This window comes from Pyrus communis, chromosome 17 (assembly GCF_041283825.1).
Source record: "Pyrus communis isolate YQ-2024b chromosome 17, ASM4128382v1, whole genome shotgun sequence".
In the NCBI taxonomy this organism is placed as follows: domain Eukaryota; kingdom Viridiplantae; phylum Streptophyta; class Magnoliopsida; order Rosales; family Rosaceae; genus Pyrus; species Pyrus communis.
Genome location: NC_142581.1, coordinates 20,435,879 through 20,496,826, shown reverse-complemented (window position 1 = coordinate 20,496,826; position 60,948 = coordinate 20,435,879). Strand labels below are relative to the sequence as shown.

Sequence of the window (60,948 nt, the reverse complement as noted above, 5' to 3'; positions counted from 1 at the left end):
TCGACCCATCAAGAGGATTTTTTTATTTTCTTTTCATAAGGTATATCATTATAGAATATTTTGCAATTTGAATGATTTGGGAGTTTTCCATCAGTAACTTCATAACTTCATAATCTGCCACGTGAAAGATTTTGTGCACAAAACTATCAACACAACTAGTAAGGTAATACTCCTTGAATACAAGCAATGCAAGCTTCGGAGAGGAACTACATAGTTAGTAACTGCTATAACAAATAATATACGAAAAATGGCAACAAAAATGAATCTGTCAGTTACATTAAAATAGACCGCACCAACTTCATCACGAGACTCGAACAAAAAACACTAACCCGAATAGCAAATTTAATACAAATAAAAGCCGCACTAACATCTACATAAACATGTCACAAAAGTTAAACCCAATCTGTTGCCAATCTCACACTACTAAAAAAAAGGTGATGCTAGGGAGACAAAATTTGTAGACAAAATTTTATAAATTAAATAACTTGAAAGCTCTTTTTTCTATTAGCGATACATCATTTGGTTTGTAAATTTTCAGATCACAAATGAGTCAAAATCGAAAACTCAGTAAGAAGGAAAAGAAGCCCAAACCCGGAGGGTCCAGCCCACCTGAATAACAACAATAACGCATCTGCACCGAAGAAAAAATAACGTACCAGGCAGGCAGGCGTGCAGCGTTCAGATGCAGGGACCCTCTTCTTTTATCCTCTCTCTATCTCTCTCTCTCTCTCTCTTCTTCCCATCTCAGTTTCCTGATACGAGACACAATTGATTGCAAATTCTGAGCAGATGTCGAGTTAAACCTCTTTCGGAAGCTTCAATTTGGCTTTCGACCCAACAAATTTTGTGGCAACGTTTCGATTTTTGAGGTAAGAGCTAAGGGTTTCGTTCATTTCTCGTTTTTGAAACTCCTGGAATTTGAATTCAGCTCAAGATAGCTCAAGAAATTTTTAAAATTGAATCGTGGGTTTGTTTTTTGTTTTTGGATTCATGCGTTCAGGAAGATAAATTTGGTAACTTTTAACTGAAGGGCTGATGGGGTTTAGGTTTACTTACCAATTCTGTTGACCTAAGTGTGTTATATTATCTGATTGTGATTTTCATTGGAAAATAGGTTGTTTTGAGGAAGATTTTGTTGTGGGGTTTGCTGTTTTCGTGTTTTTGTTTTCTTTCGAAACGAAATGCTGATTTGGAGGTAGTTTAGTCCTATGAAGGAGAAGAAGTTGTTGGTTGGATTAAGAAACCAGAGGGGAAAAAGAATAACGGGTGTGGATGGAGTTTAATCTTGCAACGGAGAAACCGGTGGTTTTGAACTAGGGTCTTGCAGGATTATCTTCTTCGTTGTGGTTTGTTGATCTTGAGTTTGTGCGGGAATGGATGACACCGAAGATGATGCGAGGTATCCTCCTAACCTGTACGGTGGGAATCACCAGCAGGGTTATGGTTCTTCACAACGTCCCAAGCTTCCTGCTCGCGGTGGTGGTCCATATCCTAGGCCAGTCCGTAATGACTATGCTGATGATGATGAAGAAGATGAGACTGATGACGATGAAGAGTTGGGTGAGGAAGAAGAAGATAACAATGGGCGAAATGGTTTTCCTTCTGTTCACAAAGGTGTTGGGGATGATGATCACGAGGATGATAGTGATGATGAAGATGATGAGGATGATGAAGAGGATAATAAGATGATGGTTAGAAGGCTGGATGATGATGATTTGAAAACACACCCTAAGAAGCGTAAGTTGAAGAGTTTGATTTCAAGTTATGAATTTGCTCCTCGTTTGCCGGCTCCTCCTGCTGCTGCTGCTGCTGCACCCTCTGCACCAAAACAATCAATCGGTGGCCGGAATGCACTTACAGATTGGACTGAACATGAAACTTTTGTGTTACTAGATGCTTGGGGTGACCGGTTTCTTCAACGTGGAAAAAAGAGTCTTCGCTCTGAGGAGTGGCAAGAGGTTGCAGAGAAAGTATCAGAGGTGTCAAAAATTGAAAGGACAGACACACAGTGCCGCAATCGGTTGGATACCTTAAAGAAAAAGTACAAAAAGGAGAGGGCCAAGTTCGCAGAGACTGGTGGTGCCACGAGCAAGTGGGTTTACTTCGCAAAGATGGATATGTTGATGTCATCGCTACAACAGCAAGCTGGCCTGTCTTGTGGCTTGGACTCAGGGGAGTATGTTTTCATGAACCCTAAAGTGTATTTGAACCGAGCAAATGGGTTGGATGAGATGAGGGATAGTCCAGGGAATTCAGAATCAGCTGAGGGAGGGGATGATGATTCGGATGGGCTACCACCCAAGAAGAGAAGGTATGGAAGGGAGAATGATGATCGGGGTTCCTTTAGATTGCTTGCTGATTCCATTCAAAAATTCAGTGACATATATGAGAAGATTGAAAATAGTAAAAGGAAGCAGATGGCAGAACTAGAGAAGATGAGGATGGATTTCCACAGGGACTTGGAACTGCAGAAGAGGCAGATTATGGAGAGAGCGCAGGCTGAGATAGCGAAAATACAGCATGGCGATGACGAGGAGAATGATAACTCTGCCGAAAATGCGAGCGGGTGATATCGGTATCTATCTGTAATATTAATTGGTTATGATAACCATTAGCTGTTGTTGTAACAATTGGGGGAAGACTTTAACCCCTTTCTATTTCTTTTTTGGAAATAAGTTGTTGATTTTATATCAGATATGGTATTAGAAATTAGAAATTTCGAATTACTACTGTGTTGCCTCTAGAGATCTTCTCTTTTGTTCCATATTAAGAGCATGTCTAATGTGTTGGGGAAGGGCTGGAGCCAGAGGCAAAATTTAGCCCCTCCAAATGATGATATTGCCTATCAATACTTTTTTTGGTTCTAATGGTGAAGGGTTAGAGATTAAGAATCTCGTTGATGCACAAAATCGGGTTGATTTTGGATCAACGTAAATCCGATCGTAAATCACATATTCGCACAAGAACACGACAACATATCGTGGTTCATCCTAAGTTGGGGTTACTTTTACACTGGTGTCTGTTTCACTATTTAGATGCTGGTGACATTGTAAATAGAGGCTAGTGAGGCTAGGGTTTTCCGTTCTTGTCATCCTTTTAAAGTGGGGTGAGGGTGAAGGATCTCTTTTATAGAATAAGGGTTTCCTTCCCCTCTTGTATACATCATCGGCTAAGTAGTGAGGCCTAATATATGGGTTTCACGCTGCTCAAGGCTTGAGCTGGAGCTAGTTCGGCCTCGCAAGATGTCTAGGCATCAATCTGACGGGGCAAATTTCTTGGGCTAGAGGTTGTTTTTTCAATTTAGAGGCTAGATTAACAATTTGCCTAGGCCATAATGCTCCATTATATATACTCTGATAGTTTTTATTTTCTATATTGATTCCCCCTGCCAGCATTTGCCTAGGCCATAGCGTTTAACATTTTTTAGAACCTCGGTAACGACACACAAAACAATTCACTTTCAAATGTTTGTTTTCAGGAGTGTAGATATCTCAAAGACGATAAATTATGACGTAAGACAGCTTGACGAGGAGCGTCAAAATCGCTACCCTGTTCAGCAGTAATGAGGTGGCGGATATGTATGGTTATAAGAAACAGAGTTATCAAAAACGTATCAGAATGAATTATTCCTTACAAAAATAGGTGGCGAAATGAACATTAGATTATAACATCCTTTTATACACTACAATTAGAAGGCTACTGCATTTCAGCACTGAATTTGTCCAGCCCCTGGATAAGTTAGGTGAGGCAGTGCAGAGACTATGAAGCCAAACCGCAACCCTCGTTCTAATCGTATTTACAAATTATTAGCATTCGAATGGGGTTTTCTATCACTTCCGGGACCATCTTTTCCAGTTTCGGTTTAGTAGCAAGTTCTACAATGCATCACCCTTATAATTTCGTGTTTCTTTTCCTTTCGTTTTCAGCCAAGTTCCAACCTCGACGATACTAGAAATTTGTAGGATGTGATGCTGTTCAGCTGGCACTTAATAGGGTGTATGACCTGCAGAAGAATTAGTCACTTCATGAGTGAGTTAATTACACAGCAGCAGGGATACAACAGCAACGATTAAAATTTGATTACCATAAAATAATGAGCTCAAATGCAATTACGAAAAGCAATCAATCATATGAATGGCTGATAAAGCATCCTTTCACAAGTACATCTTTTTATTTTATGTTTTTTCTTATAAGCAAGTATCCAACCATCTTAAATCCAAAACAATCATTAAAACCGTGCATAGGTAGAGTGCAAGAGACTCGATGCTAAATTATAAAATCAATTTTACTAGTAAAAGAAGAGAAACTACGTCACACCAGATCCCCCTGAGGAAGACTTATGAATGTCATCAACCTTGCCGACTGCCTCAAGAATCGATGAGTACGTAATGAGATCATATTCAAAACCTTTTGAATCCATCTCTTTCATCAGCTTTGCAGCCTCTTCAAGCAAACCAGCTCGGCTTAGACAACCAAGAATAGTGTTATAAGTAACCGCATCTGGTTCAATCTTAGAATGCTTCATTTTGGAAAACATTTCCAAAGCCCGATTTGGGCCACCCGTCCTAGCCAAGCCATTCAAAATAATGTTATGTGAGTTTAGGTCAGGAATGCAGCCGTTTTCTTCCATGACTTTAAGCAAGGAATGTGCTTCATCTATCATATCAGCCCTCACCATCCCTGACATGAGCGCATTATAAGCATACACATCTGGACTGCATCCTAGTTTCTTCATCTCGTTAAAAAGATCCACAGCATCATCAAGACGCCCACATTTCCCAAAATGTTTAATCATCACAGCATATACCCTAGCACTTGAACGACCACAATTTTCTTTCAATTCTTGGAATAACTCATTTGCAGCTTCGTACTGCTTTGCTTTTCCAAGACTGTTGATCAGGCTGCAATAGGCAGCTGGACAAGGTGGAAAACCCTTCTCATCCATCTCTTCGAGAAGCAACAAAGCTTTCTCTACTCTATTTGTTTTGCAAAAACCATCAATAAGAATTGAATAGGTAAATGAACTGGGAACAATGCCATTAACCTTCATCTTCTCAAACCATGAAGCTGCCTCGGAAGCTGGAGCTCTGGATTCAAATAACGCTTTGATTACAGTGTTATAAGTCACCACATTAGGTGTGCAATGCAAGGATGACATCTCGTTGAAAATCTTAATAGCATCTTCTATACGACCTTCCTTTCCCAAGATGTTTATCAAATTGTTCATGAGCACAACATCAGGCTTACAACCCTCCCTCAGAAGGTTTTTGTATATAGCATAAGCATCGTCTACTCTCCCCGCTCTGCCAAGCCCCTTTATCAATTCAGTGTAAGTGAAAACAGTAGGCGGGCACCCCTTCTCTTTCATCTCCTGTGCTAGGCTTAAGGCTTGCTCAACTTTGCTTAACTTGAAAAAAATTGCCAATAAGGTAGTGTATATCTTTGCAGTTGGATGTAAACCATTATCCTTCATCTCATCAAACAACCTAATGGCAGAATCATCACGACCCAATTTCCCAAATGCGGATATCAGTGCACTGTATGTAACTGTGTCTGGGAAACAGTTATCCTCGTTACACATCTCATTGTAGAGCTCATGGACCTTGTCATTATGCCCTTCTTGCATCAGCATTAAGATCATGGAGTTGTAAGTATTTGCAGTTGGTTTGCACTTGTGGCCTTTGACCTGGTAAAACACAGATAATGCCTTGTTCACCATCTTAGCCCTGCCCAAGACTCTTATGATTTCGGATAACTCAGCTGGCTCAATAATGCGTGCACTCCGAGCCATTTCTTGGATTGTTCTCCACATTTCACCAAACGCACCAGCCTCGTCCAAGCAGCGGATCAATGCCATGTATGTGGTTGAATCATGTTGGAAATTCCTTCTCTTCCCAGCCCACTTGAAAAACTGAACCTTAACATTGACATCCACATCAATCTTGAGAACCGCGACAACCAATCGGTGATCGACTCTCAGCTTCAGAACTTCCAGTGCCTTTTCTGCATCAGGTCCCCACTTGAAAATTTTTAAAATCTTTGTGAATCTCTCATCCAACATCCTAACTGAAGGGTCCTTCTTTGACATGTTTCTACTCATGGGAAAGTTTCGCTCTTCCCCAGATGCTGCTCTAGGCAACTGGAACATTTTGACTATCTCACCTTCTGCTTAATCACAACAAAGAAACAAGTAATCACACAACATTCACTAAGTATATTCAATCAAAACCCAGTTGCTAATAGATATATATATGACTACACACACACACATGTATGTATGTATGTATGTAGCAATACAAGTTGTTCACATATATAACATAATCTTATCAACCCCAAATCAAAAACACAAAAAAGAGAGAAAACCTAGTTGCAGAAAATTGAAAGGGAAGTAAATGTTTTGCAAATAATTAAGCTGAAATGGAAGCATAGACAATGCAGATTACCTGTTTGATTAATTCTCCCAGAGAGATGAGGAGAGGTTGATATGCACCGCTTTAAAGCAAACGAATTTGCAACCAATTTTACCATAATGCACGCTGTTTTTGCATCCGAATTCACACCTCGGGATCAGAGTGGACGAATCCGCTGATGCTAATTAGTGCAATAATTTGTGTTAACTTACAAATTGTTGTTCCGGCCGGCCTTCAAACGAAAATCTTGCGACAGGAGCTGCTGTTCCGGAGTCAGTTAGCTGATACAAGAAGTAACAGTCGCGCGGTTGTTCGAACAGGGATAAGAGAAGGACGGAGGACGTAGTAAGGGGAGAAAGCAGAGAACGGAAAGGACGGGAAGAGGGAGAGAGCCAGGATATGTACTTTCGTTGCTGTTGCCCCTCTCTCTAATCTCTAATTATTGTTAGTGATTTGAATAATTTTTTGAATAATTTTTTGGTGAAGTGCCGATTTAACCTACTGAACTATCAGCGCAATAAAAATTAGGTTCTTAAATTATTTTTTAAAGTAAAATAAATCCCTAAATTCATTAAAATTGCTAATTTCATCTCTACTATTATATTCAAAGTTATTTTATTCAATTTTTCTTAAACTTAAGTCACTTGACACACTTTAAAGTGTAATACTGATCTTTTCTCGCCAATAAGCCTTTAACATTTCATTTAAGTTGTAAATCTAACGTCTAATTTGGCCTTTAAAGTTAACTCCATACACTATTTCTTTGTGAAAAATTACCAATCTACGCTTCAATGTCTATTACATGCAAGTAACGTTACTTAACTTGACGGAAAATTGAATATGGTAGCTTCGAAAATAATATTAGCGTTTTAATTGGAAGATTTTTATAATTCAATGACTAATTTTTCTGAAGAAAAAAAAAAAAAAAAAGCTTAGAGACCTAATTTTCACTCAAGTGATAATTCAATGACTAAATTGGCAATTTACCTTATATGCATGTAGTACTTGGAATTGCAATACATGTGTGAATTGTGATTGCATAAATCCTAGTCAATGTATTAAAAGGCGAAAGCTGATAGGAGCATATTTATGCTACTCAGTTATGTTGTTTCCTTACATTTAGTTAGCTAATTACTACTTATTATAGTGTTTTAAGTTATTTTTGTGTGTTTTTAGGTTCAAATGACAAAGTTGGCAAGAAACTGCAATTTGGAGCATTTTGGAGCAGTTTTGGGCTTGGAATCTGCCACAAGGACCATTCCTTGTCCTCCTTGGAATCGGATTGAAAGTGTCCTTGTTCTTTGGTGATTTGGAGTCCTAATTCCTCTCATTTTCAGCCCAATTTCATGCCTTCCCTTCACCCTATAAATACATGATGCCGCAACACTCATAAACCACCACCCTCTACCACAATTTCACACCACATCATTTACCACATCTGGAGCCGTGCTTGCCATTCAAAACGTTGGATTGTTGGAGCGTTTCTAGGTGTATTCTATTCTTTGTTTTCAATATTTAAATTTAATTATCTTTGTTTTGTGAACATGAGGAACTAAATTCGTTTTAGTTAGAGGTAAATTCAAAGCCATGAACATATATTTGATATGAATTGATTTCATCCAATTATTGTTTCATAAATCGTGAATGCAATTTGTTTAACTGCTTGATTGATAACTTATTCTTGTATGTTGATTAAGGAGGCCTACTTAGTTTGCATGCATGAATTTGATGCTAGAATATAAGGGAGTTTCACCTAATCGTTATGAACTTATATTCATAAGTAGTGGAAGTCACTAGTCATGATTGTGTTAAGTGAATCCTTGGCAGGAGTCTCATGCGTTTCATAGTGATGAATGTCTTGACAATGCTTATGATTTTCATAGAACTTAATGACTTTTGATATGTATCTCTATCATGCGTTTCATATAAGGAACTTGAGAAAGATAATTTGGTTGTAATATGTATTCATTCAATTCAATGAAATAAGGAAAATCTGATGGTTGGTTGTGTGATGCAATTAACTTGGAGTATTGTCATTCATGGTTTAAAGGAATAATAACTGGAAACCGATTTGTATGCATATTTGTCATGTGTGGAGATGAACCCTCTAGCTAGCCATTCACCCATATTTCACCCAATTTCGTCCAAGTTGTTTAAAGTCTTTACAATCTGCTTGTTTTTACGTTAATTTCGTCCAAAATCCAATCCCCCTTTACTTGGTTGTGCCTTTGAGTTGGAATCTGTCCAAATTTATGTTTTAAAGTGTTTTGAGTCAAAGTTAAGTTAGAATTCGTCCAAATCACCCTTTAGAGTCTAGTTTGAGTCTATTTGAATGTTTTGTGCTGTTTTGAGTCTTTTTAGTTTGTTTTGAGTAATATAAGTCTAGTTACGTGTTTTTAAGTTTAGTTTTGTGTTTTTAAGTCAGTTTAGAGTAGATTAGCATCCCTTCTAATCCCCGGCCTAAAACGATCCCTACTTTCATATACTACAATCATAGGGTTTTAATTTGAGTGCTAGAATATTTCACATCAAAAGCGTAGGCGAGGCGTTTCATGGATAGCTTCACCTAAGCGAAAGCCTTGAGGCGTGAAGTTAAGCCTTGCATAACCTATTTTAATATATATAATTATATATACACACACACATACTATTTAGATGGGATATGTCACACCCCGACCCCGAAATATTTGTTTTATTGTGGGAAAATAAGAATATTGGTGATAGGCCCAAACTAAACTCTTGTTTAGTTAACATACCATTAATCCCAATTAAACACTTTAATTTCATGAACCCTCATAATAAATTTATAACCAACATTTAATTATCAAAGCATCAAGATAAAACTCAAGTTATTAACCCAAACTCTCTTCTCTTAGCACAATCGTTCAACAAAAGATTTACCTCGATTAATTAGCTCTCACTTATCGTGTTTCTTTACTTATAGGTCTTGTTTCCATCCATGGTCCACAATCACAATTTCTATATCAAATGCACTATTTCTTTTCACATTTTGTCACCACCTTCCTTTATAGATCAAATCTCATTCTAATTATTTATTTTTGAAGTATTTAATCTCACTTATTTTATGGCTGCATTTAACGTCTCGTTAGACTGCCTACGTACCCTAAATAGGGATCAAGCTATTCGTAGTTCACATTTTCAAAAATGCAAACCAAACCCGAATATATTCATTTAGTCCAACATATACCACAATCGTATTGACATTTAAACCACAGCAGTTAGGTCTCAGAAGCATAATTATAATAACGAAATTCGCATCAAAACACAATGTCGGCTCCCTGGCCGTGTGCCGCCGCACCCGCAGCTGTGGGTGGCGGTCGGCCGTCCCAGCTCGCCAGAGAACTCAACTAGTTGCTGTCGTCCACTGTGGGTGGCGGTCGGCCGTCCCAAATCTCAAGGAGTTGAGCAAACTTTATACATGCGGCCAAGTCCAATTTGGCCGGGAAACACCTTAATTTGGCAACGAACCGCCGGAATCCTTGTTTTTGGGTGTTCTTGATTCGACTCCAAACCAACTCCAACGCCCCAACCAATGCATGGGCTTTGTTCCTGGGTTTGAGGAGAGTGTTTTGGTAGTAGTAGTTGGAGGAGTTAGCTTCATAATTGGTGAAACCACCGCACCCTCCTTTGAGGGTTTTACATAAAATTGAACCCCAAATTTGACTGTTTTAGAAAGAAATTAGGAGGGAGATTCAATGGCAACAACATGAGTGTCATTTTGGCACCTTTGCCGTCGTCAAAGGTGACCGGAAATTCAAAAGGTGGCCGGGTTGGGTCACGGGTTGGGGAAAAACCCGGTTTCCCCATGCTTCTCTCTTTCTCTCTTTTCCCTCCCGATTCTTCTTTTCTTTCCAACCTTTTCTTTTCATCATAGCCGTTCATTCCCCTTTTTTTTTTTTCCATCTCAGCCACACATGTGGCACAACACATTGGCTCCAATTTTCTGGAGCCTTCTAAAATGAAATAAAATTACTAAAATATCCCTAACTTTAAACGTTAATAACTTCTTCGTTATAACTCCGTTTCATGAACGGTTTACGCCTACGCGTTCATGAGATCGAGCTCACTTCAAAAAATATAAATTGTGACCTTGAGAGGGCTACGGATTTTAGATAATTAATTTTCCAAACTTTAAACCTCGTAACTAGTTTAATTTAAAACTTAACTCACATCAATTATTATAAATTCTTGAAAAATCAAATAAAAGCTCAATACTAGAATTACGTTAATTGTAATAATTTCCCACTTCTATTTCCATAACCATAAATCGATTTATTTTCGATTTTCTCTACGTATTCATAATTATGAATATTTAATTCATATATTTAAATTTTCAGGGTATTACATTCACCCCCCGTTAAAATAAATCTTGTCCCTGAGATTTCAACCATCGAATAACGAAAAGGGATTTAGAACTAATCCCACCGTTCCATTCGTATGGAATAAAATCATAATGATTCACACCATATATCCATATTCTTAGCAAACATTCACTAGCAGGACAAAATATCCAAAATTTTGGCCATACACATTGGCAAATTAAACATCAAACATCAAGCCGCCACCCATTATTGGCTAAATAATTACTAACATAATAATCACAATCATTTGTAAAATCATTCACCATCATTTGCTATACTCAGCCGTTACTACGATTTTTCTTCCAAAATTTAGCGACTCGCACTTCTGGTGCACCATTCACATTCTATTAACCAAAGAAGATAATTTATATGTATCACAATTCAATTGGCCAACACAACTAAACCTTATTGATTGCATAACTATAAGAACATGTGTTCTTCATTTGTTCAGTTCGTGATATCGAATCCAACAACGATGACTCTTGCATATGGCAACACCACCCCCCCCCCCTTTTTTTTTTTTCCTTCTGTCAATTTGTTCCCTTTTAAATTGTTTCAAAATGTAACCACAACTCGAATAAATTAGTGAGCTGCACTTTCAGAATACTATTTACATTTCGCCAATCAAAGAAGAGAAATTTACATTTTATGACCTTAACGGTCAACGGAATTAATCCTTACTAGTCACATAGCCAAGAGAATATATGCTCATCATCAGTTTTGTTCACAATATCAATTTCCAACAATGACCACTCATGACCCATGGCAACCAAAACAACACACTTATAATTATACCCTTTCTCCATCAATTCTTTCCATAATTCATAAAATTTCACGTCTCACACAATTGAAAATTCGTTCATATTAAACGAACTCAAAATTTCATTTCATAATTTTACTCATATCCACCAATAATAAATGAAGAAAACTTCATGGTCTTTCCACCTTTTTAAATTATAATAACCAAATCATAACCTCAGTTTATGATTCCATTCTCACTCGATGAATTTTCATACGAAAATCTATTCCTGCTATTTGGAAATTTACATCGTAATTATTGGTAATCTCTCTTCCCATTACTTTTGGCAACACGAATACCATAAATTATGACTATAAACGATATTGGCACAATCAAATATCAAATTTCAAGCCATAACTATCGTGACTAACAAAATACTAGAATTTCACGCCATAATTCATTAATGGCAAACCAAACCAATCAATTTTTATAATTTTAAACTTTTCTCGTCAAATTTTCCTCATCAAGCACAAAAACTCATTGGAAAACATTTATATTAAATGAACTCAAAATTTCATTCCATATTTTCATTCATGTTCATCCATAACCACAATATATACTTTTTATTTTCATTCGATAAATTGTCATGACTTTAATGAATACCAAATTTCCAACCACAATTATCATTGCCAAACATTTTAAATTTCTAGCCACACTTATCATTGTCAACACAATGATTCTACCACCATTTTCTTTTATTTCAATCAATGACTAGTAGGTTGGAAAAGATTGTAATATACCTGGCCAATACACATTACACTTTCTTTTTCTTTTCTTCTTCTTCTTCTTCTTCTTCTTCTTCTTCTCTTTTTTTTTTTTTTTTTTTCTTTTTTTTCTTTTTTTCACATCCACGGGCCTTTTCTACCCAATTTCACATTCACGGGCCTTTCTTGCCCAATTCCACATTCACAGGCCTTTCTCGCCCAATCTCACATTCACGGGCCTTTTTTGCCCCATTTCACATTCACGGGCCTTTCTCACCCAATCTCACATATCCACCCTTATATCCACGGGCTTTTTTTTTTTACCCAATTTACATATCCACCCTTATATCCACAGGCCTTTTTGCCCAATTAAATTTCTCAAGTGCCAGACATAATACAAATTCTTCATCTACTTATCACCACCTCATAATCACTTTAACATTCAACATTTTCATAATGCATAACATAATAACAATCCAAGTCATTTCATTTCGTGATAATTCACGATATATATATATACACACACACACCACATAACTTCCTCATTATACAAAGAACTTAGAGAATAATGCAATAGCAATGCCAATAATAATTTCTACTATAAGAACTCCATAACCACCATGGAAATTGCACCACAACACAAGGCCAATCATATATGTATCTCACACATATATATGTCACATGCATGCCACCTTATTCACAAAGATTATGAAATCATGCAACCATAATGCATATCATCATTAATACCAACAAGAATTCAAGAACATTGTACATTACAGAGTAGGATCATTTGCTCTGATACCATTTTGTCACGCCCCGACCCTGACATATTTGTTTTATTTCGGGAAAATAAGTATATTGGTGATAGGCCCGAACTAAACTCTTGTTTAGTTAACATACCATTAATCCCAATTAAACACAAACCCTCACAATAAATTTATAACCAACATTTAATTATCAAAGCATAAGGATAAAACTTAAGTTATTAACCCAAACTCTCTTCTCTTAGCACAATCGTTCAACAAAAGATTTAACTCGATTAATTAGCTCCCACTTATCGTGTTTCTTTACTTATAGGTCTTGTTTCCATCCATGGTCCACAATCACAATTTCTATATCAAATGCACTATTTCTTTTCACACTTTGTCACCACCTTCCTTTATAGATCAAATCTCATTCTAATTATTTATTTTCGAAGTATTTAATCTCACTTATTTTATGGTTGCATCTAACGTCTCGTTAGACTGCTTACGTACCCCAAATAGGGATCAAGCCATTCGTAGTTCACATTTTCAAAAATGCAAACCAAACCCGAATATATCATTTAGTTCAACATATACCACAATCGTATTGACATTTAAACCATATCAGTTAGGTCTCAGAAGCATAATTATAATAACGAAATTTGCATCAAAACATAATGTCGGCTCCCTGGCCGTGCGCTGCCGCACTCACTGCAGCAGGTGGCAGTCGGCCGTCCCAACTTGCCGGAAAACTAAACTATTTCTAACATTTCTCAAAAATTACAGAAATGAAGATCTTAAGGAGTTGAGCAAACTTTATACCGGCGGCCAAGTCCAATTTGGCCGGGAAACACCTCAATTTGGCCACGAACCGCTGGAATCCTTACTTTTGGGTGTTCTTGATTCGACTCCAAACCAACTCCGACGCCCCAACCAATGCATAGGCTTTGTTCCTGGGTTTGAGGAGAGTGTTTTGGTAGTAGTAGTTGGAGGAGTTAGCTTCATAATTGGTGAACTGACGCACCCTCCTTTGAGGGTTTTACATAACCCCAAATTTGATTGTTTTAGAAAGAAATTAGGATGGAGATTGAGTGGCAACGACATGAGTGTCATTTTGGCACCTTTGCCGTCGTCAAAGGTGGCCGGGTCGGGTCACAGGTTGGGGAAAAACCTGGTTTCCCCATGCTTCTCTCTTTCTCTTCTTTCCCTCCCGATTCTTCTCTCCTTTCCAACCTTTTCTTTTCATCACAGCCGTTCATTCCCCTTTTTTTTCCATCTCAACCACACATGTGGCACAACACATTGGCTCCAATTTTCTGGAGCCTTCTAAAATGAAATAAAATTACTAAAATATCCCTAACTTTAAATGTTAATAACTCCGTTTCACGAACGGTTTACGCCTACGCGTTCGTGAGATCGAGCTCTCTTCAAAAAATATAAATTGTGACCTCGAGAGGGCTACGGATTTTAGATAATTAATTTTCCAAACTTTAAACCTCGTAACTAGTTTAATTTAAAACTTAACTCACATCAATTATTATAAATTCTTGAAAAATCAAATAAAAGCTCAATACTAGAATTACGTTAATTGTAATAATTTCCCACTTCTATTTCCATAACCATAAATTGATTTATTTTCGATTTTCTCTACGTATTCATAATTATGAATATTTAATTCATATATTTAAATTTTTAGGGTATTACAGGATATGTGGAGTCTTGAAAAGAAAAATAAAGGGTAACGTATAACGTTAAAAAGTATAGATATTTTTTAAGTTTTTTTAGGCATATATAAAAAATATAGGCTTTTTATCTAAACTGGTCCCTGAGATTTGCATAACTTATCACTTTGGTCTCTGAGATTGAAAATCAATAGAAATGGTCCCAGAGATTGTCCACCATCCATTGTTTTGGGTCCTTCCATTAAAAACTCCATTAAGTGTCCCAGAACTCTTGGCCGAAAGTCTGGGCAATTTTCAAAGCTTTGTAACTCAATCGTTTCTTAACCAAATTCCACCCATAATATATCAAAATGAAGATAAGAAAGTGTAGAACAAGATTATACCTATTTGGAAGCCCAATGTTTGCCGAAGATATTCGAAAAATAGCCTAAAAGGTAACTGGTCCACAGGAAAACTCGCTAGAAACTGGGTAAACTTTAAACATTCATAACTTCTTCAATACTCAACGAAATCGAGTGATTTATAGTTACCTTTTTCAACGGCTGAATCATCATGGTTTGACTGGAAAACGGCTCGAAAGTGGCTGTCTTGGTCTCGAGTTAGCCACTTTCGAGCCGTTTTTCGGTCAAACCATGGCGAAATAGCCATCAAGAAAGGTACCATTCTCTTCATCTCGTTGAGAAGTATGATTTTCATTTTTGAATCACTCAATTTTGTTGAGTATTGAAGTTATGAACATTTAAAGTTTACCCCGTTTCCGGCGAGTTTTCTAGTTTTCCAACGGACCAGTCACATTTCAGGCTATTTTCCGGCCATCTTTGGCAACCATTAAGCTTCCAAATAGAGATAATCTTGTTCTACTTTTTCCTATCTTCATTTTGATATATTATGGGTCGAATTTGGTTAAGAAACAATTGAGTTATGAAGCTTTGAAAATTGCCCGAACTTCCGGCAAAAAGCTTTAGGACACTTAGCGGAGTTTTTAGCGGAATGACCAAAATAATGGATGATGGACAATCTTAGTGACAATTTCTATTGATTTTCAATCTCAGGAACCAAAGTGATGTGTTATGCAAATCTCAGGTACTATTGTGGCTAAACAGCCAAAAATATAAAAACATTATCTTTCTACTTATCTTTAGTTTTTTTTAATATCTATAAAATAATATGAAAAACAAAACTTAAAAAAGAATATTAAAATAATGTGTTGTTACAGCGGTTAGTAAACTGAAAAAAAAAATTAAAAAAGAAAAAGAAAAATCAGCCAATAAGTTCTCATATTCATCATCTTCTTCAAAATACTTTTCCAGATTTTGGCAACTTTTATACAAAACTAATGCCCAATCGAACGCTCTGAGGTGCGCCCCGACGAAGTTAGGCAAGTTTTCCGCCGACTCCCACAAAACAGAGCTGGCAAGCCACCTTCCTAGCTTCCGATGTCGCCTAGGTGCGCCCGAGGCGAGTATTTTAAAACACTGATCCTAGTACACTATGTAATCTTATAAGATCAAGAAGATCTTTCCTATTAGAGTTTGTATTACTTTGGAAAACAATTTTTTGTCTCCCAGCACAATTTGTGAGGAAATCACACACCCATTTCTCTCTTTATCGATTTCCCTCTCTATAAATGTATGCCACAACACATTATCAACATGTTCTTAACACCGCACTAAAGATAGTTGTACATCTTCAATACATTGAGTACTGCGTTTCAATCACTCTTTTGTGATGGACTTTTTATTTATGTTGAACTTGATACTAAGCATTGAAGAATTATAGGGTTTAATTCAAAAAGTTCTAGATCACATAACAGCCTATCAATTTGAATGAGGTGTTCATTTTACGGATTGAAACAATCTGGGTGGATATGGTTTACTCGTCTAAGTGATTATTTGATCAGTTGGGAAATGAGAATAAACTATGCCATTGCGTGTTAATTAAGAAGTCATATTCCAAATTTTTTAGAGTTGCAGTCTATGTCAATGATATAAATCTCACTAAGACTCTGAAGTGCATGAGAAAATTCCCTCACACTTAAATCAGAATTCGAGATGAAGGTTCTTGGAAAAACTTGTTTATATATTAACCTAAAGTTCAATCGTTGCTCTGACGATATTATGGTCCACCAGTCAAACTACACCTAAAAGTGTTGCTTTGAGTACACCCATGATCACCCATACGTTAGATGCAAATGAGACCCTTGAAGATGTTGTATAACCTAAAGTTCAATATCTAAGTTCAATTAGCACTTTATTGTACTTAGTTCATTGCTTTAGGCAAGACATCTCATTTGTAATCGATTTGTTGGTAAAGATAGAGCATTGCGCCTACACGCCGCCATTAAATTGGCATTAAAGACATTTTTTCCATTGTTATGGATTTAGGCTTATCTATACGCATTTCGAGTGGATCAAACTCCATTGATCATTGGACTGATGCTTGCCTATTTTGTATGCTGACGTAGGTTACTTATCAAATCCGCAAAAAGCACGTTCTCAGGTGGTTATGTCATTACTGTTAAGAATACCGTAATATTTTGAAGGTCCACGAAATAGACCTTGGTTACGAAATATTTGAATCATGCCAAGCCTACTACACCTCCCCACATCACACGTGAGGGAGATGGTTGAGAGCTCTAATTGAGCGTATTTGAAGTACCTGCAATTTTTCATTGAGCATATTCGAAGTACTTGCGATTTTTCATCTATCGTTAAGTCCCAAAGACAATGTAGGAAGACAACGCCGCATGTATTGTCCAGACCAAGCAAAGCTACATCAACAAAGTAAAAAACAAGCTTATTATGTCTACATCACTTCATGAAAGCATTAAAAGATTAAAGTCAAGCATATGCAATCCTAAGACAACCTTGTTGACCTTTTCACGAAGTAACAGTCAAAGGTAACCTTCTAGAAGCTTGTCCAAGGCATTGGTATGCATAACTAACTCATTTGCAACACTTGTAGTTCTCAAAGGGAGTTTTGTCGAACTCAGAGAGAGTGTCTTGATGTATACTCGCTTGACCTTAATGTTCTCTTTTTCTCTTAGATCATGAGCATTTTTTCCACTGGGTTTTTACTAACCTGATGAGGTTTTTACTAGGCACCCACATTGGGATTGTCATATCCTTATGTGCGTTTTCTACTACTTGCGTCATGAAGATGTTAACTTACCTTTTTCTCATTGAACTATGGATTTTGTCCTGTTGATTTTTACCATGTTTTGATGAGACTTACTCTTATGTGCAATCCCTATACGAGACTCATGTTTGCCACTTGTTCCTACTAGACGACACGACTTTATCAACTATTGTTAATTTACATGAAGATCAGATGCGTCACCTACTTGAGTATTTACACATTCAAAGGGGAGTTTTGTTGTTAGAATTATAGCACATGTGTGGTTATGTAATTCCTAGTAAATTACATTGTTCTAAAAATCCCTAGCATCGCCTATGACCCGGCCTGCTTAGAAGCTACATGGTTAACTACCATCTCGATTAATCCCTAGGCGTTTGAAAATTAAGAAAGGGCGTCTAAACATGCTTAGGCACCCGCCTAGGTTGTAACTCTCACTTAGACAGAAAAGAGATAACTTTCATTTTGCATTTTATAATTTTCAATAAATTGCGAGAGACTTATTGACTATTTAGATGAACACACATTTTTTGTTTGATCCCCATATTTTTATTATCTTCTATATGACATATATGTTTGTTCCTCATGTTTTCATTATGTTCTATAATGTAGCTTTACTAGCACCACCCCTAGAATATAGGCTCATTTAAAAGTGCTTTTCGAATGAATGAAGCTGCTTTTAGTGAAATATTTTTGGATTTCAAAAGTACTTGAAGTGCTTCATGCAAGAAGCACCAATCATGTGCTTCTTCTAGGAAGCACTTCAAGTGTTTTTTTTTTCCAAAATTCACCGATTCTATAAACATTTTCATCAAAAAGCATTCAGTCATTCTAAAAGCACTTCCAAATGATAACAAATTCCTTGCCATTTATAGGGTATTGTTTCCTATTCTATTGGTACATGAACCTTGTCAAGTTAATCATCAAATCCGAGGTTTTTCTCAACTGTATTCCATCTTCAGTGTTCCTTTTACAATTCTAAGCTTGTCACTCGACATTACAGAAATCGACTTTTCCGCTGAGAATGTTTGAAATCCAAATGCCAGGGTCCAAACAAAATCTACACTTCCACCCACCAATAACGAAAATGCATTGAATGTTGCATCAAAGAGGAACCTTGATGCATATAATCGTGTGCCAGAATCTACTACAAATTGTAGAACCCGTCTAGCAAGAGCATTAATGTGAAATTCGCAGAGTAAAATTGTGCAACCTTCTCAAGTCAATAAAATTTTGGAGATAAATTCAAGACATAAGAAGAAAGAGTAGCAATGACCGACGTAAAACAAGACTAGAGAATAAATATCGGTCTCTCTTCCGTCACCAAAGGGGAGAGAGACCCCAAAGGGTACAGTTTCTTTTTAAAATCCTTAACAAAAACTCCAGAATTCCAAAGACTGATCGTACCAATAGTTAAACACTGACAGACCACAAGCACATAAAAGGCTTTATAGATAGACTCCTAGAAGTATGTCATCCATTAAACACACCATAGGTCTCCCCCTCAGCATCCAAACTGTGTTTTAAGGCTCAAATTGAAAATGTTTCACACTTATGAATCAAATCCTAGCCATAAGAAAACAATAGAAACACAGACACTCTACAGAACTACACAGAACTTTGGGGAGCTTCTGGCTTGTCGGTTTCCATTGGTTCTGTAGAAGCATGTGGAGCCTCATTGTTGCTGTCAGCAGGATTCCCCATGGGGCCAGCATCTCCGCCATGAGGTTGCTTATTTTCCTGAGGAGGTGGGGTTGGTGGAGTTTCAGGGGCAGCTGGCTTGGTTGGTGCAGGTTTGGGTTTCGTCATTATCGGTTTGCAAAACCTGTTAACATAAGTGGATAAAAGAAAAGATTACTACTATGTCAGATATCATAGAGCTTTAAAAAAAGACTAGCTTATTACTACAGGCTACGACTGTCTAAGACTACCAGCTCGTCAACTAACCAAGGAAACAACAAATTCATCAATGCAGAAATAGTACCTGTCAACTGCTTCAGCCTTTCGCCTCACATCAGCTGATAAGAGTACTGGGTTGGCATGTTTGGGGAGTGAATCTTGTTGTTGCTTCTTCTCTCTTAACCAGGCCTCAGCTTCAACACACTCATTTAATACCTAAATAACACAAAGAACATTGTGAGTTGGAATGGCCGAGAGTGGAGGAAGGGGAAGAGAGCTCATCGAGACCCTTACCTTCTGTTTATCAGTAATATCAATGTGTTCAAATTTTGCATCACTCGATGCTGCAGCTTCTCTGTAACTATTAACACAGTAAGCGAGTTGATCAATCATTGTTCCCCTCTTCGTGTGTTCCTTGACCCGCTCTTCAATGGGATCACCTTGCTGTAATTTGACAAAATCACCCATCAGCTCTAAACAATCAAAACCAACGGCATCAAGTTTAATCGGTGCCCTTTCACAACAATTTGGAGAAAAACCACCAGAGAATTAAAAGAAAATCGTTACTTTCTTGAGTTCCTCAAGCTTGGCAATGTACACTCCTTTGGTTTCATCTTCACCATCTTCATACAGCCAATCCTCCACCTCTTGAAGTTTAGCAATAAATGTTTCCTTCTCCGATTGAGTGACAAACTCCTGATACTTGTCATTAAGCTGGATACAAAAGATAAATTTAGTCATAAAATGGTAAAAAACAAGGCAAATGTTCCACGAACATATAAGCAAACTACCTTGTTTCTCATGTCATAGACATAGGCCTCGACAACATTTTTCTTGTCTTTTGTTTCTTCCATAACACGGTCTTGTAAGGCCATCTCAAACTCCTTCTCAATTGCCTTCTGCACTTCATTTGGAGGCATCCCTCCGTAAACCAACTCTGTCACAGGAATATTTGTTTTCTTTACCTTTATCTTTTTAGCATCAACCTACATCGCGAAAACAAAGACATCAAGAATGCAACCCGCAAATGGAATCAAACAAACCACTGATATCATTTACCATTCCAAAAACAAAAAATTTAATTAACATTTAGCACAATCCATTATCTCTTCTCCATAGTAACATTAAATGTAGATTGTCCCTTGAGTAAAAGATTATGAGGAGCGCAGAATTTAACAAGCTTTCTCTGTAGTTAACATAGCTGAACATGTGAAGATTGATCAAATATAAGCTTAGCACAATGGACTTTTAAGTATATCAAAGCACATCATAGAAACCTGGTCATCTTACACCATTCATCTCCCTTAGTCCAATAATGTTCACTCAAATCGAGTAGCTAAACATTATAACCAAAATGCATTGTTTGCTTTGTTATTGCCCTCCGACCCCTTCCCCAAGTGCCCCCACGTTGCAGTCCAAGGAAAAAGAACAAATAATTCATGGAAAACCCGTATATGAGTATGATAGAGAGAAGACAACTGACCTTCGCATCAATTTCCATTTGCATAGGCTTGTCCCCTGACTCAGGAACATCATTTTTAGCACATGGAGCAACAGCAGTGTCCTTAGCATCTTGCATGTTCACATCAGTCTCATTAGTACTTAGGGGAGCCGTATCACTGGGGGCCTCATCAGTCTCCATTTTAGCAGGCTCATTTGTTTGCTCTTTTGCGACAAGAACCTCAACTTCTTCTTCCACAAGCTACAGCACATGAAGAAAAACAAATAAAATTAGAAAGAATAATCAACCAATAACAACCATAAGCACAAAATTCTTTTAATAAACTTACAGTTGCCGAGTCTATAGACACTATCCCATGCAAATTCAGGCGAGCTTTGACTTTTAGTTTTGCCCGCTCATTTTTAGTAGACTGGAAAGGACCAATCTGCACATGTAGTATAGTATAACATTAACAAAAATCAGCATATAACCTATTAGTATTGAGACAACTTAGAGCAAGCAAGCTTATATTCGATCTTCCACTCACCGTATATGTGCTGATCTTTGCAGGTGCCTGCAAATCACTAACATCAGCATATTGCACATCAACTGAAAACGTGCTTGATCTGTAAAATGTAAGGGCCTTGATACTTGGAATAGGATTTCCTTTGGGGAAAACAATTGTACTTTGGTTGTTCTCAACTGCTCCGTTCTGGGCGTCAGGACCTGAACCTTTCCAAGACAGAGAAATCGAAAATGGGAAACTTTCATTCACCTTCACATTAAATGGGATAACATTAGTTAAAAACAAATCAGCAGGAAACATAATGTACTACAAAAGTAGCAGGTTACACTATATGTAGATTTGCTCAACTAATGGAAACAAATACAGATACAAGGAAAGAGTTAAACTCACCTGAAACTCTCTAACTTTGAATGTCGGACTAAGAATTGCACATTGCAAAGCACAACCCCTAGCAACGCATTCACTTGCATTCATAGTTCGCCTAGGCTCCTTTTTGAAGAAATCTGTCAATATCTTGATTATAGCAGGAACTCGAGAGCCTGAACCAACAACCTCAACCGTATGAATGTTCTCTATTGAAAGTTGTGCATCAAGAAGGGCCTTCTCCAAAGGTCCATTCACACGCTTCAAAATGGGAATACTAATTTGCTCAAATTCATCTCGCTTTATGAATCCCCTAACATCCTTCTCTTCCATTAAACACTCTATATTCAAAGGTGCCTCGGGATTTGCACTAAGCACCTTCTTCAGCTTCTCACAAGCAGTACGAAGACGAAGGCAAGCCCTTGCATTCTGGAACACATCAATCTTGTACTCTTGCTTGAATTTAGCTGCAAAGTGGTGGAACAGTGCTTCATCAAAGTCCCTACCTCCCAAAGACTGGTCAAAGGAATGAGCCAATATTTTCAACTGCCCCTTCTTAAAACCAGCAATGCAGACTTGCATGCTAGCATGCCCAATATCAACAAAGGCAACATTCAATTGTTCATTTTCTGGTAAATCCGTCTTGTAAATACCATAAGCCAAGGCAGTCGCTGTAGTTTCATGGAACAAGCGAAGAGGGTTCAATCCAGCAATTTTTGCTGCATCCATAACAGCTCTTCTTTGGAGATCAGTGAAATAAACTGGAATCCCAATACAGCAATCGACAACAGATGCATTAAGATTCTTCTCAGCTATGATTTTCAGATTAGAGAACAACATTCCAAGAACTTGGGTAGGTGTAAATGTCTTTTCTTCTCCCAAATAATGGGCATGAATCAATGGATATCCATCAGGCCCTTCAGAAACAACAAAAGGTAATGACTTGATATCCCTTTGCAACACAGGATCCGAGAATTGCTTACCAATCATTCGTTTAATCTGGGAAATAGTGTTCTTAGGGTTCATCAATGCTGAAGCAGCCCCAGCAGTCCCAATAAACCGCTGCTTCTCACTGAAACAAACAAGGGCTGGAGTTTCACGTTTGGACTCATCATTAAGCACAATGTCAATACCCCTCTGCTTGGCTACGGCCACAATGCAGCTCTCGTTTCCAAAATCAAATCCAACCACGCTCATCTTTGCAGAATTTTAAATCTGGAAAATAAGTAAGACCCAAATTCAATAAACAACCAAAACTAGAATCCCCAATCAAGCAAGAGCCCATATTCATTAAACAACTGAATTCTAAATAAATAACAGTAGTTTGATCATACAAACAACCAAAATTCCAACATTCTAACGATGAATATCTTCACCATCATCACGACAATTAGAGTACCAGAAACAAACAATATAGTCAGTAAAGGAAACAAAAATATAATACCATAAACTACACCTTCGCAAATCTTGGATAAAAAACCGTCCGTCCCCATTCAACATACATAACATACAAAACAATAATCTTAAAGAAAAAAAAGATTAAAAAACCATTACATAACATACAAAACAATAATATTTAAATAAAAAAAATTAAAATTACGCAAACCTAATTGCTAATTCAAGCCCATGCTAATCACTCAAGCAATCTATAAACGTCATGATTATCTAATTATTAGAATCTCATCAAACTAATGGAATCATATGTTCACCGAAGTATAGCACAAACCCAAAAATAGCCAACCCAAAAGATATGAGAAAATAATTGAATCGAAGCAGAAAGTGATGCATTCTAACACCAAAATTACTTAAAACCCCAACCGAGGTTAAACCCTAGAGTAAAATATCCAAATTAGGAAACATAAAATCTACAGCAGATCTAATAACAATTTCACACAGAGTGTCACGCCCCGATCCAGACCTACGTCCAGGATCAACGCGAGACAGTAAACTGTAGGGAGATGCCAGGAAACACAAACTAAAATACTGAACTGAAAATAACAATAATCGCATCTTTTTAAGGAAAAGCATACGGGTAACCTAACACTCCAAGCTCCTTGAACTCTGTTTGTTACCCCAAAGCTCTTCGTATCTACTAAAACCTGCACAATCGCCCCTACACTATAGGAATGGTGCACCGGGCAAACAACAACCCGAATAAGCTGCGAAGCTCGTGTGAGTGGCAATAATTCTACGTATATGATAATAATAAAAATCATCCATCGATCACAGTTTATAAACGTCAAATATAAAATCATATTTTATGAAATCATAATCAAGTCGCTGAAAATCTTGAAGGAGTCACCCAGACATCCAACAGCTCGTTTGAAACAAGTCACAAAAGCTCACAACCATAAACTCATACAACACAATGAAAAGTAGGGCTAGAGCGACACAGTTCGGCCGAAGCCTACATCTCTGAAGCTATCTCAATCCAAACTTGATCCAAAGAATCAACAAAGCAATTAATTAGGTACCGAACCTCTTAACGAAACCAAAACACCAAGCGAGATTCCGGACCACTCAACGAAATCCAACCAAGATACGATTCCGGACCACTCAACGGAATCATGGTGTACAATGAATATCGAACCACTCAATGAAATCCATGATTCCAGACCACTCAACGGAATCCTGGAGTACGAGGAATTCAGACTTCTCAACAGAATCCAGATGAAGCAGGGAACCGGACCACTCAACGGAACCCCAGTGGAAACCTAGTTCCGGATCACTCAACAGAACCGAGCGGAAGACCAACAACCATAATGTACAACGGCTCAAAGAAACGAGACAAGGCATACGTTACTCAATTTACAAAAACTCAATGAAACAAGAAATGGAACAAAGCACAAGGTACACAATTAGAACAACTCAATGAAACGAGAAATGAAATAACGATGCGATATGTGAAACAGGTTTCTAAGCAACAAACCCCATGACAATGGGTTCAGGGTCCACTACTAGCCCTCACATTTCATCACAACATGCCAATCATACAAATCAAACTATATTTCAAATATACATGTCAAATCTCATTCCATAAACATAAATCAATGATTAAGTATTAAAAATAATAATTCAATAGAAAACATATTTATAAAACCAAGTCACATCGACACAGGATAACAATTATGAAAATAGGGCAATCACCAATATCATATATATTAAAGTCACTCACCTAGAGCCTGCACTACGAATCCCTAGCTCGAATATTGAGACGTCCACGTCCGATCGTCGCCTAAAACAAATACCAAATCACGTCTCAAAATTTATCAATATAACAAGTAATTGTAGCTTGTACATGTCATCTAGGACATGCTAGATGAATTCAGGATCCATTGACCAAAAGTCAATTGTGGATCAAAGGTCAACCGTCGGGTCTACAACCCTAGCAATTCAATCTGGCACATATCGGATTTCAGATCCGTAACTTGCAAAAGTCCTCATTATACTCATAGAACGACATACTAAAATTTCATCGTGATCCGACGGTCAGATCTCCACTACTCACAAATTCAATTGATGGTCAATTATCCAATCAACTACAAAACTACGTTAAAACATTAGAATTTCACTAAACGGATGTCAAAAAATGATTCAAAACGTTGTATTACCCTAAGATAGGTCCTAGGCCAAAACCCGAAAAAATATCAACAAAAGCCAATGGTCAATATAGGGAATATTCCAAATAACTCTTCTTCCACCTCTCCTCCGATCGTCAGATTCTGCAGATTTTGCAGATTTTCTGGGCAATCTTTAGAACTCCGTATCTCACTGGTTTTTCAACCAAATTCGACTCATAATATACCAAAACGAAGATAGAGAAGTGTAGAACAAGATTGTACCTGCTTGAAAACCAAATGGTGGCCGGAGGTGGCCGGAAAATGGCCTGAAAGACGGCTGTCCGCGGGAAAACTGGTAACTCGCCGGAATTTCTGGGCAAAATTTAAACGTCCATAACTTTGTCAATACTCAACGAAATCGAGTGATTCAAAAACTAAAATCATATCTTGGAACGAGACGAACAGATTGGTACCTTTTTCGATGACTAAATCGCCGTAGTTTGGCCGGAAAATGGTCTGGAAGGTCACGGGTTCGCCAGAAACTGGACAAACTTTAAATCGTTTAGCTTTCTCATTTCTCAACCAAATCATGCTATCCAAACATGAAAATTCATCTACACATCATGAGGAATCCAATTATGGTGCTTAGAGGTCTCACCTTGGTCAGAATATACGGGAACTTGACCTGCAAAGTGACGGCTCAGATGGAGGTTCTTGATTTATTTGATCCCAAGGTAAACTCGAGCAGCCAACACATGAAACAGGTTCCTGGGATGATGGTGAACACAGTGAGTATGTTTGCAAGGTCCAATGTGCTGGAAAAGAAATGGTGGTGGATGATGGCCTGTCTCGGTGAAGAAGAGTGAATGAGAGGGAGAGTAACGGGAGACAGAAGAAGAAGGGGAAAGAAGCCTCTGCGGGAACGCTTTTGTGGAGACACGGAGAAGGCTTTTGGTAGGATTTTCGCTTTTTATATATTTATGAATTTAATCAGTTTAATGTTGGGAATTGGTGTGGGGTTTTATAGAGTTTGAGGTCAGGTGGTGCTAGAGGTGTCTGGAGAGATGCTTGTCCTTCTAGAAACGTCTTCCGAAATTCGGGAGAGAGGCAAAGGAGGAATTTTCGAGTGGTTTTATTTTATTATTATTCTTCTTCTTCGTATTTGGATCGGTTTGGAGGAGGTTTATGAGCTCATTTACAAGAGCTTCTAGTCCACACTAAAATTACATGATTGTTGGGTTTTAGGTTTATGGTCCCATTTACAAGGGTTTCTAGTCCACAACAAAATTACACGATGATTTATTTATAATTATTTATTTTAACAATTGAAATGTAAAACAATATAGAGGCGGATGTGTGGTCATAGTCACATTAGTTAAGGTAGGTGTGCTCTTTTTATACACTCGAGTTCGTATCTTTTTGCAGTAATTTAAATTAGTTAGACCATCTCCAAAGGACCTCCAAATGAGATGTCAAAAATGCCACATAGACTTATAATGGTAATAAATGACATATCATTTATTCCAACCGAGATGTCAAAGTTGACATGGAAAAGAATGATAAGCTGATGTGGACAAAGAGATATCAAAAGGGATGTGATATCCACACACCCCATTTTACTTCTCACACACTTTTTTAATTTTCGGTCATCGGATTAGATAAATTGAAGAAGATCAACGGACATAAATTATCAAGGGTGTGTGATAAGTAAAATGGGGTGTGTGATAAGTAAAATGGGGTGTGTGGATAGCACATCCCTATCAAAATTGAAGCTGCCTTCAACTATGGTTTTTGTTATTTCTGAAGAAATTTCACTTGCCTTACCTTAAATGCTAGCATATTTAAGTATTATTTTATTATTTTTTAAAACCAACAACAACCCAACTATTATTATTTTTGTTTAAAAAATATATAAATGAAGCAATAAATTTTGGCATATTGGGTCAAAGAAAAATATTGACAACATGCCAAACTGCTAAGTCAGCCAACAAATTGAAATTTGATGTTTTGAAATTGACGTATCTTTTAGAGATGCTCTTAAAAGTAGAATATATACATACACACACACACACACACACACACACATATATATATATGTTTGTGTGTGTGTAGGTAATTTAGCCAAAAGTCAATAAAAACTTTACTCTTAAGCCGTATGTCAATTAACATATTTTTGTTTTGGACTTAATCAATGATATATTTTTATTAATTACGCATAGGTCACTGATGAATGCAACATAGGTTTAAGTCATTATAAATAGTTAGAATTTGACTATTCTATCATTTTCTCTCTTTCTCTCTCTATGAATGTCTCTAGATCAATTTTATGGAGATCCTCCGGACCGATGGATCTCTTCCATTAATACAAATCCAACGGCCAAAATCACTTATCCTTCCTATTTTCCCCTGAACTCTTCTTTTTCTCCCTTCGAAGCTCTCAACCTCGAACAACCAACTCCCTAAATTCCAAATTAAATTCAACCCCACCTCAAAATCAACCCCAACACCGCCACAACCCCACCCAACCCACAAGCACCAATTGTAGGTCCCTTACCTTACCCTCTCCAAAATCAGCCCCAGCATCGCCACATCCCTTAATTTCAAGTCCCTCAACCATAAAATCTCAGTCGATGTTAACAAAACAACAAAGAGAGGGGTCATGCAAACCAATGTCTTTTGGTTGCAGAGTTCTTTTTCAAAACTATGGAAGAATTATAGAGAGAAATCTCAAATATGAAGAAGAAGAAGAAGAAGAAAGAGATGACAAATAAAAAGCTAAAACAACAAAGGATAGCAAAAAAAATAAATCAAACTTAGAGCACAGATGACTTGCAATTGAATTTGGGGTTGTTAACAACAGTGGGGTGTGGAGGTGCAAAGGAGAAAGAAAACTTAAGGGGGAAGAGAGGTGGAGGAAGAGGCTTTGGCTGTTAGATTTCTATTCCTATGAAATTGATCTTGAGAGGATCTGAATCCTATAAATAGTTAGAACATGTATATTCTATCACTCTTTCTTGTTCTTTGTTTACATGGAAGAGTATGCTTAACTTAAAAAAAAAAAAAAAAAAACCAGGAAACGGACACTACATTACAGTGATCGAATCTAAATATAAACAATAGAACTAGGAAATAAACACTCCATTGCAGTGGCCGAATCCAAATGTAAAAAAAAATAAAAGGAAATAGACACTGCATTACAATGTCTGAATCCAAAAGTAAAAAATAGAGCCAGGAAAAGAACACTGCATTACAGTGTCTGAATCTAAATATGAAAATCAATAGTCGTGTGAGGTGTGACGTGTGAGTAATGAAAAAAAATAGAACAAGGAAACAGACATTGCAACACAGCGTCTAAATCAAAAAGTAAAAAATAGAACCAGGAAACGGACATTGCATTGCAATGTTTGAATCCAAATGTACAAAGGAACATGTAGGAGGCATGTGAGTAATGGAAAAAATGAAATCAGTAATGTCTGAATCCAAATGTAAAAAATAGAATCAGGAAATTGCAGTGTTTGATCCCTAATGACTTATTTCAAATATAAAACTATGAGAAATAGAGTGTTAGTTGAAGTGAGTGCCAGCTGTAGTGGCAGATTTTGTAACTTTTGTTTATTTTAAATGTATTTAAGTATCACAATACATGATTAACCTATTTATAATTAACATAAATATTGTTGATCTATTGTTAATATTGTAACTTATTATTGATTTTTCACAAAAGCATCCATATATATATATATATATATATATATATATATATATATATATATATAGGGTAAATTACATTTTACCCCCTTAAGTTTGGGATCTATTTCAATTCCTTATAACATCTTTAAAACATTTCAATTTCATACCTCCATTAGAAAATCCATTAAGTAAACCGTTAAGTGATGACGTGACAAATATGAGATCCACATTTGTGCTGACGTGGCTGCCAAATTTGTGCCACATGGAGGAAAAATAATTTTTTATACATTTAAAATATTATAATAATTTACCCTATTTTAAAAAAAAAAAAAACAAAAAAAGAATCCATCTTTTTCACCGAGCCCTTCCCTTTCCTTGCAACTTAAATACCCCACCCCCACCCAAAAACCACATGTTTCCTACCTTATCACCCCCACCCTCTTTTGACCCAGAACAAAACCCATTTTGAATAAACCCAATCGTACGCGCCCTTAACCCCCAATGGTGACGCCCATAAATACTCCAGATGCGGCACCCTAAAGTGCCAGCCTTTGAAATACGCCGCCACCTCAAACCCCAGAAGGAACACCGACAGCCACAGGAACATCTTGATGCAGAAATAGAACCGACTCTGCACAGTCGGGTTCTCGACTTCCCTGACGCTGGTGGGCTCGACGTCGACGCTGGTGTCCATCCTGTCGGAGGCGATACGTTGGCATCGGTGTCCATCCTATCGGAGGTGATGCGGCGGCGGATTGCGGATGCGAGGCCTAGCATTGCGGAGTTAATGGAGGTGAAGTAGCCGGCGGCTTTGTGGGCTCTGAGAAGGAAGACCCAAGTGAACTGCTTGGCGTTTTTGCCATGTACCCGACCAGACGACTCGGAGATGAGGAAGTCCTTTTGGTGAGGCCTTCGAGCTCGACCATAGACCAGTTGGGGTTCTCCATCTTGACGACGACAAGGGTGCCGCGATGGGTGTCTTTATTATTATTCCACCAGCTGAAGGAGGGTGCCATTTTTATGGGTGTGAGTTCTTATGGGTGTTGGCCGTGGTTAGAGAAGGAATGGAGGGTGGGGTGGGGAGTTGCGGGGGAGGTGAAAATAGTGGAGGAAAATGAGGTGGGTCGGGGAGGGGGGGGAGGGGAAGATGGGTTCTGGGTCAGTTTTTCTTTTTTTTTAAATAACTTTTCTTTAATTAATTATTTTTAAATGTATAAAAAAAAAAAAAAAAATTTGCCACGTGGCACAAATGTGGCAGCCACGTCAGCTCTTAACAGATCAATGGATGAAAAAAGTAATGGAGGTACTATATTGAAATAAAATAGTAAGTGAGGTATGAAAGTGAAATTTTTTGAAGATGTTGTATGAGTTTACAATAGAACTCAAACCTGAGGTGATAAAGTCTAATTTACCCATATATATATTAAATAAGAAAACAATATGAATGACTAGAAATTATGTGCGAATTTCATATATAATCATATAAATATGTTGTTTACAAAGTCTGGCAACGTAGACATATATTTGACAATACAAGTAACGGAAAGAAAGTATTATCTTTTATTCTCAAATCCAGTGTGGGGCCAAGAATTATTAAGTTTTGACATGTGGCTTGGCTTAGCTAAGAATGTTAGTCTGTGTTTGTTGTGCACCAAGACTCACTTTAACGAGATTAAGTCTCACTCATTCGAACTAAATGCTTCACTAGGAGGTCTTAGCAAGACCCCCTGAAAAGTGGCAGACTAGCTAGGACTGTTTGCCCTCTTCTATTATCTGTTTTTCACCTCTTCTGAAACTAACATGCTTCTCTCAAAGTTGCCCAAAAAACAAACCCAACACCAACCCACATAAATCTATATCTCAAAGATGCCAGCAGCATCTAAAATGCTTTAACCGACCAAATGACCTCAAAAATCCCAGAAAACCAACAAATTTTCATCATTGATTACCTTATAAATTCATGTGGGTTGTCCCCAAAAGCTTTGATTTCAGCATCCAAAATGCTTGAATTAATTGCAAAAACTCAGTTCAAAATCCAGATCAACCAAGTTGCCCAAATCAACCTCGTCACCCAAATCAACCTCGGTGCTAACTCTGACACGAGATCATTGGCATTTCTCTAAGTCCGGCCGTAAAAATGAAGAATTTTGATCTGGGTTTTTCACAAAAAAAGGTGATTTGAGCTTTTGAGAAAGAGTAGATGTTGGGTGGAGTGCTTGCAGTTGTATCATTGAAGAAGAAGGCTAGAGGATAATAAAATGGAATAAAAACTGGCAAAAGTAGATTAAAATATCGTAAGAAGAATGACTAGATAATGCTGGAATGAAATAAAAAAAATGGCAATAGTGGATTAAAAATTGTAAAAGTGAATAAAAAATAGCAAAATATTTTAGTTTAGACTTTCGTTTGGCACTGCATCAAACACTTCACTAATCTTATCCTGGTTAGTCTAAGCCATGCCAGTCCAACTTAGTCTCTGAAGCTAGTCCAGTCTGAAATAGTACGGTGCAACAAACGCACTTTTTGTGTGTAAGTTGAGTTAAACCTTATTCTTCAAGGATTGCCTAGTCTAGGTGGTCCAACATGGCCCAGTGTGGTTAAAGGATCGGTAATCAGAATCCTAATAAGATTGAAGATCCTCTCTTAGATTTTCTCCTAGATTCTTTCCCGATTTAGCAAAATTGCTTTCTAAACAAGGACTCTCTATGGATCATAAATATGGTACCCATATAAGGTATGACAAGTTATATGCTCTCAAGCTTACTGCACTAAATTATATAATTGTTTCCTAATTAGATCGCCAGAGAATCTTTGCTTGGTATTAGGGGGTTCGAGCCTAACTATTTCATCTGATTCAAATAAAAAACTGAAATTACGAAATTCGAAAAAATCTAGAAAAAAAGGGATAAGAATTGGAATGTACTTAATATTAAGAATTCCATCCAAAATTCCGAAACTTGCATAACTCTATTACATACACTTAGTTATATAGTTATTGACTTGTAATTTGTAAACAATGTACTCAAATATGAAAAATTCCAACTCTCTTGAATATAATATTGTTGACCCTAAAAACTACCAAGCCTACGTGGCAAGCAAGCCAAGTAATTAATAAGCTAACTACATTATTAGGTTGTGTGCGGGGAGTAAAATGTGTTGATGTTGCGTTGGGTGCGCTGCTGACTTCTTGATCTTACAATTGCGATCGAGGAAGGAACACGTTTCAGCCTTCAAGTTCTAAAGCCTGAAGACAAGGCTGCTACTTCTGTGAAGTTCAATATCAAATTCGACTTTCAATGTGGCAAATGTAGTAACGTGTAACACCTCACTTCGTTGAGAAGGCTGATGAGATGACCTCTACCAACAAGGACTCAAAAATCCTTATCGATCGAGACTTGGATAAATAACCAGTCGGTCTTGAAGCAGTGTTGTTTATCCAAAATGAAAATGCTCCTTGATCGGCTGATTCTATGGTTCCAGGGTTGTTTATCCAAACTAAAGATGTCATCGGTTGCCTTCAGAGTGCTGTTTATCCAAAATGAAGATGTGTTGGCAAGAAGAAAGGGGAAGAAGATAAAATCTCAAAGGTTGTTGAGAAACGTTGTGCAGGGCAATTTGTGTGTTGAATTGGATGGGCTTTTTCCGATGCACAAAGTCTTGTATTTATAAGGTTGGATATCTATTTGGCATGGCCTGCTGGCGTTCAACTGCAACTACAACTCTAGGAAAAAAGACTGATCCATATCTATCCTTCACATTCATGATTTTTCAAACAAAATAAAAACTTATCTAGGCTTATCACATCATATCAGAAGCCTAGCCCACCTAGGCTTCTTATCTCATCATCAAAACTCCATCAATAGCCTTTAAACTCATCTGACAACATCCATCACCGTGTAAAAAGGCCTAGCTTACCTAGGCTTCTTATTTCATCATTATCCAAGACCATCAAATCCTAGGCTATGCCACGTGATAAGAGTTATAGGCCGAGCTGCTCAAATCCACACGGTACACTACTACCAAATCCAAATTAAATTGGACTATTCCGCTTGCTTCTAAGTTGGAGCTATGATTTGTATCCCATCTCTTTTGTATAAGAAAATCGAGATAATTTATTAAAAGATAATTATTATGATTAAAAACCATAATATTGTCACTTTCTTATCCAACGGTCTATAACCATGCTCATTCAACAACCTCGATTACTCGGGCCGATGGTGTAAAATCGGGTCCAAACAAATATATGCAAAAATGAGAATTTGAGAACTATAACATTTTATATTATGTAAAGAGAACCATGGAGATGACATATTTTATATCTTGGTATAGATGAATGTGAAACAAAAAACAATCCAGAAAATTCTGAAGATGACTCGTGAACTTTTGTTCACTATTAATTGGAATGCCCTCATTAATTGGTGAGACCCATATTCATTTCATCGACAATTCAACCAATGAAAAAGTCCTGAACTGTAGATCACAACTTCTTCAAGCTCATTTTATCCTTGGTAAGGAGATTAGGTAATGAAATTAAAGATAGATTTAATAACTAATTCCTACCTTTAAGTTTTCCTAATTGAAGACATATTCCTTTATTTAAGGAAACACAATCAAACCCATTCAAAAGTGTTGAGATCTTGAGCAAATTCACTCAAAAGTATCATGTACTATTGAAGAAGTCATGTAGTAAGTACTAAAATTTTTGAGAGATACTTCTTAATTGATGACTGATGAGTAGTGAGTGTTCCGTTATACATAAAATGTATAGCAATGCTTATTTCAACTTTTATACATACCTTGATATGTTGAAACGCGATGTTTTAGAGATATTTTAACTAGATATGCAGGTACACCATGAAACTCCAGTTATTAAGTCCTAGAAAAGACCTCAGTTTGAGAGCAAGTGGGTACAAAATATATTAGTGGAGGTCGTTGAAGACATTAATTATGATTATGTATGCTTAAGATATCCCACTATTTATGGAAGAGACCATTCTCAAATGTGTTTATTATTCAAACATCCTGAAATTGGTACCAGGTAGAATAACCTGTATATAAAAATTATAATCCGCTGGACTGACTAGTCAAACCCGCTAGTCAACTAGGATAGATTTGTTAGTCAATAAATCTAAGATTCAAATACCAATTTCAATTTCCAAAAACTATCATAGTCAGCAAGATTGTAATTTATTGCAAGTTATTAATGTGTCAAATGAGCATAACAGTGAACACAAACCATTTATACGTTCAACAGATGTATGTACCATGTATGTGTGTGTGGGATGTGTGACACAATAAACATCACTTGAACACAAGATATTTTTGGCTGAAAAACCCACTTCTCGGTTAAAAAACCGAGGACTCTCCACTTAGTCCAATTCACTAGTGTAAACACAGGTTCATACAAAAATCACACAAGCTTAATTTCTAGATCCTTATATATGGAGCAACTTTGCCTTTGTACAACCTTGCCTTACACAAGATGGATTCCTTCGGTCTTTACGAAGTGGCAGCTCCTTCTGAGCTCATCACCATGTGGCATCGAGATCAACACAATCAATAATGTGATATGATTTTATGATATGCACATTCAAATGACCAGTCAGATTCTCCAGTCAAACAATTGAAAGAAAAATCTAACTTGAATACAAAAGCTTGGTCTAAAATGAATTTAGCTCAACAACTAAATCAAGACATAAATGCTAACCTTAAAACAATGCAACCCTAATGTACAATGATTGAGTATTTAATGCATGAGGAATGTTTGGTAACTAGGATTTCTTAAATGGAAAAGATGCAAGCTCAAAGCCTTTAAGGTGACTCTCTATCTCCAAAACTAAGTTCTAAAACCCCCAAGAACAAAATGAAACCCTAAGAGCAGATATACCTAAAGAAATCTGACTTTCCATCAGCCAACTTGTCCCAATAACGCTTGTCGACTGCACAAGAAATCTAGGCAGATCAATGGCTAGAAACTGACTACCATCTTAAAATGTGTCAATCAGCCCATGTGGGTTGTCTTAATCTGTGTGCCTAGACAACTGAAAGTCAGCGCGCAAAATTGACTAGACAATTAAACTAAACAGAATGCAACACAAAAAGGAGATATGAAATGCACATGTGTAAACAAACCTCTTGATGTGAAAATGAGCCACTTCATGAACATTTCCTCCAGCAGCAACAACCCATAATCTGAGTATTAAGCATGTGATATGGTTCAATTACAATATTTGACAAGAAAAGCCAAACACTTAAAACTAGACTTTATACATCCCTTTATGGAAGAGACCAGATTTATCTGTGTCTATGTGTGGCGATGGCCTAGCTATGAGAGCTTGAGCTAAATATAAGTTTATCTTGCATATATGCGTTTGTCAATATGTTTGAGGTCATAAATGGATCTAGCTAATCCTCTGACACAAAGCTAAATGTTAGTGATGATTATTACATCGAGGGGGATGAGACATATGCCTATAAAATCGATCAAGAGTGATGGTAACCCAACCTATGTGAATGGAGATCCTATGAAGTAGGTTCATATGGGTAAAAACAAATCACTTGTTGATTGGGCACATTATCAATTTATATCAATAACTTTATTGATCAGAGTCTATCTTTATGGTGTAGATAGTGCAACTATTGCAGTGTCCAAGGTTGAACTTATGTTCTTAATGAATACCATAACCTATATATATGTGTGGTGTGCTTGACTGCAGTGCACACTTGATGGATTCACCTATATGAGTCTGGGAGTGGGGCTACTTCCTATGAGAGCTTAGGCAGGTTCTCTAAAGCACTCATGAATATCCAGGTGGGCGCATGGCCTATTCACACCAACCCGCTCGAACAAACTCAATTCCGAGGATTCAATGTGGATGGTTAGTCCTATGACTCACACAAAGAAATCTTGGTTCATAAAAGATTTAATTTTCACCAAATTTTTTTGAGTTATGGCTAGCTTGTCCTAAGGCTGGTTCATAGTCCAAAAGACACCAGTTCTAATGCGTTGGATTCTTACTTTCCGTTGGTACTTCCTTGTTCTTTTTAAATTTCTATTATATGCATTTAAATATATCATTAATTATATTAATTTTTACAATTTGATGCAAATTTGTTCGCCTCAAATAAAATTTAAATTAAAAAACGTCAATATTATTTAATCGACTTTAGTAACCAAATTTAGATTCATATTATTAAAGGTAAATGCATTACTATTGAAATTTAACATTAAATATTTTACATAAGACAAAAGTATCAAACTTGTCTCAGAGTACATAACAAAGAAGTTTCAACAAAAAGTACATACATATAAAAGTATCAAACATGTCTCAACAAGTTAATAAAAACTTATTCAAGTACCACAAATAGTAAGAAACCAAAAGCACTAACCCTGATTTGTAGGAACTCTCTCATGTGTAGACATGACTTATTGCAAAAATCTGTATCATTAAGCATTCCATTAAACTCTCCAGGATGGTGAGGCACAAGGTGGAACAATTATAGCTAATATGGCTAGGGATGATAAAATTTGTTGATGGTGTTCATGGATATGATGGAAAGTGTTGATAAAGTATATTTTGACGAGAAGACGAAGTATGTTAGGAAGGTGATTAGTGATAGGAGAATGACTATTGCGGAGAAGGAGATTGACGTTTAGAGGGAGATTGTTGTTAGGGAAAAGACTTATGTTGTGAGTATGGAAAACGTTGCTCCAATGAAGATGTAACCTACTTCAAATTCTAAACCTCATTTTGATCTTGTTGAGACTCTTCACATTGTTGCACATAATTTGCTTGAAGCTGTAAAAACTGAGATTCCAAACGAGCATAACCTCGTTCTTTACGTGATTGACAGTGTAATGAAGATGTTAGTTGAGTTTGTACAACCCAAGGCACCATATCCGGTGTTACCCCGCTCCATAACCACGAACTTTTGTCACGTCTCTCAAATCCCATCGCCGTTACATATGCTTTTTGCCTTAACATTGGTGTCTCTTCACCATTGGTAGTAACTAATTGTGTTAATTCTTGAGATATCTTATCCTAAAAAAAATATAAAGTTATAAATATACATAATCTGCTTCTATATACATTGCTATGTAGTTATATAAAATATGCTTCTATATGCATGCCATGTAATTATAATTATACATAATCTGTTTCTATATGCATGTCTGGTAGTTATATAAAATCTGCTTCAATATGCATGCAATGTAGTTATAATTATATATAATGTATTTGTATATGCATTGCCTGGTTTATACTCATCATCTGCTTCTATATGCATGTCATGTAGTTATATAAAATAAACGCAAACTTCTTATACAAGACAATATCTAAATAGATGGATTTATCTACATTGACTAAGATACAAATTTCCTATGATGCTAAGCAGAATGCTATCTCCAGGTTTCCCTTCCTGCTTCTCTAACTTGTAGTGTAGATGTCAGGTGTTGTATAACCTCATACTTTGTTGGAGAAATGTAAACGGTAAAGGCACAATTTCAAGTAGAAGCAAGGAAAACATGCATGCAAAAGAAAACTTGGAACAAAAGCTAAATAAGTCGTCTAACAATTTAATAAATAATATGCAAACGCATGCAACAAACGTATAACATACAAACATGTATTTTTTTGCGATAAGCATGCTCATTTGGTAAATATTTAAGCTCATCCAAGTTAGGAATACTATTTCTTAAGCAGAATCTGAAGGAAAAAAAAAACATAAAAGTTTATACGTTATTTCTACTAAAATAATTAAATTTAAAATTTAACATCATTTGCTCTGATGCATTGTCAACCCAACTATTCTTTTCATCACGTCGACGTGCACCATAGGATTAGACTTTTGATCATGTTTTTTCTCCAAACATTTAATACATTAAATAAATTATTGAACCCAATTACACCAACAATAGTAAAACCATAATACATGCAATCACATCTTGTTTATATTTTAACAAACTGAATAAGAATAAGCAATTTACTTACAACTATGTGTCATGCGAAGCTCTTTGTGCCACTGGTGTGGTTAATCTTTTACTTTTTGCTATTTATAATTTCACCTCAACAATAATTTGTTATTAACAAAGTATTATATATTTATATATCATAAAATTAATATATTGTATAGAAATAATAATATTTATTTTATTTTTTTGATCGTTGTCCCAGTAATTAACCATAGTCTTCCACTGGCCCATGTCTACATGATCATCTCACAGGAAACGTTCTGCTGTATGTCAACTTATGGAATGTAGTTTTTTTCTTTTAATTCGGCCTTGTAATTATTCCACCTAGTAGCCACTTTATTCAACAATTTAAGACGAATAATAAGAATATTAAGAATATCTTCTAGTCGCCAGTCATTAGTTTAACGAAAAATCTCACTTATTGAGAAAGACGCAAAAAATGAATTTTAAGTTGAATAAATCAACTTACTCTAAACAAAGGAGACAATTCAGGGCAATTGAACAAAACACATAGTGACATTGTTCCTAAAAACTTATTTGAAGATCTACACACCTACATTTACTCATACAATGATATGATGATGCAAAGATTGACAAACCTCCAAGGATATCACACGGCGTAGAAATATCAACATTATGACCAAGTTGAGTACGACAATTATTGATATCTCATAAGTACATTGAGCAAAACGATACAGCCTCATCAGTAAGATACCCTATGCAAATGCTTCCTTTGGAGTAATTCTTATTTCGAACGTATCTTTTCATGTTTGTAAGTACCTTGAGTGAAAGTAAGATTTAAATGTGTTAATGAAACATTTAGAATGGGGAAGCAAATTTAATGAAAAAAATTATTTACCTTTCTACAGTATACATCTAACAATATTGAATTGGTTCCGCAATTGCAACCTCATAATTTAGATGAACGAATAGGTGAACAGTTGTACCAAAGAACGAAAGAGGAAGCATTTTCTCCATTTGACAAAGAGACAATACGACCCTATTTTCCAATTGCTTGAAAGATGCTTCAGGTTCGTTTTTGCTACAGAACCGTCTTAAAAATAGTACTCAACTCAAGAAAAATAAGGGTAGTAGGCTTTGGTAATACTCTTTGTATCGCAAGCCGGAGTAAATATTGCATTATAACGTGATAGTCATGACTCTATAACCACATATCTTTCTATCCTTGACATTGACACATTGAGAAATACATCTCAATGTGCATTATATCCAAATTATGACGTATCAACAAATGTTGCCAATATGGTAAAGAAAAGAAAATGCTTTTCTTTTTTTCATGGATTAGTAGCACGAGTTCTTGATTCTTTTGGGACATTAGAACGTTTTCTTTACCTTTCCTTTGAACCATCGATTTCAAGGTTGGTGTTTTCTCCCAAAGTAAATGTCAAAGTAGATTATTGAGCCAAACACTTAGACCCCGTTGACACCCTTTAAAATCTGCCATTTAAAAATAAAAGTCTCTTGAATTCCTCTAAAATCCAAATTGACTACACTCTCGTTGTTTTATTTTGGATAAGAAGTAGAAAATTTTAATTATTTTATTATTCTAAATACGTTGAAAATTAGGGTAATTCTCACTTTACTACCCTAAACGCATCGTGATTTTTAAACTTTCATACATTAAGTTTTTTTTGTTCTAGTATTATACCTAAAGTGAGAATTGTGGGATACTACGGTTAGTTTTTCCATGAGAACCTCCATTAACTCGTGATTTGATGCCCATGTGAACAATGATTGAGTGCCACGGGAACATTAAAGAAAATAAAAAATAAAAAAAAATAAAAATCAAACCCCAATCATCTCTCCCAACAATTATCAAACCCGCAAATCCCAATTCCTACAAAACCCCAAGTCCCCTGTTTTTATCATCGGCGGAGGACTCGCCAGCCTCTCTGTTGCCACCTACCTCAACTCCAAAAATACCCATTTGCTCATCAAGCTTTCAATGCAGTCGGCGACCGTGTCTGAACTGATGTCGTCGACGGTTCCTTCTTAACTATGGCTTCGAAATCTTCATCACCGCCTACCCCAAAGCCTAGAAACTTCTCGACCTCTAGAAATTTTACTTCAGCACCTGTACATTTTATGGTGGTAGTTTCCACACCGTCATCGACCCCTTCCGGGATTTCTGGAACTCTGTCAAGTCCCTCGCGTACCTGATCATATCCATTCCATAATGGAGCTGCTGAGGGGTATCAGATTTTCCGATTCGATCATCGCTTGATTATTTCAGCCATTTTTCGGCGACGTTTTCTTCGACAAAGAGCTTGAAACGACTTCCAAATTGTTCGATTTCATCTTCAAGTGTCTTTCCCAATTTTAGTTTTTTTTTTTTTTTTAAATTTTTGATGTCCACATAGGGGCCAAATTGACACGTGACGTTTAGTTATTGTCCATGTGGACGCCAAATCATGAGTTAACGAATGTTGTTATAGAAAACTTAACAGATGTACGGAAACATCTCACAATTCTCACTTCGGTATGACACTGGAATAAAAAAGCCTTTGATGTATGAAAGTTTGAAAACCATATTACTTCAAGTAGTAAGGTGAGAATAACCATGTGTTTTTAATTGCCGATTGTGAACGGGATCTCGCCGGATCCTCTTTGTAAAGATCGCGAAGATCTGTAAATCGTGTCCTTTTATTGTATATCGTGTGATTAGAAATTATTTTAAATTTTTTATTTAAAGTTAAATACAAATAGTACTTGACAAAAACTAACCACATAATATATGATTAACAGACATAATTCATATATCTCTAGGTTTCTCACAAAAAGAATCTGGAAAGAATCCTGTTGGGCCGATTTCTACCGGATCCAAATAGAAAAATTTTGAGTTTTCACCTGCGGAATCCCCCACTCGGGCCACCCTGCTTCCGTTATCCATATTACACAGGTGGAAACTACTCAACAAGCCCAATATCCCTCACGTGTCACGCACGTGAAGAGACCCGTTCACCCAAACAAGCAAGATGGCGGGAAAATACGCAGTCCATCGCTCTAGCTGACTGACTATATTTCCCTCACTAGCTTCTAGGGTTTGCTGATTTTACCTTTCCGACCGAAATTCTAAAAAAAAATCCCTCTTTTGTCTAGCGACTAGCTCCGGAGACGGAGGCGATGCCGACGTACAACATCAGAGGCATCGATGTCGATTTCCCATTTGAGGCGTACGATTGCCAGCTCGTTTACATGGAGAAAGTCATCCAATCTCTCCAAGAAGTAAGCTTCATTTCCAAAGTTCATTTCTTTCTATTTAAACCACAACTTGTTGTCTGTTTTATTTCAAATTTTGTTTTTTTTTTGGGGCATATTAAGATTTTCAGTGAAGTGTATAATAATGTATTTGGACCGATTTGATGTCAAATTGAAGAATTTGGTAATGAGTGTAGCTCCTAATCATGTAAGATGCTCACCTAAGCATACAATTAGAGCATATTCGAGTCGATTAGGATAATGTGGTTACTGGGTAACAAGATTTTGGTACTCTAATAGCATGAATCCACTTGGTGCGGTGTTCTTTGTATCGATTTTGGTCAAAATTACTTTTTGTTTGATACTTTTTAAGACTTGTCAACATCATTATTATCGTTGTTTTCGTGGGAATGCTTGCCCCAATTGACTTGGCAGTTGGGAACAACCTATCTGGAAACACGGGTATGGCTGCTTATGACCTACCCTTTCTAGACTCTGCACTGGGGGGAGCCTTGCCTTCTTCGAATAATTGGTATAGTTTGTGACTTGTTTGTGCATGTAAAATGCTGCAGAAAAGTAATGCACTGCTGGAGAGTCCCACTGGAACTGGGAAGACCCTTTGTCTTCTATGCGCCACATTGGCCTGGAGGAAGAGTTTGGGCCCTTTCTCAACTGGTCCTAATGTCAAGATGAGTGTGATCACAGGTGATGCATCAGGTGGTCCCTCATCACAGTCTGCGACAAAAGGTCTTCCTACCATAGTATACACGTCCCGCACTCACAGCCAGATCCGGCAAGTAATTCAAGAGTTGAAAAGAAGCGCTTACAGGTCAGTCATATTATGGATTTACAATTATTCAATATCGGTTGACCTTGGTTATCATTATTACTATTGTTATTGTTTTTATTGCTCACTTTATCTAGTTCTTGTATCTTTGTCACCTATTGATGCACAGCGATAGTGTGATCTCCTGATATTAAGGAGACTCGTAGATGAATGTACAATGTGCCTTCCACAATTTGTTTTCTACTCAATAGCAATACACCATTTTGCGATATACCTCACCCTTTACTGGTCAAGACTTGCAATCTTACCCATGCTTTTGTAGTTTTTATTTAATTGTATTTTCAGGTTTAAATAGTTAGTGCGGTGTCAACAATGCTTCTTGTAATTTTTTTTTTTTTGTTGCTTTCTACGCTGATGTACTGTGTGCACTGAAGCCTGTATTATTTGACATATCTTTGAGCTTCGGGAGCAACATAAACTTTCCTAAGTTGCATATTTTACTTTCCACGAGTTAGTTGTTTTTATTGATGGGTACCTAAGGACTGCTTATGATTTCTTGTCACGAAAGTTGCATTGGACTCAAGTTATAGTTAGTTTAACTTATTCATTAACATTTGGTTGCTTAGAAATAACATATACTACTATGGGATCAGTCTTCATACTGTAATTAGTTGAGTAAGAGTTGTTGTGATTACCAACTTATCCACTCCAGTTATGAGCTGTTGAAATCAGTATTGAGTCATTGATACATTCTTGAGGATTTATTTGTTCTTAACTATTTTTGGTAGGATTGAATTATTCTCTTTTTGCTTGACGAATTGTTGTTTGTTCTAAGAGTTCTCTGTTTTTCTTTTGAATTTTCAATATATTAGAAACTGAACTGAGTGTTTGACAATCTGCAGGCCAAAAATGGTAGTGTTGGGATCTCGAGAGCAATTATGCATTGATGAGGAAGTGAGTTTACTTCGAGGAAGAACACAGACAAAGGCTTGCCATGTCCTCTGCAGAAAGCGCACAAAGGATACAAAGCGTCGTTGTTCTCATTACTCTCGTGGTTCTGGTAAATTTTATGCTTGTTACTTTACTTAGGTACGTATGTGATGGCGTGAAAGAATAATTTGGTTGTCATAATATTTAGTTGTCTCAACTTCAGTATATGTTAAGGCAATTTTAATACAGAACCTATTCTCTATGAGACTTAGAACATATTAGCCATTTCGAGTATTACCATTTACTGTCAAGAACTTTTTGGTTCGGCCATAGCATTGCTTTAGATTTGACCCTGACACTTCTTCTGAAATTAACTATATAAGATGACTATGAAGTTCTCCATTCTTAATACCAAAAGGAAGCTAACGGTGCAGCATTGCTCTAGTTTGTTATGAACTTGTGATTAAAAGTACTTAATTATTTGTTTGGATTTACAATGGGCTGAATTTATGCTTGGTGTCTTTATCCTTGATTCATAATTTGTATATACTTCTTTACTTGCTTGAGTGACTGAAGTGAATGTGAAGATGAGTTATTGAGTTATGAAATTGATTAGCCTTATGAGCTCAACTATGTTACTTATTAAATTAACCAGGAATGTTATTGATGATTGATCTGCTCAGGAAGGTTGATAAGTTTATTTCTGTGTTATGTACAGAAGTAACTTGGCTGGTTCTTCTTAGTTTTTATTTTGATGTGATGAACATTTAAGAAAACCTAATTTTTATGTATGTTTGTGCTTCTGTTATAGGTTTCTTGAAGAGTAATCCTCATCTTGGAGATGAACCTATTGATATCGAGGATTTGGTCAATACTGGAAAAAAATTGGGGCCGTAGGTTCTTTTATCTGTGTTCTTTCACTAAGTTAATGGCAACTTACAACCCCCATCTCTATAGTAACCCTGGAAACCCATTGTTATGGTTGCTTAATGTGGTTAGCTTGCTTTTTTTTTTTTTTTTTCCTTTTTCTAAAAACTTGTTAACACTTTCTTGTAGGTGTCCTTATTATTTATCAAGGGAGCTCCATAAGGTTGTTGATATATTATTTGCACCTTATAACTATCTCATTGATCCTGCATTTAGAAAATCGCTACAGGTTGATTGGAAAAACAGTATTCTGATATTTGACGAAGCTCACAACCTGGTAAGTGAAAGTGATAAGCTTTGCTATTATTTTTGACAAAGGAAACTCCAATTTTCTCGATTATCTGAAAACAGCATATGTTGGTTTTGAATTTTATTCCTTGTTCTCTCGTCCACTCTTAGGACTTACACAACTTTTAAACAAAAACGCATTTCATATTAATGCAGATTGGTAATTTGGATTATTATCTGAGTTTTTTGCTTATGCAACCTAACTTAAAAATGATGCAGGAAAGCATATGTGCAGATGCTGCTTCCTTTGACTTGCCCTCTTGGCTTCTTACAGCTTGCATTTCTGAAGCGAAAAATTGTATTGACCTTTCTTCAAAAAGAAGGGAAGACTCAACTGATAAATCACAGAATCCAGATGACTTTGCTATCCTCAGAGGTAAACCTAATTGGTCTATTTTCAGTATTGAATGTTTACCGAACTTGCCATTTCTAATCAATACTATTCCGGTGCATAATCTCTATACTGGCAATATTTTGTTTAGGGCCACTTGGCTTTCAAAAGACTAAAACCCATTGAAGTGGCTATTCCAATTTGCTACCCCCCCCAAACAAAATTTGACATTAAATATACCATATTTATACTTCATGTTGAACCCTGCTGTTGAGCAATAAAATTTTATGTGGTCGCACATTTTTCAAGTTAATGATGCATATCTTGCAGCGCTACTATTGAAGCTTGAGAAATGTATTTCTGAAGTACCTATCGAATCCAAGGAATTGGGATACACAAAGCCTGGGCCTTATATCTATGAACTCCTGGCGGATTTAAACATCTCGCATGATACTGTCCCTAAGCTCATTGCAATACTTGAGGACGCTACTGTACTTATTGAGGAAGATAACCAGGACAAGGCGAATCGAAATGCCTGCCGGCTGGAAAGCATTAGTGACATGCTTAATATAATTTTCAGAGATAAAGACAATAATCATGCGAAATCCTATCGTGTAAGTTTGGATATTGGTTAGTCATGTGAAATCCCATCCGTATAATGTAGGTTTCGGTATTGGTTTCCTCATTGTTATCACCGAGGGTTAGCAAGAGCTTCCTTTTCCAGTTTTGTTTGTCTTGCTGCTTCAGATGTTAATTGTGGATGCTAGTTCATTATCCTTATTTTGGTTCATTATAGGTTCATGTACAAGAAGTTGAAGCCAGTGCAATAGATGGTTTAAAGGGTAAGTGGAGACTTACATTTCCGATATTTTGAAAGAAATTCATTGTTTCATCTATGTGACTAATATGTTTTTGTGCTCTAATACTCCAATACGAGTTTAGTATCACACGCCATGCGTTTCTTCAGAAAGATACGCATGAGGGCTACATCTCAGATGTTAAACTAAATTAGATCAAAATGGGTGGGTCTGGCCCTCTGGGCTTCAAATTTTAGGTCATTTCACAGGTCATACGATATGATTTCTCTAAATTGTTATGTCAAACTTGTCACTGAGTAGCTCAAGAACGTACCTTCTCATTCCCTGAATATAGAACTGAGAGGTCTGGCCAAATCGAGTGCAGTAGGAAACACCAAAGGGAAGTGGAGGAGATGCCAATATTTTAAGACATGATAATGGAAAGAAGGTTCAAGTTGTGGTTTCTTTTGATTTTATGAGCCCTCTGCTGTAATTGGTGAACACAAAATTTGGTTCTGCAAGATCACTTTTTAGTACTGTGAGATGCATTTGACGATTTGTCTTGGTATGATGGTGAATCAATGTGGAGTAAATTAGTAATATCTCAGTAAATTTCAGTGAAGTAGGAGTTCGGGGCAAATCAAATGGATGATGCAAAAGAGGAGTTTTGTTTAGATCCATAGTTACCCTGGTTTTGTCTTCTAAGCAACAAAATAGAGCATTAGAAGGGTTGGTTTTCAATCGTTTAACACTATTGTATTGTGTTTCAGAGTGGGAGAGCCATGATGATCTGATTAGTTCGCTATTCAAGCTTTCTTTCTTGTGAGGGGATCTAATCTGAACTTTGTATCAAGCCATGTTGCTTCACCTTTTTAGATTAAGCTTTTCATATACTGATATACGATTGATATTCTTTCCTATAATACTGACCATTATATTCTTACCCTTCCGTTTTCAGGGAAGGCTTCTAGGACACTTAGCTGGTGGTGTTTTCATCCTGGAATTGCAATGGAAGAATTTGCCAGGATAGGTGTGGGCTCTATTATACTGACATCTGGCACATTATCTCCCTTGGATTCGTTTGCACAGGAACTGAAACTGTAAGCTACTTTTGTGCAGCTTATTTTCCATTTGGTTTTAGTGTGGCTGACTTGAGTTCTAAAAAAGAGAATGGTTTATTTGTGTCTCAGAGAGTTTCCTGTGCGGCTAGAAAATCCTCATGTTATTACCCCGAATCAGATATGGGCTGGAGTTGTACCAGCTGGCCCTTCTGGATTCTCTTTCAACTCCTCTTACAGAAATCGTGATTCTACGGAGTACAAGCAGGACCTTGGAAATGCTATTGGTATGTTACATTTTTTGGTTGCTATTTAAACCACTGGTCTGGATAACACCTTTTGTTGATAAATTAATAGCTTCGTTGAACCCCAGCCCTTCAAAACACAAAATTTGCTTATTTCATATTTCAAATTGTTGGGAGGAATGATTTTCTAAATTTGTAATTCATGGGATTTCAGATTTGCCAAATACGTCAAAGTAGTGCAATGTAATATTGCCATTCAAATTTTCTTATATGCAGCTGATGTAAATAGGTGTTGTGTTAGGCTTAGGCATTGAGTAGATCTGCTAGTTAGCAATACGATTTGCAATTGATGTATTTGTGCTTTATTCCCTAAGATTTAAAAGTTATGTCCTCTTACTCTTGATGTGTAGAGCGTACTTTTTTTAGAACTGTAGAGCTTGGTACTTGATTACTAGCCGAGTCAAGAGACAAAGCTAATTGGAGTGTCCATATTGTATACTGGTTATTATTGAGTATCACTTAGAAAATCTATGATGTTCTGACTTTCTTGTTTCAGTCAATTTTGCTCGAATTGTTCCCAATGGATTGCTAGTATTCTTTCCATCGTACTACATTCTGGACCAATGCATTACCTGCTGGAAGAAAATGGTAAGGAATCAAGTAGATTCTGTGAAGAGGTCAAATTGATTTGCTTTCGTCCCATGACACAGTATGTTCAATTTATGCAGAGCCATGCCAATTCAACTACAACATGGGAAAGAATCTCCAAACATAAGAAACCTGTTGTGGAACCTAGACAATCTTCGTTGTTTCTTTTGTCAATTGAGGTGATCAATATGACCTACAAACAGTTAGAAATTTTCTTATTTATAAGGATGTGGTCTTTCTCATATGTTGCTTGATTATATTTCTGGTAGGATTATATGGCAAAGCTGAAGGACACCTCAGCTTCTGGTGCAGTATTTTTTGCTGTTTGCCGTGGTAAAGTATGTCTGGTTCCTTTTCAGAATCACTCAAATTTTGTGCTCTGGAAGACTCCTTGTACTGATTTATTGAGACTAAAAGAATCTATTGTGAACATTTAGACTGTTATACAATAGGGGGTTTTATCCTACATATTTGCTTAATAAGTGGCTTTAAAACAAAACCTTTTTGTGTTCGTCTGGTATCACTATCATGGATGCTTTATTATTTGATAAGAGCATTTGAAGTGCTTGATTTTCGGTCGCAACACCTTTTTGGGTGGCTCCAAGAGAGGAAGTAGAAACTTAGAGATGGTGACAGTATGAAAGTTTAGAGCATCAATATGTTGCACGAGGCATGATTATTGTATGATGCTATTTGGTCATATTTTATGAAAGGGCTCTCTTATCTCTATTCTGCCACAAAAAAACTTCCTTGAAATGTGTTATCATTTGGACTCTAGTTCAAAAGCAATACGTCTCTCGTGCTGAACACTCTTTTATGGCCTTAATTGCACTGTTCAATTTTTTTTTCTGACAAGCATCGTGAGTGTACTGTTTATGAATAACATGTTTATTGGCGTTATTTACAGACACTAGCAGCTCTAGAGTCTAGACTGCCTACATTGCTAGAAAATTTAGAATTTAATGCTGCTGAATAGTTAAATTGCAGGATCTACCCTGATTTTAAGAGTCATACTGTATAGGTTCTTGGTTTATGCTTCCTATCATAATGTTAATCAAATTTTTGGGTGGTTTTGAAACTGTTGTTCTACACTTCTACTATATATTTGGTTTAGACCTTCTTGCTGAAAGCTTAAGCTAGTGATCACAATTGATTGTCAATAATGTGTCAGGTAAGTGAAGGACTAGATTTTGCTGATCATGCTGGAAGAGCTGTAGTCATTACTGGTCTACCATTTGCCACAAGGAATGATCCTAAGGTGATAATTCCCCCCATTTTATCTTCAGAATACTTTTTCTATGTGTATATTATCAAGGTCTTGGCTGCTTAAAAAAGTTGAAATTGAGACCACTAACAAAGAAGTAGAAATGGAGAACGGTGATTTTATCAAGCACTTCTGATTCTGTTATTGACACTAAGTCATGCTGATACTTGTGATTTTATTTTTGACTGCTAGCATGATTGATAGTTGTTGAAGATAGTACTATGAAAGCTAATATAAATGTTGATTTACCCGAAGCTACCTCTCACATGTGATGCTGATTGAGGAAATTGTTGATATTGAGGCATTAGATAGAAATCTTATGCACAACTCTGTCTATGGAAATGAGTATGGTGATTCGTGAACATTCACTGTGAATAATTACATATTAGTATACATACATGCATACAAAGTTACAAACATATCTCAATTACATTGCTCGAATATGAATCTGTGAGTATGAACTTATGTTTCATGACAATGGCTAGTATTAATATAGACATAACTCGTTTGACAATCTCACTGTATATGTAATTCATTACTTGGTCTCTCAGTAACTTTTACTTTCCTATGGTGCTTTGGTTTGATGATCTAGAGATAATCAGAATGTCCTTTAAATTCTCTTGTAACATTTTCCATTCGTTGGAATGCTTACTTGTATAGTTGCTGCATCTTATTCAAATTTCGACACTCATATCAAATGACAACATAAAACAGGTTCGACTGAAACGTGAATACTTGGATCAGCTGGCATATTCCCAAAAGCAAGCATGTAAGGTAAAAGTCTTGCTTGGTGTGAGATGCCATTTTCAACTAGCATGTGCTTTTCCTTATTCATTTTGCCAGTTTTCCTACTAATTTTTATCAAAACACTGAAGTTGAAGGTTCTAACTGGAGAAGACTGGTACAATCAACAAGCATTACGAGCTGTGAATCAGGCTGTTGGGCGCGTAATCCGTCATCGTCATGATTATGGAGCAATTATTTTTTGTGATGAAAGGTTGTTTCTTTTTTCTTTTCCTATTGTTATCTCATGACTTGCTATATATTAAAATGCATGAATCTTTGTTTCGTCTAAAAGAAAATTGATGATTTGGTTTAATGTAAGATCAGATTAACTTCTTGTAACCAGATGCAGTTTCAACATGTTGTTGTAACTGTAAAGTTCTGGTTTTTACCCCACCCAGCCCTATAAAACAGGTTGAAAATTTTCATAAACTACTAATGTAGTTTTTTTCTTGACAGCAAAGTTCAATATTACCTTGCATGTGGTCGATTGCCTCCGTGGTTAGGGCCCTCGTATTAATCCCACTGCACCTGGGTTCAAACCCTCCCCACTGCCCTTAGTGTACCTTTTATTAGATTTAGAACTACCGCTTGTAATCAAAGAAATTCAATAGTACCTTTAAATAATTCTCTATATTTGACTTTAGTTTTCCATTCCAAATGTCCCACAAAAATGTTGAGCTCCTTTTAGTTTTTACAACCTGATTTTTCTGCAAAGATATCGAAAGTAGAGAAGGTCAATTTTTGGGTGGCTTTTTGGCTCATGTATCTCCTGTTTTTAGGAACACTTCCCTGTCTGATAATATTTGAGAGTGGAAAGCTGTAGTGTCAGATGAAAATAGGGTGACTTAAGATGGATGTAGTTTGTTGAATTAGTGTTCTCTCTTCTGCTCATGGGGGATTGCTTGTCAACTTTTCTATACAGTTTCTATTTGAAATAAATTCATCTCGTGAACAAAGAACCCCTGATTTTTCTGCGACCATGATTGAATTCATCTGAACTAGACTAGATTCTATGACAATTTATTTATTTTACCTCTTTAATATCTTTTATTTATTTTACCTCTTTAATATCTTTGGCTGATCTTTAGTGTTTATGGGAGTTGTTTAATTTATAAACTGTTATCAAGAGCCAAGTTGGTTTTAGATTCACAAGCTTCTAGTGAAAAAAAAAAAAAAAAAAAAAAAAAAAAAAAAAAAATTCTGCTCTTAAACTGTATTTCTCTACGGATTTTGCTTTCATTGATTTTGTAATCAATCATATATGGTTTAATTAGCAACACTGATCTCTTCAATTGTATGTGCATATGTACTTTGTCTAACAATGGAGTTATTAACAGGTTTGCACATTCAAACCGTCAAGCTCAAATATCGCTCTGGATACAACCTCATATCAAGGTGCTTTATGTTTAAGAATAACCTTGTAATCTATAAGAACTTTGTACTTATATTGTCTTTTCAGTGTTACCCCAACTTTGAGGGGGTAGTTTTTTCATTGTCGTCAATCTCAAATCTCACTCTGGATACAACCTCATATCATTTTGCTTTATGTTTACGAATAACTTTTAAATCTGTAAGAACTTTGTATTCATATTGATTTTTCAGTGTTACTCCAACTTTGGGGATGTAGTTTTTTCGTTGACCCGATTCTTTCGGGATGGAGATCGGGGTCCTACTAAGCTGCAACAAGCTGAAAAATGGGGTAAGAATAGTGCAGTTAAGGATAAATATCCATGAGTCTTTAAGGTTTTATTGCTGCTCCTATCAAATGATGTTTTGAATGGCACATCATGTCTACATTCTTATCTCATTATAAGTACAAATTAATATAGCTAGGTTCACAAGTTTTATCTTTTACGACCAATCCTTGAATTGAACAGGAAAAGTTTCATGCTTTTTTCATGATAGGAAAACAAGTTTTTTTCTTCACATCATTTAACTGGTTTTGAAGTTAGATAATTTCAAACTATCGGCTGTCAGTTTAAGTGTGGAAATCTGGTAAAGGTGTCACCAAAGGCATCGTTTGAATGGAAGTAGGAGAAGAAATCATTAAATTATTTGGGGGAGACTCTTCCACTAGCTTTCACAGTATTACTGGTTAAATAACTTTATTTATTGGCTGCTTTACATGTTCTTACGAAGTCATCTCATCATTCACCAAACTCATCTTTCTGTCATACTTTTCTGTAGATGCAATTTCTACTTCAAAATCGGTACTCCGTGAGCAGCCTGATCATGAACCATCTTCTCTAGGTTCATCAACTTCAGATTATGGTAGATCTTTCTTTCTTGACTGAATGTTCTGTTTTTGTTATCCTCTTGCCTGCACTGGCCTATTATTGATTCACCTTTGTTAACTATATGAATTCCCTTCCAAATAATGTGGTCTAGGGAGTTCCACTAATCAAAAGATAATGTATATGCGATGATGTAAAATGGAATTTGGTAATGTTATTCATTGCTTTGAGGTTGTGCTTTTATCATACTGGAATTTTCAACTGAATTTCCATGTCTCTCTTGTATCATTACATCAGGTTTACCATTTTCGTTTTATTAACAAAGTATAAGTTGTAACATATGACTAAAGAGAATCCAAAAGTTATTGTTGTGACATTTAAGTAGAATATCTGTTAACCTTGAATTTGTTAGATACAAATATTTTGGGGCACGACGTTGCATGAATCACTTTGGGATGCAGTATAGATAGTAAGATACTGATTACTTCTGTAGATATATGTTTCATGAACAATAATTATTTTATGAAATGGGTATGATCTGAAGAGACAATATGCTCAGGTCAATATTTAAAATCCCAGAAAGGTAACTTGGATAGAGAAAGAATAACTAAAGTTCATTACTGTTTATATGGGTCAAATTGCATTACTGAAATATTTTTAGCAAAGATATGTGTTGGCTGGTAAGATAGAGGAAAAGATTATGGTTTCTCTTATCTTTTATTATTTTCTCCTTCTGTGCATAAGAAACCAAATTTCATTAATTAAAATGGAGGAGAATCAGAGGATAAAGATTCTAACAATCTTATTTTCTTAGGGATAAAGAGTCTAAGATTGTTAGACTAGGTCTTACATTCTCTAGTGAAATAGATCTGACATTCTAACGATTGAGGAATGGAGATTTTACAAGTACTAAACTTAACCCAGAAAACATCATCCCTTGGACCTGTAAAATTTGAAAAGGAAGGTGTTCTGAAATTTTGTGGAGGCCGTCTAAAACAGGGAAGATATTGCCTTTGTTTTCAGATGTTTGAGTGGTGATCGCCAGTTCATTTGTATCGTCTTGATTGGATTGAAGAAAGTTCATTTACTTGAAGCCAACTTCAAGATGCAACTTTAAATAAAAAGTTGATGTTATTATCTTTAGTTTTTTCTTTTCATCTGTTTCTGAATTTTCTTTGCTGTAGTTTGAGCTGAACTCAATTGTCATTCCATTTCCAGTGCTGCTGTTTAAAGCATCTTTTGTGGTGCGACAACCTTTTAATGCTGTAGTTAATTTGATTACCTTTATTCATTTTGTAGGAACTCCAGGGAAAATATATGAGTTGAAAACTGAGGAACCACCAGAAAAATTTTACTTGGACCAGTTTCTACCTAAGGTAAATCCTTTCTCAGTACCTCTGCAAACATTCATATGAATGATATGTCACTAGTTTTATATTGTATTACTGCAATCTGCTTCTTAGTTATTTGTACTTGTAGACAACCGCAGTTGGTCAAGACTCCGCTGTAAAATCGCCTTCTTACCTACTTAAAGCTAGAAGGGACAAAATATCAAGCCTGTTAGGCGAAGTCCTTCCTGCCAATCGCTCATCTCTTACTTGCTGTAAGGATCAGTCTGCGTCATTAAAGTGTTCAAATGATCTATTTCAAAGTGAGAAAAAGATGTGTATGAGTGAGAGGGAAACTATGCAATGTCAAGAAAGTAAGGTTCTTGGGTTTCCTGGCAAAAATGAGAAACGCAATGAAGAACAACTGATAGCACCTTGTTCCACAAAGAAGTGTAAATTAGAGCATGGTGCAGAACAACATGACAGTTCTAAGCATTCATCTCTTGCAAAAGATGCTCACTCATATGGTCTTTACTGCACTAATAATTCAATGAAAAGGGAGAGTTCACATAGATCTGACAGTGGAAGTGCACAAAATGCTCAAGTTGGTTCAGCTTTGCTGCGCAAAGATAAGAGAATCATACAACAGGGAGATGCCAAGTTTCTGAGCCAGAAAAAAACGAGTGCAATATCCAGCCCTGTGCCTTCTGGTGATGAGGAAACCAGAGGATCTGAGTTTCTAGTTCAGGTAAGGTTTCTGTTGATGTAAATTCTTTTTATCATGGCTGGCAAACATAATAAACTATAAGGTCTTATTTTCTCATGGCTTTCATTCAAAGGACCATGAGAAGGAAACTGACATAGGCGATGGGCCTCATAAAACATATAAAATATGTTAATTGCCACAAACAACTTAAGCTCACATGCTTCTCGTTGCTATAGACTGGTTCTATTATATACACAAGCTGGTGTGCTTGATGCTTAATTATGCCCTTGTTGCCTTACAATGATTATTACTTGTTATCCTGAATGGGATACTAAAGGATTTACCTGGTGGCTGAAAATAATGCAGAAACTGTTGCGATCTACTGTTCTGTGTATGCTTAAATTTCTTAACACTTGGGGAAGATTCGTTTTCCAGGCAGTTTGGTGGGGTTACTGTGATGAGGGAAGACTATGGAAATGTATATGCTGAAGAAATGAAGTAGATTAAAGGGTATTGAAATTACCGTGTGGTTTAGATACAGGAAAAAAAAGGTAGATATGTGGAGTTTTTATTTAGACTGGGGAAAAATAGCTAATGGCAAATATAAAGAAATGAATATAAAAAAGTTCACACTTCTGAAACATCTTCCGTGAATTTGAGAAACATAGATTTTTAGTTTACCATTTGTTCCTTATGACATTTCAGAAATAGCCCTCCCAACTCCTAATGTCATACCTGAATTCTTCATGTGAATTTGTTAATTCAGTAACTAGGCATTTGAAACTCTTAGAACTACTCTCTCAGAAATGAGTTTGGTGGTGTTTCTTCTCTGGAATCACAGTTTTTCTGCTTAGTACTCTGAGCAACTTGGTGTTGATGACGTTTTCCTTATGCCTTACAGGTTGAGGAAAAACTTAGTGCTTTGGAATATAAAGAATTTGTAAATTTGATGAAGGCACTTAAGTCCAAAGCTATGAAGATAAATGAGGTTTTGCAATCCATTGCGAGCTTGTTTTCTGGAAGAGAGAGGCTTCCTCTTCTTAAAAGGTAATCCTCCCATCTATATTTAGATTTTAACATATAGACTCGTGATATCCAGCTTTGTGAGCATGAAAGTGTATTTCAACAGTCACTGTTTGAAAAACCAATGGGTAACATTTATCAAAGAAAGTACTTTATCAGAGTTTAAACATGAATTGCTGAATTTTGGTCCATTGTTGATGATCATGAGTTTGTAGTAGCCGACGAGTAAATGATTAAAAATTGTGTATCTTTCTGCATGTCTCTGTCTCTGTGTGTGTGTATAAATATGACTAATGATTATACACCAAGAGTTTTGCTCCTCATATTCTAGTTCTCACCATTTCTGTCTTGATTTTCAACAGATTTAAGGATTTTATCCCTGCAAAGTATCACTCTATGTATGAGAACTATTTTCAAACAAATGACGGATCTCTTGATATCCAAGGTAAGAAACTCTAGTTTACTTAAAACCTGAATTATAACATTTGCTGTGAATGTGATATAAAAATAGTATACACCAACAAATTTTGGGCAAGATCAAGTGTAATTTCGTATACATATATATAAAGGGAAAATATCTAGATAATGCATTTCTTTTGAAGAAAGGAAAGGATCACATTGTGGGACCACCCTACAATGTGATCCAATGATCTAAGCCATCTATTCATTTGTTTCATGTTCACAATCTTGGGGGAAGAACATTTTCACACACACACGAGTTGATTTAGTAAGGACCTAAGTTACAGATGTGATGCACTCTTAAGTGTTTTATCTATATACATCTTGGAGGCTTTTGTAGAATTTTATGGTTTACTTACCTTATTCTGTATAGAAAATTTCGAGGACAAAGATCTAATTTGATCTCCTTGGTCCTCAAGCAAGTAGATCCACTACTAGAAAAGAATAGGAAACATCCTAATTAGATGCTAAATCAAATTCAGATTTCAAAATAATACTTGTTGCCTATTTCCTCACATCCTGAAAGTAATTTGAAAGTTAAAATTAGACATGCCTCGAGTTTAAAAGTTGATTCTACTTTATCTTTGAAGTTTAAACATGATAAGGTGCTCTAATTTGACAGGGTGATATATCCTTACATGTATTTTAAGGCTTAAACACATAAAAAAAGTTGAAGAAAACAACCCCTTATTCTAATAAATTACTTGTCATGCAGGAAAGTAAAACTCTTAAGAGGGGGTTTTGTGCGTGTTTGGCTCCATAAAACTTCATGAATATTTCTGGAGCAATTGGGATGCGTAAGTACTTGTATCAAGAATCATTCGTGGATTCAGTATTGTACTTGAAATATATTGTAAGTCCAACTTGATTTCTGATTGATAGCTTTTTGCTTGGTTTACCTCACTGTTAATGCAGATAAATGTTGTTTTCTACCCTTCATATGGAAGTAAAAGAACACACTTTTTAAGGTCAAGCTATTCCCAGTGATCCCATTCTACTGGGGTTCAAGAACCGGCCTGGTATTTCAGCTGAGGTCTCCCGCAGGTAGACACTTTGAAAGGATGCTCTGGGTCACGAAGCTACAATTTGTTTTTGAGAGAGGACAAGACTACTTGCTCTAGTTGTACATGGATAAATAGTGCAAGGGAAGCTTTCACTCACTCTTATTAGCTTCTGCAGCCTTTCACGGTGAATGGAATACGAATTATTATAGTGGTAAACTGCTGTAGTGACCTGGGTGAAGGGGATGCATTTGCGCATTCCGGATTCTCTTCTTCAGCAATATTTTTTTGTAGCTGCTGTTACAGCTTCAAAGGCAGTGTATTGCCAAAGCTTTGTTTATACTGTGTTAGAAAAGTCGGTTTTGCTTCTCAATCTTTGGTGATCTTTTTTTGGCTATAACAAGTAGTGCTTCTCAAAAGGGCAATATACATTGAGTGATGCCTGGGCTGGCACAAAGTGGAAGGGGAAGAGTGGAGAAAAGGGGCTACTATTAGGACGAGAGAAATGATTTCCGGAACTTTTTCTCCTTTATGCACACCCCTATTTATTTGTCTATTGATTTTTGTATTTATTCAATTTAAAGACTAGGTATAAGCAAATAAGTACATGGGGAGAAAAAGAGTACAAAAATCACTTTCACCCATGTTAAGTTGGCATGGATAGATCTCAAATCCAACTCAAAATACTTCCCACTCATTTTTGGTTGCCATGGCTCCGTCAGCCATGATGGGTGCCATGTCGATTTTGAGTCCAAGCCCAAATCATTGGCGCTGACGTCAGATGTGTTCCCCGAGTCCTTTACATTTTTTTCACCAAGCACGTGAGCCGCACAAGCCCGGCTCGGAGAGTGGCGTGACATATCTTGTTGCATGAGTCCCACCACAACAGTCGTCAAGACACGTGTTTAAATCTTAGATGTCTACTTCAAATTCTCAATTTATTTCGGAAACTATTATTGACATTCTAAAAATCTCATTCTCACTCTTCATGTGAGAAAATTTGGAGTGCAAAATAAGATTTTTGGAGTACCAATAACAATTCCTGTTAATCCAATTCTTATTAATTTCTGTAATAAAATCTAAACAAATAGAATAATAAAATAATAAAATTTCCAACACCTACTTTGAATTTTTTCACTAAACACTAAATTAATTTTTTACTTCCCACACCAAAACTCTATACAATTTTTCATATCCTTATTTTTGAACATTCTTATTTTATTTTCTACATTCTTATTTTGTTTGTCCTTGCAAAATCGGCATCGCCCGTTGAAGGTTGAGTCAAAGCCGGAATCGCATGGTTGACTGTCGAATTGTACTTGAAAATTTAAACAAAATTTTTGATTGACATGACAGTTACTATTCACAATGGGTGGATCGTGAATAATAATCGTCATGGTAGTTACTATTCAAGTGAATAGTAACTACCATAAGTCCAATCCTAAATTAAAATCCATCAACATGGATGGAAATGCCCTTTGATAGATGACTGTAATATGACTAGGTGCGATGCACTTAGATGAATTTGTAATGACCACTTGAAATGAGATATTTAAAATTTCTTTATTTAGTGCCTATGTAAGTATATATATGTTCACGTAATACATCTATCTAATATTTTGTGGTGTAAATAAGGTCATCTCTAGCCTAGAGTTATAGACCATTTTTAGTCCCAATTGGTGCATAACTCGTCTCTAGCCAGGCCAAAAATGAATCTTATAAAAAGACTCATGGCTAAATTTATCTTAGGACTAGATACTTATAACAAACCCTCAGGTCATTCGGCGGGCTCAAACATGTGCATCCCAAGCTAAATGGAAAGATTTAGCCTTGTGTGACTTCAGACGAAATTTTTTTTCTTTATAATATTAATTTTTAAAGAGCTAAAATATAGTAAAGGACTACGTTTAACTCTACGAATGAAGATGACATGACCAAAAACTTTTCTCGCGTTACTATACACTACTTATGTACTATATGAGTCTATGACACCATAACAACTGCACTCTCCTGATCTTACATACATCGATCATTGGCCACTCCTAGTGTATGCCAGAATAATGCACCCAAAAATAACTAAAGACTTTTTAAATCCTATATATCCGAGCACCGGGGAACATGCATCAGACAAGACCTTATTCAAAGTCCATAAAATCTCACCAAAAATTAAACGATTAACAAAGAGTCTTATTTTCTTGAAGGCTACATCTTGTTTATATTACAAGCAAAGCATATTGCATGTGATTAAGACTACCGAGAATAATTCAACAAAATTAACAATCTTAAATTACATTATTAATTTTCTGTAGCACCAATAATCTTCATGTCCAATTCTTTGCTGAAATCCACGTACGATCCCTTTTCCTTGAGTTTCAAAATTTTGAAGACGACGACGATCTCTCCGAAACTCCGCCTGAATTCTGACGCAAATCCACGACCAAATCAGCGAAGGCGCTTAATATGAACCTGTAAGACTTCTTCTCGTTGAGGTTGAGATAACAAAACAGAAGCTCTTCCATGAAATTCCAATCCACCTTTGCATGATGTCGAAGGCGGGCTTCAACCACCTCATGCATGGATCGCTGAAAATCGTCGTATGGGCTCGGAGAGTAGGTTAAGACCGCGATACAGTCGTTGGGAAGCGTGACGTCTTTCGCGTCATCATTGTTATTAGAGTTCAACGTTGTGGCCGAGTCGTTTAGGGTTGGAGTTGAGATGGAGCTTGAGCCCAAGTCCTCGGATGTAGTGGTAGTACTTGTCCGAGCTTCCTCCATGACCGAGCTTGATGCTCGGCCGGGGGACACAAAGAACCTGTGGGAGCCACAAAGATCCACGGCAGGCGGATCAATATTGAATCTAGGCGATTCGAACAAAACCCCACCTGAGTTTTGATCAGTTTCATTGTCCGGCCGACGTTCTTTCAGGTGTAAGGTTTTATCCCAACAAGCCTCAGCATGACGATCTTCTTTAACCCTTCTTTCATCGTTGTCGTCGCCGTCGTCTCTCAAGTAGAGTGATCTGAAATTCTCAAACAAAAACTGATCAATATCGGACAGGGAGGCTGCATCGTCGTTGTTATTTGCTTCCTTCTTGTCCCGATTGACGGCGAAAGAAAGGGTTTTCGGGTGCTTACAGCCTGATCGGATCCACTTTCTGGAGGGGAGTGGGATCTGTGGGGGTGGCTTTTTTATCTTGGAGAGGTAATCTTGGAGATACTTTTGGAGTTTATTGGGCATTTTCTTGCTGATATGAATGTAATGGGATTGAGCGAGAAAAGTATGGGGGGTGGAGTGGTTTTTAACAAACAAGCAAGGAAAGTAACATATGTGATTCAATTGTTTTTTAAAAACGTTTCTTTTATAATGCATTAATTTTTATATGTAAACATGGAAGAAATTTATAGGGCGTGGGGATTTCTTGACTATTTCTCCGAGATTTTGACCATTTCTGAAAATTGTGAACGTGGTAACTTTCGAGGACTGTTTTGGAAGCATCATGATGAGTTTTGCTGTAAACGTTATTAGTACATAATAATTATTTAGATTTTTATCGCAAATGGTTCTTAAAATTGATCAAACTCATTAATTTGATTCTTCACTTTCAAAATCAATCAATATCGTCCCCAACATTCACTACTGCACATTAATTTGGTTCTTCTGTTAAGATTCCGTCAACTATTTTATTAGTTTGTATATAGGACCTACAAATCCAATGAAAATGGTGACACGTGAATTACACAAAATAAAGGTTTTATCGCAAATGATCCCTAACATTGATCCAACTCCTCATTTTGATCCATGAGTTTCAAAAAAAAATGATAGATTTGGCCCCTAACTTTCAATACCACATGTCAATTTAATCCCACATGAATTAACTATAAGAAACGAATTTTTTAAGATTTAAAACTAAAAGTAAAATTGTTACGTCCCACATCACCCAGGGGAATGGATCTTGTAAGCTTTATATGTATATTCTCATCTCTAATTTAGCACGAGACATTTTGGGAGCTCACTGGCTTAGAGTTCTGTAGGAACTCCGAAGTTAAGCGAGTTCGCAAGAAAGCTATCCTAGGATGGGTGACCCACTGGAAAGTTTTTGTGTGAGTTCCCAGAAACAAAACCGTGAGGGCATGGTTGGAGCCCAAAGTGGACAATATCGTGCTATGATAAAGTCGAGCCAGGGATGTGGTGGGGGTCCGGGTTGAGATGTGACAAAAATAAGAAACTAAAAGAAAAAAAGTCATTGTCGTCTAAAAGAAAAGAAAAACATCATGACACCACTAAAGTTAGGGTCGGAAAAAATTCCCGAAAATCCCAAACTAAACCAAAAAAATCCCGATCCCAAACCAAAAAAGTCCCTAACCAAAATTCCCAAAATTTTCAGGATGAAATACCGAACCGATCCTGAAATTTCGGTACAGGATTCGGTATTGTCAACTTAATCTTTCAGTAATCCCATACTGAGCCGAAAATAAATAATATATATTTATATATGTATTATTATACATTTGAATTGTTGTTAACTTCTAGTAGCAATATAATTGGTGTGGTCTAAGGTAGTAACCATAACCCTTTATCGCCACATTTGCCGGTACGAACCTCCTACAAATGTG

The 60,948-nt window shown here is 36.5% G+C and overlaps 5 protein-coding genes across 10 annotated transcripts; 2 read left to right on the top strand and 3 right to left on the bottom strand.

Moving 5' to 3' along the window:
- Positions 1–583: 583 nt before the first annotated feature.
- LOC137707616 (uncharacterized) lies at positions 584–2,726 on the top strand. Of its 3 annotated transcripts, none has more exons than XM_068446526.2 (2): positions 584–869; positions 1,205–2,726. In XM_068446526.2, exon 2 carries the CDS (start codon positions 1,374–1,376, stop codon positions 2,568–2,570), a length of 1,197 nt encoding a protein of 398 aa, XP_068302627.2. In that variant the 5' UTR covers positions 584–869; positions 1,205–1,373; the 3' UTR covers positions 2,571–2,726. The 3 variants fall into 3 exon arrangements, with proteins under 3 accessions (XP_068302627.2, XP_068302626.2, XP_068302624.2); XM_068446525.2 differs by having other exon boundaries at positions 650–869; positions 1,196–2,726; XM_068446523.2 differs by having other exon boundaries at positions 650–869; positions 1,115–2,726.
- An 873-nt stretch (positions 2,727–3,599) lies between these two features.
- Positions 3,600–6,878, bottom strand: LOC137708451 (Pentatricopeptide repeat (PPR-like) superfamily protein). Its single transcript, XM_068447537.2, has 3 exons — positions 6,444–6,878; positions 4,318–6,165; positions 3,600–4,003 (listed from the first exon to the last, which is right to left on the bottom strand). The coding sequence occupies exons 1-3, from the start codon at positions 6,526–6,528 to the stop codon at positions 3,987–3,989; spliced, it is 1,950 nt and encodes a 649-aa protein (XP_068303638.2). The 5' UTR covers positions 6,529–6,878; the 3' UTR covers positions 3,600–3,986.
- A 12,249-nt stretch (positions 6,879–19,127) lies between these two features.
- On the bottom strand, positions 19,128–26,802 carry LOC137708969 (heat shock 70 kDa protein 15-like). Of its 3 annotated transcripts, XM_088689748.1 has the most exons (14): positions 26,303–26,445; positions 26,118–26,186; positions 25,927–26,016; positions 25,260–25,319; positions 24,122–24,202; positions 22,112–23,299; positions 21,743–21,970; positions 21,545–21,640; positions 21,238–21,456; positions 20,546–20,740; positions 20,322–20,468; positions 20,049–20,198; positions 19,840–19,970; positions 19,128–19,680 (listed from the first exon to the last, which is right to left on the bottom strand). In XM_088689748.1, the coding sequence occupies exons 6-14, from the start codon at positions 23,279–23,281 to the stop codon at positions 19,464–19,466; spliced, it is 2,553 nt and encodes an 850-aa protein (XP_088545874.1). In that variant the 5' UTR covers positions 23,282–23,299; positions 24,122–24,202; positions 25,260–25,319; positions 25,927–26,016; positions 26,118–26,186; positions 26,303–26,445; the 3' UTR covers positions 19,128–19,463. The 3 variants fall into 3 exon arrangements, with proteins under 3 accessions (XP_088545874.1, XP_088545872.1, XP_088545873.1); XM_088689746.1 differs by lacking the exon at positions 24,122–24,202 and having other exon boundaries at positions 26,303–26,802; XM_088689747.1 differs by lacking the exon at positions 24,122–24,202 and having other exon boundaries at positions 26,118–26,195; positions 26,303–26,426.
- A 14,503-nt stretch (positions 26,803–41,305) lies between these two features.
- On the top strand, positions 41,306–56,913 carry LOC137708893 (RAD3-like DNA-binding helicase protein). 2 transcript variants are annotated; one of them, XM_068448054.2, is made up of 25 exons: positions 41,306–41,551; positions 42,097–42,353; positions 43,214–43,371; positions 44,053–44,134; positions 44,298–44,445; positions 44,676–44,832; positions 45,118–45,401; positions 45,584–45,629; positions 46,543–46,684; positions 46,775–46,929; positions 47,444–47,535; positions 47,616–47,714; positions 47,805–47,873; positions 48,707–48,793; positions 49,514–49,573; positions 49,675–49,796; positions 50,923–50,980; positions 51,188–51,284; positions 51,773–51,856; positions 53,119–53,195; positions 53,299–53,895; positions 54,755–54,900; positions 55,239–55,321; positions 56,051–56,132; positions 56,251–56,913. In XM_068448054.2, exons 1-24 carry the CDS (start codon positions 41,450–41,452, stop codon positions 56,056–56,058), a joined length of 3,210 nt encoding a protein of 1,069 aa, XP_068304155.2. In that variant the 5' UTR covers positions 41,306–41,449; the 3' UTR covers positions 56,059–56,132; positions 56,251–56,913. The 2 variants fall into 2 exon arrangements, with proteins under 2 accessions (XP_068304155.2, XP_088546005.1); XM_088689879.1 differs by having other exon boundaries at positions 41,313–41,551; positions 56,283–56,913.
- Positions 56,914–58,502: 1,589 nt separating this feature from the next.
- Positions 58,503–59,680, bottom strand: OFP14 (ovate family protein 14). The gene has a single exon (XM_068489526.2). The coding sequence runs from the start codon at positions 59,570–59,572 to the stop codon at positions 58,709–58,711; it is 864 nt and encodes a 287-aa protein (XP_068345627.2). The 5' UTR covers positions 59,573–59,680; the 3' UTR covers positions 58,503–58,708.
- Positions 59,681–60,948: the final 1,268 nt, after the last annotated feature.

Excerpts from the sequence above, each read along its gene's own strand:
- LOC137707616 (XM_068446526.2), top strand. The coding sequence starts at position 1,374 with ATGGATGACACCGAAGATGATGCGAGGTATCCTCCTAACCTGTACGGT.
- LOC137708451 (XM_068447537.2), bottom strand. The coding sequence starts at position 6,528 with ATGGTAAAATTGGTTGCAAATTCGTTTGCTTTAAAGCGGTGCATATCA. Across the intron at positions 6,166-6,443 it reads TGGGAGAATTAATCAAACAG|AAGGTGAGATAGTCAAAATG; the intron begins GTAATCTGCATT and ends GTGATTAAGCAG.
- LOC137708969 (XM_088689746.1), bottom strand. The coding sequence starts at position 23,281 with ATGAGCGTGGTTGGATTTGATTTTGGAAACGAGAGCTGCATTGTGGCC. Across the intron at positions 21,641-21,742 it reads CAAAGATCAGCACATATACG|ATTGGTCCTTTCCAGTCTAC; the intron begins GTGAGTGGAAGA and ends CTACATGTGCAG. Across the intron at positions 21,457-21,544 it reads TGTCTATAGACTCGGCAACT|CTTGTGGAAGAAGAAGTTGA; the intron begins GTAAGTTTATTA and ends CATGTGCTGTAG.
- LOC137708893 (XM_068448054.2), top strand. The coding sequence starts at position 41,450 with ATGCCGACGTACAACATCAGAGGCATCGATGTCGATTTCCCATTTGAG. Across the intron at positions 43,372-44,052 it reads TCATTACTCTCGTGGTTCTG|GTTTCTTGAAGAGTAATCCT; the intron begins GTAAATTTTATG and ends CTTCTGTTATAG. Across the intron at positions 53,196-53,298 it reads TGGACCAGTTTCTACCTAAG|ACAACCGCAGTTGGTCAAGA; the intron begins GTAAATCCTTTC and ends TTGTACTTGTAG.
- OFP14 (XM_068489526.2), bottom strand. The coding sequence starts at position 59,572 with ATGCCCAATAAACTCCAAAAGTATCTCCAAGATTACCTCTCCAAGATA.